The sequence below is a fragment of the Megascapheus bottae genome, chromosome X, assembly GCF_031878675.1.
Source record: "Megascapheus bottae isolate mThoBot1 chromosome X, mThoBot2.hap1, whole genome shotgun sequence".
In the NCBI taxonomy this organism is placed as follows: Eukaryota; Metazoa; Chordata; class Mammalia; order Rodentia; family Geomyidae; genus Megascapheus; species Megascapheus bottae.
Window position 1 is genome coordinate 88606930 of NC_143547.1, and position 72089 is coordinate 88679018.

The 72089-nt window shown below is 38.7% G+C and overlaps 2 protein-coding genes across 2 annotated transcripts; both read right to left on the bottom strand.

Annotated features, from left to right (window-relative positions):
- Positions 1-636: 636 nt before the first annotated feature.
- On the bottom strand, positions 637-18714 carry LOC150041517 (uncharacterized). The gene is made up of 6 exons (XM_090326228.1): positions 18673-18714; positions 17282-17343; positions 14962-15022; positions 8081-8117; positions 6004-6040; positions 637-818 (listed from the first exon to the last, which is right to left on the bottom strand). Exons 1-6 carry the CDS (start codon positions 18701-18703, stop codon positions 639-641), a joined length of 408 nt encoding a protein of 135 aa, XP_090182354.1. The 5' UTR covers positions 18704-18714; the 3' UTR covers positions 637-638.
- Positions 18715-20758: 2044 nt separating this feature from the next.
- Positions 20759-42624, bottom strand: LOC150041518 (uncharacterized). Its single transcript, XM_090327168.1, has 7 exons — positions 42429-42624; positions 40954-41093; positions 32386-32524; positions 30282-30389; positions 29637-29742; positions 25283-25360; positions 20759-20940 (listed from the first exon to the last, which is right to left on the bottom strand). The coding sequence occupies exons 1-7, from the start codon at positions 42525-42527 to the stop codon at positions 20759-20761; spliced, it is 852 nt and encodes a 283-aa protein (XP_090183294.1). The 5' UTR covers positions 42528-42624.
- Between the last annotated feature and the right edge of the window lie 29465 nt (positions 42625-72089).

The following is a 72089-nucleotide window of genomic DNA, read 5'->3' on the forward strand; positions in this document are numbered from 1 at the left end:
AAGGAATCGAACCCGGTTCTTCATGCATGCTAGGCAAGCACTTTAACCACTAGGCCAAACTCCCGGCCCTATTCTTCAACTCTTGTATCTCGTTTACAGCTTGTGTTCTTCCCTCAGACTCATCAAACTTTCTAAATACTCTGTATTGGTAGCAGCATCCTTAAATTTCTTTCTACTTATTACATTTAGTACATAAAAGGTAAGTATCAAATTTAGAACTTTTCAGATTAGGATAGCCATGTTTCAGTTCATTTCTCTTACATTTTCTCCTATAATTTCTTTTTTAGTGAAGGCAAAGGATGGGTTTGAAACTGGGGCTGACCTATTGATTGCCTCTTCACAGGGCTGTGCCTCAAATGTCTTCATGGATTTATATATCAATGTTTCATTGCATCTGCTACAACAGTTTGAACTATCAAAACAGAGGGTGGGCCCAGCGCTGGTGGCTCACGCCTGTTATCCTAACTACTCAGGAGGCTGTGACCTGAGGACCATCGTTCAATGTCAGCCTGGGCATGAAAGTCCATGAGAATCATCTCCAATTAACCACCATAAAACTGGAAGTTGTGCTGCATCTCAAAGTGGTAGAGTGCTAGCCTTGAGCTGAAGAGCTCAGAGACAGGACCCAGGCCCAGAGATCAAGCTTCATGACTGACAAAAAACCCAAACAAACAAAAAAACAGAGTAAAGTTAGAAGAAATTGGATATATTACCTTTTCGTCGTGTTTGGTGATGACTGGGTACAATATATTAGTTACTGAAGATACAACCCAGGTCATTATGTTTTCAATTATATTGTGCAGTTCTTCTGAAGATATCTGAAAGGGAAGGGAGCAAGGATAAAAGGAAAATCAAACATAAATTTATTCTATTTTAGGGATGAGGAGGCTAATCTTTAATTCAATATTGCTACGCAGTACATAGGGTAGTCATTCTATACGGAGAGACTTTAGGAAAGGCTTTATTTGGAACATCAATTTAATTACAAATAGATTTATTCTGTATGACTATGATATGTAGTTTGAATATAACTCTCTTTGATTTGAGAGCCATTGGAGGATTTACTTTTAGCATTTATTACTTGGGATAAATAATGTTCAGAAAAACAAGTCAGGTAAGCAATTTTAGGTTTATATAACACAAATGCTTTGGAAAGAAGTAAAACTATATTTATTATCCATGCAATCGTTCTTTAAACACATCAGATTGCCACTAAAGAACTATTTTGTGAAAAAAACTTTATAGTCAAAACATTTCTGTGCTTTTGTGGAACATGTATTTTAGCTGCCAAATGATGATAAAGCCTTAGTGTGGCAAAGGTCAGCCTGTGGGCTCTGTGGCTCACCCTGTTGAATTCTGCTGACAATTGTCTGTGTTTATATATGTAAAACATTAAAGATAACTTTAAAGATTAATTGGCATGAATTGATGTTAATGATTTAGGGGAAATGAACAGGAAACAAACATTCTTAGTATAAACTGATTTGGGGAGGGATGTAAAGGAACTTTGGGTAGAAGTAAGGGGGTAGAGCTAGAATTTAGATTTCAAGAGCCCAAAAGGCTGAATGGAGAGTGAATTTGGTCACAGTTGAAGTAGAAACCCATGGAATAAACTCGAATGATCATTTCTTTCTTTCTTTTTTTTGTCAGTCATGGGGCTTGAACTCTGAGCTTGGGCACTGTTTCTGAGCTCTTCAGCTCAAGGCTATTGCTCTACCACTTGAGCCACAGCACCACTTCCAGTTTTATGCTGATTAACTGGAGATAAGAGTCTCATGGACTTTCATTAGTTAGGATTACTGGCGTGAACCACCACACCTGGCTCAAATGATCATTTCTTTCTTTCTTTCTTTTTTTTTCAGTCCTGGGCCTTGAACCCAGGGCCTGGGCACGGTCCTTGGACATGTTTTGCTCAAGGCTATCACCCTGCCAGTTGAGCCACAGCACCACTTCCATCTTTCCGTCTTTTTCTGTATATGTGGTTCCGGGGAACCAAACCCAGGGCTTCGTGCATACTAGGTGAGCACTCTGCCTCAAGGCCATGCTCCTGGTCCAAGTGATCATTTCTTTAGGGATAAATTGTGTCCACATTGCAAATTGGCCTAAGAGTAAAGTGTATCTGTTTATGCATTTCTACTTGTAGATATATTTGGGACATAAAGATTCTGTTCCCTATTGGTATAATTTTAATTTGCTGTTGTTCTCAAGACAGTCAATATCAAGAGTGCTTACTTTCCATAGGAGAGCTTTTTCACTATGTTGTGGCAACAAAGCCAGGTACCTGGTGTTTGTGCATCAGGAGCAATGACAGAATTCTTATAATATGGATCTTGTTTCCACAATCATTATCTCTGAAGTTAGCCCTCAGAGTATTAAGATTTAGGCAAATATTTAAAAGAACGTTAACACTAAGAGAAAGCTCTCTTGACCCCTTGGTTAAGGGGTTGGAGGCCTTAATGCATTTTATTGTAATAAAATAGACATGCCGGGGCCGAGAGTTTGGCCTAGTGGTTAAAGTGCTTGCCTAGCATGCATGAAGACCCGGGTTCGATTCCTTGGTACCACATACATAGAAAAAAGTCGGAAGTGGTGCTGAGGCTCAAGTGGTAGAGCTCTAGCCTTGAGAAAGTCCAAGGACAGTGCTCAGGCCCTGAGCTCAAGCCCAGGACTGGCAAAATAAAATAAAATAAAATAAAATAGACATGCCATAATATTTGCCATTTAAATAATACAGTCCAGCAACATTATATGCATACATATAAACTTAAAATACCATGCAACCACCACCATTATCTAGTTCTTTTTCTGAATTATTTTTATACCTCCTATACAGACTAGCAAATGGCAATAATCTTGAAAAAATACTTTAGGATGACAGTATATAGTTAAAAATATACTCATTTACAGACTGAGAGTGTAGCCTAGTTGTAGATTGCTTACCTACCATGCACGAAGCCCTGGGTTTGATTCCTCAGTACCACATACTCAGAAAAAGCCAGAAGTGGTGCTATGGCTCAAGTGGCAGGGTGCTAGCCTTGAGCAAAAAGTGTCCAAGGACAGTGCTAGGCCCTGAGTCCAAGCCCCAGGACTGGCAAAAAAATATGTATAATATATATACTCATTTATAAAAATATGTCTTAAGTGAAATACTTCCAAAAGTAATCTCTGCACATTGATAGGGAAATTACTTGCCTTCCTGGTCCAAATGCATTCCAATGTATATGAGCTAAGAATTTAAATATGCATTTTTATTACCAGAGATTATATGTATAAGAGCTACAGTATTACTCTTAGGATCACTGTAGCATTTTCAACCTTGATATATAAAATAGGGGCAAGCATATATTGTAATTTCATAAAAATTACCTTCTCTAGTACTGTTTACTAACCCCCATTCTCTTCTTTCAGATGAAATAGTTATTGATGGGTCTCATTATGTTATTTTCATACATATATATTATATACTGCTGTTTTAATACATATATAGGTGTATATGTATTTATATACATGTATATATCTTAAAGTTATATATATTTTGTGTGTGTGTGTGTGTGTGTGCATTTGTGAGCAAGTTCCTGAGACTTGAACTGAGGGCCAAGGTGCTATCCCTGAGCTCTTTTGCTCAATTATAGAACTCTCGCAGTTGAGCCACAGCTCCATTTCCAGCTTTTTGGTGGTTAATTAGAGATAAGAGTTTCACAGATTTTCCTGCCTGGGTTGACGTCAAGCCATGATTCTCAGATCTCAGCCTCCTGAGTACCTAGGACTTTAGGTATGAGCCACTGGTAACTGGCTTTTTTTTGTTTTTGTTTTTGGTCATGGGGCTTGAATTCTGGGCCTGGATGTTGTCCCTGAGCTCTTCAGCTCAAGGCTACCACCCTACTCCTTAAGCCACAGCCCCATTTCTCATTTTCCAGCAATAAGAGACTCACATCTTTAGTGCTCTGGCTGGCTTTAAACCGTGATCCTCAGATCTCAATCTCCTGAGTGGCTAGGATTACAGGCATGAGCTACTGTGCCCAGCTGTAATTTAATGTTTTTACCAAAGTGAAATGTTGCAGATGAAATGTGATTTTTGAGCTTCTTTATACACATATAAATATGCAGTACTGTGATTTGAGTTCAGCGCCTCCTATTTACTAGGCAAGACTCTTCCTTTTGAGCTATAACTCCAGCTCTTTTTATGCTTTAGTATCAGATTTTCACATTTTTTCCTGAAGCTGGCATTCGATGATCCTTCTACCTATGCTCTCCTTTATAGCTGGGATCACAGGTGCTAACAACCATCTGGCTTTTTTTTTTGCCAGTCTTGGGGCTTGAACTCAGGGCCTAAGCACTGTCCTTGGGCTTCCTCAAGCCTAGAACTCTACCACTTGAGCCTCAGCTATGTATGTGGTACCGAGGAATTGAACATGAGTCTTCATACATGCCAGGCAAGCACTCTACCACCAGGCCAAACCCCCGGGCCCCATCTGGCTTTTTGATGAAGATGAGGCTGGTCTTGTACTGCAATCCTCCTGATGCCAGAAAGGTGGGATTATGGGCATTAGTCACTATAATTGGACTCACTATATTATTATTTTTTGGTAATATTAGGATTTGAATTCTGGACCTTGTGCTTACTTCTGAGCCATACCACTAGCCCTTTATTTGTGCTAGTTATTCGAATTTTTTGAGACAAGGTCTTGCTTCCTGCCCAGGCACATACCTGGATATGATATGTATATTTAGATTTCCCAAAGTAGATGGGGTAACAGGGGCCAACTCCCATACCTAGGTTCTTTTGTTGAGAAATCTCATGGACTTTTCTGCTCTGACTGATCTGGAACCATAGTACTTCTTATCTTAGCACCCCATGAATTTCGGATGACAGAAATGAGTCTCTATGCCCAGCTATGTATTGAGAAGGGATCTACTGAACTTTTCTGCCTGGGCTGGTCTTGAACTATGAGCCTCCTAGTCACATTTTCTCAAGTAGGATTTCAAGCATGAGACACCGATGCTGACTGTTCATATTATTATTATTATCATTATTATTATTATTAGTTTATTATTATTATTTTGGCCGTCACAGGGCTTGAACTCTGGGCCTGGGTGCTGTCCTTGAGCTCTTCAACTCAAGGCTAGTGTTTTATTACTTTAATCCACAGTGCCACTTTCAGTTTTCTGGTGATTAACTGGAGGTAAGAGTCTCACAGACTTTACTGCCCGGGCTGGCTTTGAACCGTGAACCTCAGGTCTCAGCCTCTTGAGTAGTTAAGATTACAGGCACGAGCCATTGCTGCCTAGCAACTGACTATATTATTAAGCCAAGAATAATTTTTGGTGCCAGTATATATATCTTTGTTTGTGTTACATAATCTAAGAATTAGACAGGCATACGCGTGAGTGTATGAGACTTCCTCAATCTCCTTTCCTACATGGTTGCTGTATAGCCCCAGAGTTGGAGCCCAGGAAATTAACACTCAGCTTTGCCAAGTACAAATACTTCTTAGGTAGCTAGGTCTTTTCTTTTCATAGAATAGCCAATATTAGAGTCTTCTGTGGGGGTTAAAACTAAGGGTCTATGTCTTGAGCTGCTTTTTGCCCAGAGCTACCACTCTATACTCTAGAAGCTAGGAGTATAGGAATGAGCCACTGGTACCTGTTCCTTAGAGTCTTTTTACTTGATATAAAATTGAGACATCCAAGCACATTGCATGAAAGGCAGGAAACACTCTGACCTGGTTTTCCCTTAATGGATTCCTATTATGAAGTGGGTATGTGATATTTGTTATTTTTTTCATGGGATAGATCTAAGTTTTCCCAATCTACTATCTCAAGATAACAGTGTCTAATGGATAACTGTGCCTTGTGTTAACAATAACAAAGTCAAGGAAAAACAAAAGTCACAGGGAAACTGAAGAATGTTAATAGGTAGATTTTCATTGATTGTTTTCTTTTTACTGTAATTAGACAATATTATTAATATGTTGCCTTAGTACTATAATTCATAATTCATACCGTCACTTGATGATCTTGATGGTGGGATATACATTTTCTAAAAAGTGAAGAGAGAATAATTTTATCACTTGGGGTTAATAAATTATGGTACTTTCTCCAATATTTGAATTCATCCTCTCTCCCTCTCTTTCTGTCTTTCTGCCTCTATCTCAGCAGAGTCTCTCTATGCAGCCCAAGCTCTCCTGGAGTTTGCAGTCCTCCTGCCTCAGTCACCTCAGTGCTATAGGTAAAGGGATGAACTACCATAAATAGCTTCATCTTGATTCATCTTTTCTCGTGTTTATTTAGTAGTAAATGAGAAGAGCATAGAGAAGGAGGGAGAAAGGAGAGAGGTTGAGGAATGGGAGAGTGCGAGGATGAGCCTTCTTTTCTTCGTGCTCTGATCAGAGCTTTCTTTTCTTTTTTGCTACTCCTGGTGCATGAACTCAGGGCTTTCTCAAGGCTGGAGCTCTATGACTTGAGCCACAGCACAACTTCCGGCTTTTTCTATGTATGTAGTACCAAGGATGCTAGGCAAGCACTCTATCACTAGGCCAAACACCCGGCCCCTTGATCAGAACTTTCTGATTAATTCACTTACTTAATACTCTTTCACAATAGGAGAAGCTATTCTATAGGTGATGATTAATTAGATAACTGTGGATTATAATTATGGTTTTAAAAATTATGTTCGATACCAAACTAACTGTAGCTTTTTCCTAGCTATCACAATATTCTGTTTTATATTCTAATCATAATTATTATCACCTGTTACTCAGGAGCAAATCTACATCTTACTGAACTGTAGCTAAAACAAGTCCCATGACCAAACAACAACAAAAAAAGACACCAAATCTGACTTATTTTGATGTTTTTCTGCCAAAACGGATCCTGCTTCTCTTCATTCTGAACTTCTTAAAGGAAAACAATGACAAATAATTTTCACTTTTACTCAGAATATCTTGTAATTGAATTTACTTTTTCTAGCCGAGCACTGGTGGCTCATGCCTGTAAGCTACTCAGGAGACTGAGATCTGAGGATCATGGTTCAAAACCAGCCTGGACACTAAAGTCCATGAGACTCTTATCTCCAACTAACCACTGTGGCTCAATTGGTAGAGTGCTATCTTTGAGCTGAAGAACTCAGAGACAGCATACATGCCCAGAGTTCAAGCCCCACAACAGACTCCCCCCCCCCCAAATACATGAATTTACTTTTTCTCTCAATTGAATTTTCTCTACAATTCAATTTTGAGAAATACAGCCAGATTGAGAAATTATAACCTAATTCTTTGTAGAAAAAATCTTAGAAGTTTCTGCTTAGTAACAGGGATAGGTTGTAACAACCCATCCTCAGATAAATATCATTTTGCAAGATGTGGCCAGGAACACGACTGCTGATGTCAGTGACATAGGTTCTATCCTTGGCTTCAGTTACTTTATTTCCCTGACATAGTTTCTTAGCCCAATTTCCCTCTTTATAGATCTTCTGTAATCCAATTTTTGTATAGCTCTTCTGTAATTCAAGATTTATTTTGTTTTCGTTATACTTTATACCCTAGGTAGCAAATGGAATATTATATTTCCTGTGTCTATGGTGCTATCTGGCCCTGTAGGCTTTCTGTTTTAATGGCATACATTAGAGAAAAGCAAAAAGTAGATAAGAACAAAACTGAGAAAAAGCTCATCCTAATCATAAAAGCATTCTCAGACTTCAAAGCATAATTGTTGCAGTTGCTTATTCTTGCCACTCTTATCACACTTTTTCCTTCTTATTCTGATTTTGTGGGTTCTTAGTAATATTTGATCAATCTCACTACACGTGTTCTTTGGGATAGTACTAGAAAAAAAGAGAACAAATGGGGTTACATACCTGTCTTGTGCCCATATTTTTGAACCTTTTGAATTAAGGAACCCCATCAAAAGATGATAAACTGCCTACTTTACAATGTTAGTTTAATACCAGAGGTTAGGAAAATACGTGACTTTCACTATGTATAAGTAGAATTATAAGAACGAAGGGATCAGATATATCTTTCCTCAAGTAGCTTCTTTATATAATTACTAAAATAGCATTTTGTTAAATTTTCATACTTACCCATGTGACGGTGAAGAATAAGAATCAATGTCTAATCCTAGAGGTATTTTGGAGAAAAAAATAATACTGTTTATTGGTATCCTTTACCAGCTATGTCTGAAAGGATAATTAACTTATATCACTAGGTTTCTATTCTCTGTGGTCACTGTTCTGTTTAAACCCTTCAGGGACTCCTGAGGAGGCATAAAATTTTCCTTAAAATCTGAGGCCTTACCTACCTTGTTAGCCTGTTCTAGCTATAAATAAACATATACATAGAGAACAGAGATATAGAGTAATACTGAAATTTTCTAACTATATCATAGCTTTAACACCCCAGAGCCTTAATCTTTACTATTTCCTTTGTGCAGAACTCTAGTGTCCCTCTTTCAAAATTCTCATTCTTTAGGATTTGAACAGCTTGTGTCACATCTTCCATCTCTGAAAAATGAAATGTTGACAATATCTTCTGTCAATGCTTCTAAAAAGCCCTAAAATACTATTATATTATAGGACTTACTGTACTATAATTACTAGTCTGGTGAATGGGATATAGCAAGCACTCAATAATATTTGGGGGCCAGATATGAGGAAGAAAAGCTTCAGAGACGTTCCTAACAAACCCAGCACCCAGTTCCCAGTTGTACTGACTCCAGTGAGTCAATGGCTTATTGGAGATAAGATTCTTGGAATGTCCCACTGGCCAGGCATGGAACCTTACCACTCAGATTTCTGCTGCCTCAGTAACTAGGGTTACAGACATGAGCCTCCATTCTATGCCTCATTTAAAATATCTTTAGAGGTTGCTAAAATCCAGCTAAGGCATTTCATCTGTGGGATGCCCCCAACCACAGTGGGGTTCCATACCTAGCTGACCCATAAAGGGACACCATCATACTGAGAGAGTCTATTCCCACCTAGCCTCAGAAGCGAGCTTGAACATCTTGACATCTGATGCTGCTAATAGTCCACAGTGCTATTGTTCATGGCTAACCTGGCACAAAAGGCTTCTGGAAGACACCCTCAGACGTAGTACTGGCAGGGATAGCACTCAGCTGGACCCAAGAGCTTGTCCATGCCTCACTGAGGGACAACTACCCAGTGACCACAGGTTGCTAGCCTTGAGGAAGGCCCAAGGATAGTGCCTAGGGCCTGAGTTCAAGCACTGGGACTAGCAAAAAAGAAAAAAAAGAATACAGGTTATGAATTGTTGAGCATAAAGCAGAGGAACTAGTACATAGGAAAAAAAGACATATTAAAGGGAAATTCAAGCACTGGCAAATTCAGGGCTGCGAGTTTGGCCTTGTGGTAGAGTGTTTGCCTAGCATGCATGAAGGCCTGGGTCGATTCCTCATTATCACATACATAGAAAAAGTTGGAAGTGGCCTGGCAAGGTGGCTCACGCCTGTAATCCTAGCTACTCAGGAGGCTGAGACCTTATGATCGCGGTTCAAAGCCAGCGTGGGCACAAAAGACCATGAGACCAGTTAACCACTGGAAAACAGGAAGTGGGGCTCTTGCTCAACAGGTAGGGCAATAGCCTTGAGCTGAAGAACTCAGGGACAGCACCCAGGCCCATAATTCAAGCCACATGACTGACAAAAAAAAAAGAAAAAAAGAAAGAGTTAGAAGTGGTGCTGTGGTTTAAGTGGTAGAGGTATGGCCTTGAGAAAAGCCCAAGGACAGTGCTCAGGCCCTGAGTTCATGCCCCAGGACTAGCAAAAAAAATTCAGTCAAAATACCAACTTTATACATAATCAGAACATGTGGAAGAAGAATTAAAAAAAACATTGAAACAAAATAATATCAGAAAACTTCCCCAGTCTCAAGAGAATCTTAGCCACTTGACAGAGACATATAGAATTCCTAGTAGACAAAAGTGAGAAAAAATATTTCTAGACCATAGCATTGTGAAAACATTGGACTTAAAATCAAGAAATTAATTTTAAATGCAGCAAAATCAAGGCGAGAACTCTATTACAATGGAAAGAAGATTAAAATGACTGCATGTTTCTCCACACAAACCCTGAATGCGAGGAGAGCCTGGCATAATTCAAGTTCTAAATAGCAACAATTGCCTACCGAAACTGGTGTACCCAGCATAGCTAATATTCCCAATTGACATAAACAAGCGAAACCTTCCACAACTAAATCTTTATTATATAGAAACATACTATTTGAAGAAGATAATTGAAGTCAAGGAGACACAACACCAAATAAAATCACTTGAAGGCTAGTAAACACAAGAAGAGGAAAGAAGCAAGAGGGAGAAGAACAAAATGACACATTTCTCCATAGTAATGTTAATTATTAATACACTAAACTTCCCAACCAAAAGACATAGAGCAGCAGATTGGATTAAAAAGAAAAGAAGAACAAAATTCAACCACTTTCTGTCTCCAAGAAACCCATCCCATAGTCAAAGACCAAGTGATAGGATGAAAAAAATTCTTTCGTGCAAATGCAACCTGCCAGAAAGCAGGAATAGCCATATTGTTATCAGATAGAGTTCTCATTAAAATCATTATGAAGAGACAAGAAAGGTCATTACATAGTAATAAAGAAAATAAACTATGAAGAGGAATTCACAATGATTAAACCTTACTCAGCAAATAATGGAGCACCTAGGTACATGAACAAATCCTCTTAGACTTATAGAATATGATAAACCCCAATACCAAAATAGTGAGACACTTTAATACTCCACTCTTTCCAAAGGCCAGGTCAAGTAAAAAAGAGATCAGCAAAGATGTCTCTGAATTAAATGATACTATAACCCAAAGGGACTTAATAGATATTGAAAGCGAATTGTAGCCAACAACCACACGATACATCCTTTTCAGCAGCCCACAAACATTCTTCAAAATTGATCATATCCTAACACACAAAGGTCTGAACAAATACAGAAAGACATGGTAACTCCTTGCATCTTACTTGATCAAAATGGAATTCAAGTAATTCTCAGCAACAAAACATATTGCAGAAAAGCATATGAGAAAATGCTCATCATCCATGGTCATAAAGGAAATGCAAATAAAATCAACCCTAAGATACCACATTACTCCAATAAGAATGGCCAAAATTTTGAACTTAGACAATGACAGATACTAGAGGGGTCGTGGAGAAAAAGGAACCCTCTTGCAGTGCTGGTGGGACTGCAAGCAAGTTCAGCCACTGTGGAAAGCAGTGTGGATGTTTTTTAAAGAACTGAAAATTGACCTTACCTATGATCCCACCATACCACTCCTGGGCATCTACCCTGAACATCATAACCCAGGATACGATAAGGACACCTGCTCAGCTATGTTCATCTCTGCACAATTCACAATAGCCAGGCAATGGAAACAATCCAGATGCCCTACTGCAGATGAATGGATACAGAAAATGAGGTATATATATATATATATATATATATATATATATATATATATATACAATGGAATTCTACATAGCCAACAGACAAGATAAAATAATGGCATTCGCGGGGAAGTGGATGAATCTAGAGCGAATCATGTTGAGTGAGATAAGTCAAGACCAAAGGAACAAAAGGCGCATGGTATCCTTAATATGTGGCTATTAAATCCAAAGAGTACAAGAGCAAGGACTCAATATTTGCATACCCAATGCTATGGACATGGTATTGGAAATATAAACACAACTACACAGACATAAAAATCTATGACTCTGTACACATAATGTTTTATTACATAGATTAATATGTATCTGTGACATACAAACCCTCAGCCTAATTTTAATTATGTTCTAAAGTCTAAATGCCAGTGATTGTATATAGAAATTGCCTTCTTGAATACTTGTTTGTTAAATATGTCATTTGAAATATGATGTAAAAGTCAATGTTAATAAATTCTTTAATAAAAAATGAAAAAATACATATTGCAGAAAACAAGAACATGGACACTGAACAACACAATGCTGAATAAGTTGATTCACTCGAGAAATAGGAAGTCAGAAAGTTCTTACAATTAGCTGAAAATGGAAACACATTATACCAGAACCTCTGGGATACAGAAAAAGCAGTGTTAAGAGGAAAGTTCATAGCTCTAAATATGTACATAAAGAAAACAGAATATTCTCAAGACAATATGTTGGAAATGAACTTTACAATGTGAGGGGGTTGGGGGGAAGGGAACATTGGAAAAAACAAGGGAAGGGGTAAGAAAGCTCTATGAGAAATATACTTACTACTTTACAAATGCAACTGTAACCCCTTTGTACATCACCTTGAGAATAGAATTAAATTATAAAAGAAAACAGAAATGGTGCAAATAACCTCATAATGCAAATAAAATTGCTAGAAAAACAAGAACAAACCAAACCACAAACTACCAGATTATAGGAGAGAGTACAGATCAGGGTAGAAATCAATGAACTAGAGACTAAAAAACTATACTTCCAATTAACAAAGCAAAAAACTGGTTCTTTTAGAAAAGTCAATAAAATTGACAGTCACTGTCTAAATTGATGAAGAAGAGACTCAAATCAACAAATCAATCAATCAAAGGAAATCAAATCAATCAAAGGAAACATTACAACAAACATTCAAGAAATCCAAAAGATTATGAAGGTCTAATTTCAAAATCTGCACTCTAATAAGATTGAAAATCTAGTAAGAAATGGATAAATTTCTAGAGATATACAAACTTCCTAAGCTGAACCAAGAAGGTATAAACTACTTAAACAAACCACACTTAAACATAACACACAATGAGATTGAAGAAGTAGTCAGGAATCTTCCAACAGGGAAAAGCCTAGCTCCTTATGGATTTAACAAAGAAGCAAAAGACTCTTATAGAAAAAGCCACATAAATTTGAGGAAAGAATTCAAAGATGACATCAGGAAATGGAAAGACCTTCCATGTTCACAGAGAGGTAGAATTAATAATGTGAAAATGTCCATACTGCCAAAAATTATGCACAGCTTTTAAGCAGTTCCCAACCAAATCCCAATGACCTTTTTTTTTTTTTACTGAGATAGAAAAAGCAATCCAAAAATTCATATGGAACCACAAAAGACCTTAAATAGCCAAGGTAATTCTAGGGGAAAAAATTCTGGAGGTATCACAATCCCAAATCTCAAGCTTTACTACAGAGCTATAATAACAGCTCGGTATTGCACAAAAAATAGACCCCAAAATCAATGGAACAGTCTAGGAGATCCAGAAATAAAGCCATATACTTCCAGGTATCTGATGTTTGATAAGGAAGCCAAAGATATATACTGGAAAAAAGATAACCTATTCAATAATTGATGTTGGAAAAACCGGGCATCCATATACAGAAAGCTAAAAGTGGACACATTTGTCACCATGCACAAATATTAAGTCAAAGTGGATCAAAAGTGAGTCAAAGACCTTAATGTCAGACATGAAATTACTGCAAGAGAGAGTAGGAAAAATAGGAGAAATTATAGGCATAGGAAGGAACTATTTGAAGAGTCCCAGTGGGCACAGCAGATAGGAGAGAGACTTGAAAAATGGGATTACATAAAACTAAAAGGTTTCTGGATAGTCCAGGACATGGATACTAAACTAGAAAGACAGCCAACAATCTGGGAGATGATCTTTGCCATAATATACCTGACAAAAGCCTTATATCTAGCATATACAAGGCGCTCAAGAAAGTAATCACTCCAAAAACTTTATAATCAATCACTAAATGAGCAAAAAGAGATAAGCAATGAAGTAAAAATGGCAAATAAACACATGAGGAAATGCTCAATATTCCTGGTACCACATACATAGAAAAGCTGGAAGTGGTGTTGAGGCTCAAGTGGTAGAGCATTAGCCTTGAGGAAAGCCCAAGGACAGTGCTCAGGCCCTAAGCTCAGTCCCCAGAACTGGCAAAAAAACCCAAACAATAATTGAACTATTATTGCTTCTTTTGTTACTTTCATTGCTTCTTTAGGTCCATCCTGTTTTCTTCTAATTACATATTCCTTTTTTTTGTCAGTCATGGGGCTTGTAGTCTGAGTCTGGGTGCTGTACATGAGATTTTTTGCTCAAGGGTAGCACTCTAACAGCTGCATTTCCACTCTTTCAGTGACTACTTGGACATATGAATGTCATAGACTTTCCCTCCCTGGCTGCCTTTGAATTATAATCCTCACATCTCAGCCTTCTGCCATTTTCTTTTTCAACAAAGGCAAATTCTAAGCATATGATTCTGGTGTTGTTCAATAATTACTCTTAAATATTAGGATAAAAGGTGAATGCTTGGCATGGTGTACCAAAATCTTAAGGATCTAATCCTTATCTAAGTCCAATCCTTATCTAAATTCAACTTCATCTGCAACTCCCTATGTTGAACTTTTAGCTAAAGGAATTCTGTGAAAATTTGTTTCCATAAAATATTCCATGCTCTAATGTCCATGTATCTTGGTATCTTTTTTGAGGGGGGAAGATTCTATCATGTTCCATATATCTGCCTAAAAATTGTCATCCTTCATATCTCAGCTCAGTTATGGATATTTTCCTGTAAAAGACTCCCTGCCTATTCTATGATTCCATTGAACTTTTTTTTTATATCACTGAGACAAATTTTTTTTATTGTAATTAGTAAAAGGGTTACATGATATTTGCCAGATAGAAGGTGCATTAATTCACATACATTGATACCCTTTCACATGTCTTGGTACCCATTTCCCTCCCCCCCAATTCCATTGAACTTTATACACACTTCCAACATATATTTATCATATTCTGTTGTGATTGACATGAGTGTTCCCTACTAAACTCAAATCTAAGGGTAAGGATCATCACTTTACTACTTTGCATGTTAGATAATTAGTACAGTTTGATATTAGCAGAAGCTCAATAAATATTAGTCAAGTGAATGAATTAATGGGCTGTGGGATTTACTTAATAACTATTGATAATATTTACTTGAATTTTTGGTGTTTCTTCGTGTCCTTGTGTGTTCTTCATCCAAATGAGCATGTCTTATCTATATGTATCATAAGAAAATATAAACAGTGAGACAAAAATGCCCCCAAAGAAGCTTTCAATTACTTGAACACTTGTTATTATTATTATTATTATTATTATTATTATTATTATTATTTGTCAGTCCTGGGGCTTGAACTCAGGGTCTGGGCACTTGTCCTTGGACATTTTTTGCTCAAGACTAGCACCCAGCCACTTGAGAGAACAGTGCTATTTCTGTCTTTTTTCTGTGTTTGTGGTTCCAGTGAATCGAACCCAGGGCTTCACACATGCTAGGTGGGCACATTATCACTAGGCCACGCTCCTGGCCCACATTTGTTATTTTTTGCAGTAAATAAATCTAGAAATTATGAAGTGGTACCATGGCTCAAGTAATAAAGCAGAGCCTTGAGCTGAGGAGCTCAAGGACAGTGCCCAGGCTCAGAGTTCAAGCCCCACAACTGACAAAAAACAAAACAACAACAAAAAACCCCTAGAAATTAAAAAACTTAAAAAAATGTTAACTCATAACAAAGTTGTTTCATTTGGTTTACATTACATATATTATTATATTATTGGGAGAATGTTCGTATCAGTGTGGAAGACAATCATCTGAACAGCCAAAAGTATATGTGTGCTTTTAAACAAAGCTAACTGTAGGAGAAACATTTTTAGAGTGACAGGAAGAAGAGATCAAGCTCTCCACATACAAAGAATGTGGTTTTTTATTTTTTTTCACTTGGCCAAAAACCATTTGGGGGGAGATAGAATCAGCAAAATATATTTAATTCCTTTCCAGGTCTAAGAAGTGAACACAAACCCTTAGTAATACATTTCCTGAAACTGATGGAATGAGAGAAACAAGTTGGAAAAGGAGATTACATTCTATTGCAGTAATTGTGTTCATGCTATTTCTCAAAATAAATATGATATCTGCTTCATTTCATAGATCCATGTTATCCAATATATTTCAAAACTTCTTTTAAAAATCTATGGCGTAGAGGACCAGTGGTATTGCTCTAGGGCCTGAGAGCCTCCCAACCAAGCACAAGGCCCTGAGTTCAAACACTAGTACCAAACATAAACAAATATTAAAATAAATCTATGGCCTATGTTTATTTATTGACTTTTTGGGTATGTACAGCATCAGGTTTAGCATCTATTTTATACTGGGGAACACTTTTTTCTAGCTTTGTATGGAGGCTAATAAAAATGAATTAATTCTTATTATGCAGCAACTAAACATGTCTCTATGTACTGAGCATACTGATTATGGATGCTTTGGTGTAGCACAGTACACATGGAAAGTGATTCATAAATGTTCATTCATACATGTACAACAACACACTTTTTACAATATTACTTGTTACAGCTGATACATGACATTTTAGCTATTACATAGTGTGTCTGTCACTAGGCATTAAAAATAGGATATAGCAAATGATGTGACTTTCTAACCTCCCTTATGTAAAATTCATTTTGGAAGACTCCAGCAAGTTTCCTCCTGGATGACGTCTCTTAAACTATGGTAATCTTTTTAGAGCCAGCAAAGCACTTAAGAAATTGCTAACAGAGCCAAGGATGCTATGTTGTTTTGATTTCTATGATAACAGATTGGTACAACACAGGCAATGTATGCTGGACTAGATGCTGTACAATGAACATCTGCTTTTCACTTTCTAACATTACAATGCTGATAATGAAGATAAAGGACACCATGTGACACAATAGGGCTGTCTCTGAAAATGATCACCTTTGGGTGACATGTGATTCACATACAGTTTCATGTTCCTGCAAGGCATAAGCATTTACTTCAATTTTTTTTTATAAGTTCACCAGTTAGGAAGCCTATGATATGAAGGCCATTGGGTTGGTGGACCCTATGACATAAGGGCTATTAAGCGTATTGGGAGGGGAGGGACGACTCATGTTCCTTCAGGTGATTATAATTAAGAGTCAAGGTAAATATAATAATCCAATTTCAAATGACCATTTTTTAAAATCTCAACCATTTTTCTTCATCCAGCTCACATATCACCACTGATATTACCCATGCCTTCAAGACTCACAACACTAATGTATGTATCCCATACTGATGTAGCTCATAACCATCAGTAAAGTTTATATATTAATTTTCATAAACTCTCACTATAGCATTATCAATTTCAGAGACTAGGGGTATTGTAAATTGTCATTTTATGAGCGAGTTCTTTATACCAGTCTCTCCATAATTTCAGATTTAATTTGTTTTGGTCATATGTAGAATAAAAGAAATATTTACTGTTGGTCTGGAAATACTCGGTAGAGATTCTTTAGGCACATGCATCATGGGGGTTGTGAATTCTGGGGGAAAAAGACAAGAGAAAATGGTACACTTTTCCTTTCTGGGCTGACATAGTATCTAGAATTATCATAGTTAAGGATGTATATGTTTTTGGCCAGTGCTGTGGTTCAAGTGGTAGACTGTTAGCCTTGAGAAAGCCCAAGGATAGTGTTCAGGCCCTGAGATTAAACCCAGGACTTCTGGCTTTTTCTACATATGTGGTACTGAGGAATCGAACCGAAGGCTTCATGTAAACTAGGCAAGCACTCTACCACTTGGCCAAATTCCTGGCCCCAGGATGTATTATTTATCTAAGATAGGCATTAGCTTCAAGGGTAAGATGACTCAATGTTCTTTTTGAGATCCTCTACCTATAAACTTCCACTGAGCTCACAACTGCTCCAGATAAACCCCAGCTCACTAATCTCTATCTTCCTTTGTTAGTTCTTCTTGAATTATAGATACAAAGATCTTTCTAGAAGATTGCATTTGGGTAGGTTTAAAGACAGAGGAGATTAAAAGGAATGTATTTCAATAGTTCAGAGGAGGTTTGGTAGAAATGGAAAAGAAGGTTATGAGAGAGTTGAAGGAGTAGATTAGAATATGCAAACTTTAGGATGTAGAATAGGAGCAGTAGCCAGACACTGATGGCTCATACCTGTAATCCTAGCTACTCAGAAGGCTGAGATCTAAGGACTGCAGTTCAAAGCCAGCTCTGGCACATGAGACTATTATCTCCAATTTAACCACCACAAAACTGGAAGTGGTGTTGTTCCCTAGTGGTACAGTGCTAGCCTTGAGCTGAAGAGCTCAGGGACAGTGCCCACGCCCAGAGTTCAAGCCTCACAATCGACCAAAAAATGTGTGTGTGTGTGTGTGTGTGTGTGTGTGTGTGTGTGTGTGTGTGTATGTGTGTGTGTGTGGTGTGTAATATGCATGGAATAAAGATGACAGCGAAAGATGGAGTCTTCCTTAGGTAACATTCTTTCAATTGGAATTCCCAAATCACAGCCTGCTTTCTCACACTTTACAAACCCTAAGGAGACTATTCATCCAGTTGTTATTAAAATATAATATCATATTATTCATAATTATGGATATTTTAAAGTTTTCTGTAACAAAATAAGCACAGACTTTACAAGTAGGAAGAAAAGGTCAAAATTAAAACCAGATGAATGGGACAAAGACATGAAAAGGGGTATCAATGTGCGAGAAGTAATGTACCTACCACCTGACAAATGTAACTGTAACCCCTCAATGCATTATCCTGACAATAAAAAAAACTGGATAAAAATGATCATTATTTAACTGACCAGTTAACTGGAAAACAGAATAGTTCATTTTCTTACCTCTAATAGGTGGACAATATGGTGTTTCCATTTCTGTTTCAGTCTATATAGAAGTTACATTAAAAAAATTATTAGTAATTAAGCTTCTGAAAAAGACTTCTGCTTATTCTAGAGCAGTCAACTTAATACAGTGCCCTCCCTTAATCCTAATCTCTGCCTTCTGTGCTAATGAATATCACCACCCATCTGGAATGCACTCGTAGGGGTCTAACCTATTTCAAAATGAGTATATACTCAGATATCTCATCTTCCCAAACATTTTTTCTCCTACATTCCATATTTGAAGGTAATCCATCCAGTACTCCATTGTAAAAAATTTAAGACTTGGTCCATATGTTTCAGAGAAGGCCAATCCAATCACATCTAATGTTCATTGACCTCAATGACTGGAACTGAACTAAGATATAGAATTGCTGGGCTGGGAATTTGGCCTAGCGTTAAGAGTGCACAAAGACCCAGGTTCAATTCCTCGGTACCACATACATAGAAAAAAGCTGGAAGTAGTGCTGTGGCTCAAGTGCTAAAGCACTAGCCTTGAGAAAGCCCAAGGACAGTGCTCAGGTTCTGAGTTCAGTCCCCATGACTGGCAAAAAATTTAAAAAAAGATATATAATTGCTGATGGTAATAGGCTTATCTCCTGCCAGAACAGACAAATATGAGGCAGTAAAATGAATTCTTATACAAAGGCTAGCTTGAGTACTATGGTAGTACAGAAAAAAAGATAATTCATAAAGGAAACCCTATATACAAATGAATATCACCATGCCAATCCCATCACCACCATCATCCTTTACATATCTGCCAAGTCCTGACAGAGTGTAACTCTGAAATACCTTGAATCTTTAGCCTCTTCTCCATCCCTTCATTACCACTGCCTTATTTTAGACTCTTAACCTTATTTTGCAGTGCTAGTGATTAAACCTGGGGTCTTTTCAATGCTACAGAAGTGATTGACCACTGTGCAATTCCCTTAGTCTCTGGTCCATCACAGTTTTATGTGGACTATTCAAGCTTTAGTTTTGCAAGTCCTGGGGCTTGAATTCAGGGCCTGGGTACCGTCCTTGGACTAGCTCAAGGCTAGTGCTCTGCCACCTGAGCCACAGCGCCACTTCCAGCTTTTTCTATGTATGTGGTACTGAGGAATTGAACCCAGGGCTTCCTGCGTGCTAGGGGAGTACTCTACCACTAAGCTATGGTCCTAGTCCCTTGTTCCAGATTTGACACTACCTTCCTCTAGTCTCTTTTTTTTCTATCAGCTGTCTTATACACTGCAAGGAGATTCTCTTTTCAGATGTCAAATAAATCATTTTTTACAACTCTATTAAAAAATCCTTCAGTGGCTCCCGAATACTGATAAAATCAATTTATATATCACAATGTATACAGGTGCTGGCTTTAGCAATTTACCTTTACAGTCTCATCTCTATTTCCTTGGCTGTGCTGGCTCACACCTCCAACATTTTACTTACACTTTCAATTTAGCTACAATATTGCTTTACTATATCCTCACATCTATTGATCTGGAAAATTTCCACTTATGTTTTCAAAGCTTAAATCAATTAAACCTTCAATAAATCCCTTTCAATCTCTCTTGGCAGGACTATTCTCTAAATCTCCTCATTTCCCATTGCATTTTGTACAAAGTGAACCTCACCTCTTATTTGATTGTGAAGACTTGTTTATGTGTGCTTGATCTTAGAAGGAACTATGTTTTTTTTATTGTTGGGTGATGTATAGTGTGGTTATAGTTATATTCGTCAGGTAGTGAGTATATTACTTCTGAACATTGTTACACTTTCACGTTTTTCTCTCCCTTTCCTTCTCCCATTCCTGTTTGTTTCCTCTTTGTATCCTACATCACCCACCTTTCCTCTTCCTAGCTGAGCTGAAGACCTAGTTTACAATAGATTTTTCAGTAAGTGTTAGTTATCACCTCATCATCCCATATTTAAATTGTTTCTGTTAAGCTTTATGGTACATTGAGCATGAAGTTGACCTAGCACCTTCTTTATCAGGGAGAAAGCTAAGATCTTAATGTAGGATCACATTATCTCCAATCAGTCAGTACCAAACCAATGAAAGGACCTATCGATAGAGATAAAGTCTGTCTACACAAATTAATGACCAATACAAAACAACTGAAACATAATATTCTACCTGTAGTTCTCTGGTATTATTCTGTGAAGCCGATATATATGGAAATGTCAAGAAGCCTGGTGATTTTTTAAGAGCAGTATTGGTGCTACCTTTAATTGGTGGAATGGATCCTAGAAACAAATCAAAGGGAAACGATACAATTTTAGAACAACTTTTGGAGTTGTAATTAAAGTACAATGTACTCTCAATATTCAAAATGTAAGTCATGTTCAGTTTTGACATATGCATAATAAGCTCATGAAATAATCCCCACAATCAAGATAAATTCTCTTGTCACAATCAGGATGACAAATTTTCTTATCACTGTCAAAGCGTTTCTTGTTATGCCTTAGAATTTACCCCTCTCCCAGGAAACCACTGATGCTACTGCCTAAAGTTATTTCCCACTCTCAGAAACTTTATATAAATGGAAGAAAATAGTATGAGCCCTTTTTTTTGGATTGGCTGCTTTCATTGAGTATTATTTTGAGATTTCTTGCTTGTGGTGTCTGTATTAAAATAACTTTTTTTTATTTCTATGAACTAAGTCAGGCATGTGCCACTTTATGCATTTACCAATTGAAGAGTATTATTATTTCAAAATTTGGGTGGTTATAAATAATGCTGTGATGAACACTGATATACAAATATGAAAAGGGATATATATATATACATACATATATGTTTACTTTTTCAAGGCACATGTCCAGTTTTAAAATGCTAGATCATATGGTAGATGTAAGTTTAACTTAAATGTACCAAACTCTTCTACAATATTTATAATATCTCACATTCCCACCAATAGTGTGGAGGAATTATAATTGTTCCATGTCTGTGTAAATAATATGAATAGTTAAATTTAAGCCACTGGTGAATGTGAACAGGGTTTCACATTTTGGTTTAATTTGGATTTCCTGATAACAATGACTATCAGCTTTACATGTGTTTATATGCCATTTGTGGATGTCTTCTACAATAAAATGCTCATGCCTTTTCCCCATTTTTATGGTATTTATTATCTATAGAAAGACACCTGCAGATATTCTCTCATATAGATTGTATGTTTTCTGTTTTATGTCTTTTTACAATGAGCATGCCTTCAAGATGTAGGTCTTGAGACCCATATTTCCTGTGCTTGCTTTTAGTGCATGGCAACATGTATTAGCCATCATACCACAGGGTTATTGCCTCAATATTTCATATAATGTGCTTCCTTGTGATTTCTTATGTGCTCTTTGACTTAGTTTATATGTGCATATTGTTTGGGGGTAGGGCTAGTGGTGAGAAGATTAGAATTCGCAACATGAAGAATGCCACAATAAATTCCAAGGTAATATTTTGCATCTGTAGTGACAAAATAGGATGATGCAGCAAGATAGCCAGGCTGGTGAGGTGTGGTTTGCTAGAATTATCATTAAGATCTTGCTTAAGGAAAACTTAGAAAATCCTTCCACCATGTCTGGTCCCCAGAAGCTCATGAGTTGAAAACACTTGGTCCCTAACGAATGGCACTATTGGAAGGTGGTGGAAATTTTAGTGCATGGGAATGAGTCAGAGGATGTAAGATCACTGGGGACATGTCAATGAGAGGCCAGGACCCCTCCTCTTATTTTGCTTCCTGGCTATGACAAACTGTTTGCCTACACATTTCTGCCATGATGTACTTTGTCACCACACACTCAAAGAAATGGGGCCAATGTACACTATGATCTCTGAAATCTCAAGGGAAAATAAATCTGCTATCTTTTAAGGCTGTTCACTTCAGATATTTTTTTTGTCAGAGTAGCAGAAAGCTAATACATCTAAGTGTACTAGAGATACACTTGCTCACACCTAAAAGTTATTTTTGGATGAGAAAGAGGGAGCTATGACTTAGGTAACGTTGTTAAAGGAATGCCATTCATTTACTAGTGCAGAGGTGGTGGGAAGATGAAAGCACGATGGGAAAGTCTAGAGAGCAAAGAAATAAATTGGCACTGGGCACCGATGGCTCTTGCGTGTAATGCTAGCTAGTCAGGAGGCTGAGATCTGAGGATCACAGTTCAAAGCCAATCCAGGCAGGGAAGTCCCTGAGATTCTTAACTCTAATTAATTACAGAAAAAGCCAGAAGTGGCACTGTGGCTCCAGTGGTAGCCTTGAGCAAAAGGAGTTCATGGACAGATTTCAAGTCCCAGGACCAGCAAAAAAAAAAAAAAAGAAAAACAAAATTAGATTTTTTTTTGTCTGCCTTACTTTGGGCTTTGGTTACTTTAGATAAGTAACACCAATGAGGTAAAGCAAATGAACTATTGTTCTGCTATGGTTAGAACTATAGGTTACCTCCCACCCGTGCCTCATTCTCACCTACAGCAAATTCTAGCAACTTTGCAGTATTGGGTAGTTAGGCATAGAAAGATTCAGAGGCTTTGCTTTCTGAAGCCATTCTTAGGAAATAGACATGGCCCAGACAGTACTGAATGTCACTTAGGAGCATTCCAAGTGTAGACACTCTTGGGGAGGAGGGAGAGAAGGAATTGTGCTATGGGGGCAGCCATACAGAATTAGAAGGGGATGGGAAAGACAGAGGGCTCTACTAAGCTAAGGGAAGACCAGAGTATGAGTCTTTCAACAATGAATGACAACAGGCCAAGGGCTTTCAGAATGGAGACATGAGGCGTCTCTGAAGATGGAGTCAGAGGGTATTTGATCTACACACCCTGTCTTCATGAAGTCCATTGTTTTCCCACTTTTTAACATGAATAGGAAGTACCTGGAAATTTTGTTAAGATGAAGGTTCTAAGTCAGTAGGCCTCTGGTGAGGCCTAAGAATATGCATTTCTAGTAATTTGCTATGTGATGAACATGTGGTCAACCCTTAAAGGAATACGATCACAGGCCACTTCTTGGATCTGGCCTTAGTAAAGAAGTAGAAAGACAGGGAAACCCCAAGAAAGTCTGAGCTATTTGGCCATGGAATCTAGGGGCAAGTTAGAAGTTCAATGAGAGAGTTCATAAGCAAAAGGAAAGAACACTTTTACATGTTAAATAATATCGGTTCTATGTGTGTTGAGAAGTAAACTGAAATGGTAAAATGACAACAGGAACTACTCGGGTGAGCTTTGCTGAAAGAGCAGGGAAACAAGAATAGGTAACACTTCAGTGCTGCAGAAAACAAAAAGAGGCAAATAGCCAGGTGCCAGTGCATAATGCCTGTAATCCTACAAACTCAGGAGGCTGAGATCTGAGGATCACAGTTTGAAGCCAGCAGGGCAGGAAAGTCTGTGACACTCTTATCTCCAGAAAATTGTCAACATGATGGAAATGGAGATATGGCTTAAGTGGTAGAGCACCAGCCTTGAGCCAAAATGCTTGTGTACAGCATACACGTCCTGAGTTGAAGCCCTAGAATCAGCACAAAAAATGTGACAAATGGAGCCAGGAGTTTGGCCTAGTGGTAGAGTGCTTGCCTAGCATGCACAAAGACCCAGGTTGGATTCCTCAATACTACATACATAGAGAAAGCTGGAAGTGGTACCGTGGGTCAAGTGGTGGAGTGCTAGCCTTGAGAAAGCCCAAGGACAGTGCTCAGGCCCTGAGTTCAAGCCCCAGGACTGGCAAAAAAAAGTTGCCAAATCAATTTCCTTCTGCCACTGAAGTGATGTAAGTTACTGTAAGTTTAAAATTCTCAAAGCTAAAAAAGGCTGGGATTCTGAGAAAGAACAATGATATCTTGTTTCTTATGATGCTTCTAAGGCCAGAGATAATAGAACCATCAATGGCACCTCCAGGGAGCAATGGCTCATTCCTTCTGTAGAACAAAGGAGATGCATTTACAAAGTTCCCTAGGAGGGGCTGGGAATGTAGCTTAGTGGTAGAATGCTTGCCTGGCATGTGCTTGCCTAATTTGATTGCTCAGCACCACACAAACAGAGAAGGCCTGACACCACACAAACAGAGAAGGCCTGAAGTGGTGCTGTGGTTCATGTGTTAGAGTGCTTGCCTTGAGCAAAAAAAAAAAAAAAAAAAAAAAAGCTAAGGGAAGACTGCTCAGGCTCTGAGTTGAAGCCCTAAGACTGGCACCACTCATGAACAAAAACAAAAACAAAAACAAAAACAAGAAAGCTCTCTAACAGGCAGAACTACTGGCAGTAGTAGCTAATGAGGAGTAGACTGAAGAATTCCTTCAGCATCTTAATGGAAAGAGCAAAGTAAAGACGAGATTGGGAGGAGTGAGATGAGAAAGTGTAGGGACACATATCTGGGTTTGAAACTATGTTGGGAGGGTTGTCTGCTGCAAAATATGGGAGTCTGGAGAGAATAACACTACTTGAGTAATTAGGAGGTCTAATTCAGGGGACAACAGACATAAGTATTATCCTAAATCTATCATTTGGTAGAAGAGGACAGATGATTTGTCTGCATTATAAACAGGAGAGATTAGTATCAAATTCAGTATTTCCATAAATTTCTAATATCTAATCATAATCAATTACGTTTTGTTTCCGGGTATCCTTGATAGGTCTTCTGGTCATTGGTGATGTAACACTTACTCTTTGCATTTGAAGTAGAAGCTTAAAAGAAACCAACAAAAAATACATATTTTTACCAATAGTGATGACAAATTACCTCAGGTCAGACTACTTATGTTAAGAGGAGAATCATCAATCAGTCTCTATATATGGCTGTGGGAAGAATTGGAAAGGACAGACAAAGGGTTCCCAGTGGAGAGAATTTTGTAGTCCAGTGGCTATAGGGAAACATCTGCATATATTACTGATCGCCACAAATGAAGCAGGATGGTTCTGCCATTAGTAGAGGTCATGGATGGTACTAAACATTGTAATACACACATACAAACACAAGCACACACACACACACACACACACGCACACACACACACACACACACACAGACACACACACACACTATGCTTCCCACAAACAAAGGATTATGGGGCTCTAAACTTCAATAGGGCCAAGATTAAGAGACAGGATAGAAAGATGTAATGAGAATAAACGATGATGACATTTGTAGTATTCTGTGTACTTAAAGCAATAATTCAGCTCTAAATAGAACTATCTTTGAGGAGAATAGAAAAACTTCATTCTGCTCAAAGAGAACAGGTCTTTTTTTTTCTCTGTATAGGGTGTAGACCAGAGTATTGGTTGTATCAAAGATACTCCAGGCCAGAGGGCAATGATGATTCTTAATTGCACTTCACAGCCCGGAAGAAGCAATTCCATACAGAGACCACATCTGGAGAAAAGGCAATTACAGTTCCTGTTTGGAGTTTTTCAGTCCTGGAGATGGAACCCAGGGCTTTGCATATGCGAGACAAGTGCTCTACTACTGAGCCACATCCTGAGACCACACAGCTTGTTTTTAGCCATTTAAATAGAAAAAAGAAAGGATTCTAAATTGCCTGTGTGCTAATTAGATTTTCACTGAGTTTGCAAGATGCATGTTCCAGTGTATGCATGATGGTACATAAATAGCATAAGTCAATTTCATATATGAAATAGGTGTCCTGTCTTCTGCCACCTCTGTAATACTGAGAACTTAAGTTCAGGTCTATCTGCTCTTGCAAAAGGATTTGAAGTGACCACAATGTCAGATGTCTAACTGAAACTTGGCTACTAGAAGTAGAAGTGAACAGATGTCAGTGGTGGGAAAAGAAAAGAGCTGATGGGACCTAGCATCCCAGGCAAGAGGCACCAGCCTCCTCATTCATTCCACCTCCAGCTTTTTTTGGTGGTTAATTGGAGATAAAATTCTCACTTTCCTGCCCTGGCTGGCTGTGAACCTTGACCTTCAGATTTCAGTCTCCTGAATATAGCTAAGATTAGACTGTCTTACCTGGGCTGGCTTTGAACTGTGATCCTGAGATCACAGCTTCATTAGTAGTTAGGATTATAGGTGTGAGCCAACCACCAGTGCCTAACTTTTCCCCTTAATTTTTAACTTCAAATACTCTTGATACTCTAATTACTTTGGGTCTTGCCCTCACCTCAGGCTCCAAGTTCTTTCCCTTTTCTATTTCTAACTCTGTCTCAAAAAAATCTCTCTCTTTCACTCTCTAAGATACATACTTATAAAACACAAAACAACAAACCACCAACTGTTAAGTTGTGTATCTTTCTAGCTATCTGATTTATGTGTCTCTCCCTGCAAAAGCATTATAATTTCCTATAAACTTGTTTTTAAACTGTCCTTTCAAATATTAATATTTCTTTTTTCTTTTTTTTGAGCCATTTTAAAGTTAATTTCATTATATTTAGGGGCACGTGTTCACTTTCTTTAATTTGCTCCCACTTCTTTCTCTTTCTGTCTTCAACTGTGTGTATTCGCTCATTTCTCAATTATACATCAGACTACTTTTAAATTCTTTTGTTATCGTCTTCTCTCTTCTCTCTCCTGTCCTTTCTTTTCTCCCCTCCTTTCCCTATGTCCTGCCCCTATATCCCTATATTCTGTCTGTATTTTTCCTTGTTTCCTTTTCACTTTCATAATTTTCCTCTTTTTCTCTTTTACTTTCGTATGCCTCATTTTCCTTTTCTGTTGTTTCCTTATTCTACCTTTTATCCTTTTGTTCTCCTTCCTTTCAATTCAATTTACATGTGCTTTTTGTTTCTTATTGGTTCCTCTTCTTGAATTTTATTTTTCTTTTAACTTTCTATTAAAAGAACTTTGTTACTTCCTGCAGATTTTAAAAAGTTTATTCTATCATTCATATTTATTTTTTACTAAATTTTAAATTTCTTTTCCTGTTTTTCATAATGTATTCTATGTCATTTTATTCCTCATTCCTTTTAAAATACTTTTATTTTTCATTATCCTATCTTCTCTCCCCTCTCTTCCCTTTATCTTTCCTTTCTTGGCCTCTACTTCCTTCCCTTCCTCATTGCTTCTTCTCTTCCCTCCTTTTTTTTTTTTTTACACTTCTTGCCTCTTATTATTTTGGCTTCCTCCCCTCCCTCCAATTCTCTGTAGCTTGATCCTATGATTTGCCTCTTCTTTGCCCACCTGCTTTCATGACCTTTTTCACTTCCCATCCTCATTCTAGCTATTCCTCTTTCTGTACCTCCGTTCCTCTTTCCCTTTTAACATTTACCTTCCATTTTCCCTGTCCCTTCCTCCTTTATTCTCTCTCAGCTTATTGGCACTCCTCTGTCTCTCCCTCCCTCCCTCCCTCCCTCCCTCTCTCTCTCTCTCTCTCTCTCTCTCTCTCTCTCTCTCTCTCTCTCTCTCTCTCTCTCTCTCGCTCTCTCTCTTTCTCTCTCTCTCCCTGTCATAGGGCTTGGGCACTGTCCATGTACTCTTCAGTTCAAGGCTAGTGCTCTACCACCTTGAGCCACAGCATCGCTTCTGGTTTTCTGGTGGTTAATTGGATATGTGTCTCATGGACTTTCCTGCCTGGGCTGGCTTTGAACTGTGATCCTCAGGTCTCAGCCTCTTGAGTAGCTAGGATTATAGACGTGAGCCACCAGCACCTGGCTTGGCTCCTATTTCTTAAGTTCTTGGGTTTCCTTCTGTGACTCATTATAGCTGTGTTGTTCTTATTCTTCCACCCTCCACTCAACTTTTTGTTTCTAGTTTCTTTTTTTCCATTGTCCTTCCTTTCTTATTCAGAGCTAATTATGAATGCTATGTTCTCCTCTTCTGCTTCTGCTCAAATATTTTCACATTTATTGTCTCTTCATTTTATTCTTTCTTTTCGTACCATCTTTCCTATTTCCTTATTTATTGCTTTTTGTTCTTACCATTTCCCCCTATTTCTTGCTTTTTGTAATATTAATGACTTCTGTTTTTTTATGTCCACAACCCTTTTAATCTTTTTCTCACTAGCTTGTTCTCTGTATTTTGCATACTATCTTCTTTTTTCTATGTCTTAGTTATTTCTCTTTGTCTCAGTCTATTTTATGTAATTTTTCATGCTGTTTCCTTTTTTTAAACGTTTCTTCTGGGGACTAGGAGTGTGGCCTCGCATAGTAGAGGGCTTGCCTAGCACGCATGAAACCCTGGATTTGATTCTTCCATACCACATTCATAGAAAAAACTGGAAGTGGTACTATAGCTTAAGTAGTAGAAGGCTAGCCTTGAGAAAGCTCAAGGACAATACCCAGGCCTGGAATTCAAGCCCCAGGACTGGAAAGAAAGATTTAATTAAACAATTTCCCTTCCTTCCTTTCTTTGTGCAGGTCCTGGGGCTTGAAATCTGGGCTTAGGTACTGTCATTGAACTTTTCTGTTCAAGGCTATCACTCTACCACTTGAGGCACAGATCCACTTCTGGCTTTTTTGGTGTTAAAGATAAATGTTTCATCAACTTTCCTGACCAAGATGGCTTCAGACTGCAATCCTCAGATCTCAGCCTCTTTAGTTGTTAGGATTATAGGTGAGAGCCACAGGTATCCTGCATCTTCCTTCCCTCCTCCTTCCTATTTTTGATTGTTTTGTAATTTTGTTTGCTAAATATTAGCTATACGCCTCACTTTTTTCTGTCTCCCTGTGCCTCCTTCTTAACTGTTTTGCATACTGTTTCTTGTTGTCTCCTTTTAAAACTCAATGTATAAACCACTTTATAAGAGCAATGAATTTGTTATTACTATAATGTGTATCACATGTACCCATAGAGATGTATGTAAGTCATTTACAATTAGTTCTTTAAGTAGGAAGTACCTTGCAGAGTGTCTGGCAAAGATTGTATGAGCTCTTAAAACTTACTTTGGGCAAGGGCTTTGTGCCTTTGTCAAGTATGCTTAAAGTGGTTTTACAAAAACACTCATATTTAATGGATAGATATGCATCTTTCACTTAGCTCCATTGTCTTTTATTGTTTCTCTCTTACCTTGTTCATTTTTTCCTTTTGTCTCTGCTGTTGCTTGTCTTTTAGATTCTCTGCTTTGGGTCTTTTTTGAATAGTAAGCTTTCTTTTTCTGTTGAAATGCTAATTTCTAAAATATTTTAAAAATATTTATAAACATAGTTAATGTATTTGAAGTATAAAATACCTAATTGTCACTAGAAATGTAAAACCAAAATCCCCATAATACCTAAGTTTTGTTTGTTTGTCAGTTGTGAATCTTGAACTCAGGGCCTGGGCACTGTCCTATTCTCTTTTGTTCAAGGGTAGCATTTTACCACTTCGAATAAGTGTTCCACATACACTTTTTGAGTGGGTAATGGGAGATAAGACTCTCACAGGGACTTTCCTGCCTGGACGGGCTTCGATCCATGATTCTCAGATCTCATCTTCCTCAGAAGCTGGGATTACGGGCATGAGCACCGATGCCTGGCAATAATTTTAATTTTGTCACTTTTTGGAGATAGTTTATATTTTAGGCCAGTCCTTGAAGTAAAAATTCAAGCCAGACCAGGTCTCTCAAAAATAATTACTGTTGTAGATTTAGGATGCTTTTGACAATTCACATTCTAAAAGTAGCAAATGTGACAAAAGCTTTTCCTCAAATAGCCCAAGTAAAAGCTTACCTACCTTTTGATTCAGTTCTTTTTGGAGTTTCCGCTGTTCTTCAAGTTTTTTTTCTCTTCTAATGTCCTCCCTAATCTTGTTCAAAATGACCATATCCTTCTTCTTCCATTCCTAAGGAACACATTGCTACAGTGGTCATCATAGCTCTCTTTCATAAAAATTTTTTTTGCCAGTCCTAGGCTTGAGCTCAGGGCCTGAACACTGTCCTTGGGCTTTCTCAAGGCTAGAACTCTACCACTTGAGCCACAGCACCACTTTCAACTTTTTTTCTATGTATGTGGTACTGAGGAATCGAATCTGGGTCTTTGTGTAGGCTAGGCAAGCACTCTACCACTAGGCCAAACTCCCGGCCCCATAAAACTTTTTAAATAGAGCAAATAACTAGCCTATTAAAAGCCAGTTTAAGTATAAAAGAAAATCTATGGGCTTTAATATTTTAATCCATTCAATATATGTAATTTAATTCAATTTGTATATTAAAATATTATATTTTGATATGTAATATTGGAAGATTATTCACAGGACCTTTTTAATCCTGTCATCTGCCCTAAATCTTGCAAGTTCAGTGAATAAGTCATATTTACTTAAAATATTTTTGTGCAGGTTCTGGGGCTTGAACTCAAGGCTTGAATGCTGTTCCTGAGCTTTTGTGCTCAAGGTTCATGTCCTACCACTTGAGCCAGAGCTCTATTTCTGGATTTTTGGTAGTTAATTGGAGATAAGAGTCTCGGAGACTTCCCTGCCTGGGTTGACTTTGAACCACAGTCTTCATATCTCACCTTCCTGAGTAGCTAGGGCTACATACATGAGCCATCAGTGCCCTGCTCTGAGAAATATTTTAATTAAGACAATGATTTACATTGTCTTTTGAATGTGCTTCCTTTTCTGCATGTTATGGGGAATATGTTGGTGGAAGCAATAAAAGGCCACAGGAAAGAAATTATTTTGGGATTTTTGCTTATTCAAGAAAAAGCTTCCCTCAAATATTGTCGGAGACATTCTCCCCCTCCCTGAATTCTTAGCGTAAGAATGTGCCTGCATAGTTCCTTGCCCTAAGGTCACTAAGCAACTCATGCCTGCTTGTATTGATATGTAAACATCCTACCACCTGACCTCCTACCCTGAGCAGTACCCCAACCCCCTCTTGCCTCTCCTCAAGAGGCATATAAAATCCTGTGTGAAAATAAAATTCGCAGCTTGATCAGAATGCTTGTCTTGCTGCCTTCTTCGTGTCTCCTGTCCCTTTCATTCCTCCCTCTAGGTTCTTGGCCCTAGTTGACGTCCCGCCAGACGGGACAAAATATGGATTTAAAAGCATACTAGACTGGGTGCTGAAAAGTCCCACCTGTAATCCTAGCTAATCAGGAGTCTGAGATCTGAGGGTCATATTTCAAATCCAGCCCTGGCAAGAAAGTCTGAGATTCTTTTCCCCAATTAACCACCAGAAAACTGGAACTGGAGGTGTGGTACAAAGTGTTAGAGTGCTATCCTTGAACAAAAAAGCTCTGGAATAGCTCCCACATCCTGAGTTCAAGACTCAAGATACTCTTTCCGCCAAAAAACATACTAGGAGGATTTTTTCTTTTACACTCAGAGAACACACCATATACAATTTACTACTTTTTTAGTTTGTTTTAACATGTAAACAATTGCCTTGCCTAAATTTGGGGTTATTTTTTCACTACAATTAAAAAACTTTAAAGAGGGCTGGGAGTTTGGACTAATGGTAGAGTGATTGCCTAGAATGCACAAAGACCCAGGTTCGATTGCTCAGTACCATATACATAGAAAAAAGCTGGAAGTAATGGTGTGGCTAAAGTGGCAGAACAATAGCCTTGAGAAAAAAAGCCCAAGGACAATGCTCAGGGCCTTAATTCAAGCCCCAGGCAAAAACCAAACAAACAAAAACTTTGAAGAGTAGGTGAAGTATGACTGTAATGTAAGGGCTATTTAGCTTCTGCTATATAGCTATCTGATTGTTGGGATAAAGTATTAACAATGGTTTGCATTTTGGACTGAAATATCTTTAGGTAATAGAGTATTAAAAGTATTTATGAATAAATCTACCATATTAAATTTCCTTCTGATATTTAAAATCTGTCATCACCTCCTCAATTTGTTTAAACAGTGCTCGTTTGTTTCTTGGACAGTCTAGGTGTTCTTGATCTTTCTTCATATATAATATGCTCCTTCTTTCTGGTACTTCATTCATTTTGTCCAATTCGTTGTAAAGCATAGCTAAATATCTAGGAAGAGTAAAATTAAATATGAAGGTTAATTGGAAATTTCCTTCAAGTTGTTTATTTTTATTATCTTTTTTTGCCTTTCCTGACTTGAACTTGGGGCCTGAGCACTGTCCTTGGACTTTCTCAAGGCTAGAGCTCTACCACTTGATCCACAGCACCATTTCTGGCATTTTGTATGTATGTAGTACTGAGGAATTGAACCTGGGTTTTCCTGTATGCTAGGAAAGCACTCTACCACTAACCCAAACTTCAGGCCTCTTTTAGCATCTTTAAGCAGTTCTATAAAAGGGGTTTCAATTCAACATTTCATTTTATAAAATATGCATCTTGATCACTGTCACCTCTTTTATTTATTTATTTTACTTTTGTTTTAAATTTTTATTTTGTCAGTCCTGGGGCTTGAACTCAGAGCCTGGGCCCTGTGTTTGGTCACTTTTTGCTCAAGGCTAGTGCTCTGCAACTTGAGCCACAGCACTACTTCTGCCTTTTTCTATGTATGTGGTACCGAGGAATTGAACCCAAGGCTTTGCAAATATTAGGTGAGTACTCTACCACTAGGCTAAGCTCCCGGCCCCTTTTCATGATATTCCCAAATGACCCAATTAGTTTTGTGATTCCCTCTACCCTATATTATAGGCAACTAAGGGTTATTAATGGGCATTCAAACTAGTCTGACCAACCCCCAATTCATGCCCATTTTTCTTAGTTTTATTAATTTTTTTAGTCACAGTTGTACAATTCCCTATTCCTGTGGCTCAGACAATGCCAAAAAGCATTTCACACAGAAATTATTCTTAATTTTTGAGAACACAATTTTCCAAAGATAGAGCTTTAAAAAAACTCCAGGTTAGAATGCCCTTAAAAATAATTGAATAATTTCTCACATGAAGAGGCCTGAAAACAATGAGTCTAGGATTCTGGTAGATGAATATTCATTATGTCACACCATGAGGTGAATACATGGATTATACAGGCTGGGCAATTGGAGATGGCCTCAACTTCTGATAAAGGGAAAGAAGGGACTATAACTCATCCCTTCATCTTCAGAAGGATAGAACTGATGTCTGAAGAGTAATATGTAGTGGTAGCTGAAAGAACATAATAGGTAATGACATATGCTTACATTAGCCTCAGATAAAATCATAACTCTCTTACTTTGACCTTAAAGTAACTTCTTTAAATTCCCCTTTGTTATTCTTCTCCTACTATGTAGCAGATTTTTCCAAGATTACTTGCTTGTATTTTGGATTTCTCCTTCAAGTGTCACTTTTGCTTACTGCTTTGGCTCCATTTCTCAGATGGAAACTTTCCTCTCTAGCTTTGCTACTATAGTTCCCAGTCCCTGTAACCTCTTGATTTACCTTCCTTATTCTCCATGTTGAAGAGCATAAAAGGCTTAAATTATACTTAGCATTTTACTCATTATATGTTAGTGTTTTGTGATATTGTCGCAGCTTTTGGGGGTGCTACAGTGTGTTTTAAAAATTATGTATCAGAGTCAGAAGATAGCGCGGAGACAATAAGGACCCAGTCTACATCTCTCCTACAAAAAGAGAGAATCAGGGAATCCCATGAGCCAACTACCTTAATAAATCCACAACCGGGGCCAGGAGTTTGGCCTAGTGGTAGAGTGCTTGCCTAGCATACACGAAGACCCGGTTCGATTCCTCGGTACCACATACATAGAAGAAAGCTGGAAGTGGTGCTGAGGCTCAAGTGGTAGAGCTCTAGCTTTGAGAAAGTCCAAGGACAGTGCTCAGACCCTGAGCCCAAGCTTAGCACTGGCAAAAAAAAAAAAAAGAAATCCACAACAACAAATTTAAGAAGCAATGGAGAAATACTCAAACTGGAAAAGAAATCCAGATAAAGCTTATATCCACCGATCTCAAAGAATCCGAAACGTGAGGACCCGTTCCCCACCCCTTGCCACCGGCTCCAAGCTGTGAAAGCTGCAGCGGAGGGTGCTGGGCCAGGCCAGGAAGCCCCGAACTCCAGTAACGCCAGCAAGCAGAGGAATCCAGACGCAGAAACCCAAACCCACACAGACTGGGCGCAGACAGCACAGACGGCGGTGGAGACCAGAGGGGAGGCAAACAACCTCCAACACCACAGAGCAACTCACATCTAACACCATCAGTAAGTAGCCCAGCGAGATCCCCAAACCCAAAGGGAAAGCAGAGCTGGTGGTGAGCTACAGAAATTAACCCAGACTCCTCCACCCTATGCAAGAAAGACTGGCAAGTACAGGGGGGCAAGGAATCCAGAATCCTGTCCTTTCCCCCAACAGCCCTCTCCCCCAGGACATTAACTGGAGACTGACAGGCGGGCACAAAGACCCAGCACCCCACCAAAAGGGGGGAGGTGTCCCTGCTCCCACCTACAGCCTCCTCTCCCAGGCCACTGAAACTAGAGACTGAGGGGCGCTGAGACCCTGCCTTCCAACAGTGGTGGGGTGGGCGGGAGTCAACTAGCCAGCATCTAACTGACCCAAACCTAAGTGTGGTGCCCTCCTGCTGGGACTCTCCAGCAAGACAGCACCAAGGGGCCCCCCACCGAGTCACCAAAGCACTGAAACACAGCAGGGAACTGAAGGGCAGACCAGCAGGGGCTGAGCTTTCTCTCTGTGAACCAGAAAGGTGTGGCTCCGCCCTCAGAGCCCACATCTGGCTAGGCCCCGCCCCTGGGAAAAGGGCAGAAACCAATCCGACTGGTTTAGCTGAGAGCTCCCAGAAATTCCCAAACCCCAGGCCCTTGGCTGGACCCTGCCCCAGGGAACAGGGCAAGAAATCTAGCCATGTGCCGGGCTAACTGAGACTGAAGTGCACAACTCAATCCTACGGCCCACTGTGGAGCCACTGGTTGGGCTGAGAGCTAGCGTTGCTTCTGGGAACAGGCTGGACACCCATAAAAGCTGCAAACTCTGACCTAGTCAGCAGCGGAACTAATTTGGCTGAGAACCACACGTATACACAGATTCCCTGAACCGCCAGTCTCAAACGAAGACTGCCACCAACAACCACAGAGCGAACCTACAACAGTCCTCGATGCCTCAGAAAGCGCAACGACAAATTACAACATATATAAATAATCAAAGTCCCACACAAACCCCAAAAGGAAACAAGAGTGTATGGATGAGAGAGATGTCACCATCCCAAGAAATGACATCTGAAGAGACACGAAATATGACTCTATTCAAGGAGATGATTGTGGACATGACTAAAGAGATTAAAGCAGAGTTACAAAAACAATTCCAGGAATATAAGCAGGAAATTACCAAGGAGCTCCTCAAATTCAAAAGAGAAATGGAAGTAAAGATTAATATCCTCTCAGCAGACATGAGCAGCTCAGTGTCCACAATCCAAACAAAAATAGATTCATGAAGCCACAGATTGACTGAGATGGAGAATAGGACATCAGGAACGGAAGATAAAATGCAAGAGCTGGAACAGAGAATCATCAATCTGGAGAAAGCAGTCACAATTCACCAAAGAGAACTCCATGACCTGGCAGATGCAGCCAACAAATCTAATCTTTGTATAATAGGGATCGATGAAGGGGCACAGTACCTTGATAAAGGAATGCAACCCTTATTCACCAAAATCATAGCAGAGAACGTCCCCAACCTCAAAAGGGAAATTACTCACATTATCGAAGGTTTCAGGACTCCAAACAGGCAAGATCCTGGAAGGAACTCATCTAGACACATTATAGTAAAAACACTAGACCCGAATACCAAGGAGCTGATTTTAAATGCTGCAAAAACAAAGAAAGAGCTATACTATAACGGAAAAAATCAGAATAAATGCAGACCTCTCCACACAAACCCTAAACGCAAGAAAAGCTTGGAAAAACATCATTCATGTCCTGAAGACCAACAACTGCCAACCCAGACTGATATATCCAGCAAAACTAGCATTTACGTTTGAGGGAGAAACAAGAATGTTTCACTCCAAAGAGAAGCTGTATGAATACATGCACACTAAACCAGCATTACGAAGTTATTAAATAATCAAGAACAAATTGCAGAATATCAAGAACACCCATCAAGAAGTAATTATCTATAAATCACTAAACACAAAAGGGGAAAAAAGAGAGAGAAAGAAACTTAGAAGTAAAAATAAATCATGACCAAGGACACTGACCACTTCTCCATAATTTCCCTAAATGTGAACGGGCTGAACAATCCAATCAAAAGACACAGAGCAGCAGAGTGGATTAAGAAGACTCATCCATATGTTGCCTCCAAGAGACTCACCTCTCTGCCAAAGACAGAAACAAATTCCAAGTGAAAGGATGGAAATGAATTTTCCACTCCAATGCACCATGCAAAAAAGCAGGAGTAGCAATCTTAATCTCCGACAAAATTAACTTCTCAGTAAAACCAGTGCATAAAGATAAACACGGCCACTACATATTAGTAAAGGGTACAATCCATACTCAGAATATTACAGTTATAAACATTTACTCCCCCAACATGGGAGCACCCAAATATGTCAGGCAAACTCTTTTAGAATTACAGAACAAGATAGACTCAAACACAATCATAGTGGGAGACTTCAATACGCCACTCTCACCAAATGACAGGTCAACTCAACAAAAGTTAAGCAAAGATACCACCGACCTAAACAAAACCATGGCACAGCTGGGCTTAACAGATATACACAGAGTCTTCCATCCAACGGTGAAACTATACATTTTTCTCAGCAGCACATGGAACACACTCCAAAATAGATCATATAATAGTTCATACAGAAAACTTAAGCAGATACAAGAGGACTGATACAATCCCATGAATTCTATCAGATCACAGTAGAGTCAGACTAGTTCTGAACAATGCAGTAAAGTTAAAAAAACATTCAAACATGGGGGCCGGGAGTTTGGCATAGTGGTAGAGTGCTTGCCTAGCATGCCTAAAGACCCAGGTTCGATTCCTCGGTACCCCACATACATATCAAAAAGCCGGAAGTGGTGCTGAGGCTCAAGTGGAAGAGTGCTAGCCTTGAGAAAGTCCAAGGACAGTTTTCAAGCCCTGAGCCCCCCCAAAACAAACAAACAAACAAACAAACAAAAACATTCAAACACTTGGAAGCTGAACATCACACATCTGAATAACTCCTGGGTTACAGATCAGATCAAAGAAGAAATTCAAAACTTCCTTGAATGTAATGACAATCAAGAGACATCACAAAAGAATTTATGGGACACAGCAAAGGCAGTTCTAAGGGGCATATTTATTGCACTAGGAGCCCATATTAAAAAGGCAGAAGAAGAGCATGTAAATAACCTAAAAAAGAAATTGAAACACTTAGAGGAGCAAGAAAAAGTTAATTCTACAACAACTAGAAGGACAGAAATAGCAAAAGTAAAATCAGAAATATCAGAGATTGAAATAAGATCCACTATACACAAAACTAACGAATCAAAAAGTTGGTTCTTTGAAAAAGTCAACAAAATAGACAGACCCCAGGCAAGATTAATCAAAAAAAGGAGAGGGGAGACTCAAACAAGATTATAGACCCCACGGGAACAATCACAACCGAAAGCCAAGACATTCAGTCCATTATGAATAAGTACTACCAGGGCCTATATTCAAAGAAACAAGAAAAAATAGTAGAAATGGATGATTTCTTAAATAAATATAGGCTGCCCACATTGAACAATGAAGAGGTAAACAAATTGAACAATCCAATTTCATACAATGAAACTGTGGAAGCAATCAGGGAAATGCCAACCAAGACGTTTAAAGATGAAGTAACACCTATTCTCTTGAAACTCTTCCGAGAAATAGAAGCAGAAGGAGCAATACCAAACTCATTTTGTGAAGCTAATATTACTCTCATCCCCAAACCAGGGAAAGACCCAACAAAAAAAGAAAACTACAGACCTATCCTATCCCTCTAATGAACATAGATGCAAAATTCCTCAATAAAATACTAGCCAACAGAATCCAGAAACAAATTTAAAAAATTGTTCACTACGATCAAGTAGGCTTCATCCCACAGATGCAAGGCTGGTTTAACATTCACAAACCAGTCAATGTAAAACATTACATCAATAGAGCTAAGGATAAGAATCATATGATAATTTCTCTGGATGCAGAGAAGGCATTTGACAAAATACAACATCCATTCATGTTGAAAGCACTAGAAAAAATATGAATAAGAGGTAAATTCCTTAAAATAATTAAAGCTGTATATGACAAACCTACAGCCAGTATTATACTAAATGGTGAAAGACTGGAACCATTCACCTTAAAATCAGGAACTAGACAGGGATGCCCACTCTCTCCACTTCTCTTCAATATAGTGCTGGAACACTTAGCCAGAGCAATAAGGCCAGAGAAGGACATCAAAGGGATCCACATAGGGAAAGAAGAAATTAAACTATCCCTATTCGCAGATGACATGATCCTCTACTTGAGTGACCCAATAAGGTCTACTCCCAAACTCCTAGAATTAATAAACCATTGTAACAAAGTGGCAGGATACAAAATTAACCTTCAGAAGGACGCCTTTTTGTACACCAACAATACACAAACAGAAGGCCAAATCAAGAAAATGATCCCATTCGCAATAGCCCCCAAAAGAATAAAATACTTAGGAATTAACTTAACCAAAGATGTAAAGGAATTATTTAATGAAAACTATAAAAGCCTAACAAAAGAAATTAAAGAGGACAACAGGAAATGAAAAGACATCCCATGCTCATGGTTAGGGAGAATCAACACAGTGAAAATGGCTACGCTGCCAAAATTGATATACAAATTCAATGCAATCCCCATCAAAATCCCAAATACATTTCCTGAAATAGATGATATAATCCAAAGGTTCATATGGAATAAGAAAGACCTAGAATAGCCAAAACAATTCTAGGCAAAAAGAGCACTGCTCGTGATATTACAATACCAGATTTCAAACTCTACTATAGAACCATAATAACAAAAACCACATGGTACTGGCACAAAAATAGATGAGAAGATCAATGGAACAGAACAGAAGATTCAGAAATAGAATCACATACATATAGCCAACTTGTATTTGACAAAGGAGCCAAAGATATACAGTGGAACAAACAGTCTATTCAATTATTGGTGCTGGCAAAACTGGGCTGCCACATGCAGAAAAATTAAAATTGACCCTAGCCTTTCACCATGCACAAGCATTAACTCAAAGTGGATCAAAGACCTCAATGTCACACCAGAAACCGTGAAACTGCTACATGATAGAGTAGCAGAGACACTGGAACTCATAGGCACAGGCAAAAGATTCCCAGGGTCACAACAGACTGGAGAGAGACTTGATAAATGGGACTACCTAAAAATAAAGTTTCTGCACAGGTAGAAGCATAGCCACAAAAGTGGAGAGACAGCCAATCAACTGGGAAAAGATATTTACCAATAATACATCAGACAAATGCTTAATATCCAGTATCTACAGGGAACTCAAGGAACTAAAGCCCCCCCCCAAACCCAACAAACCATTCTCTAAATGGGCAAGGGAACTAAAAAGAGACTTATCAAAAGAATAGAGTAAAATGGTAGAAAAGCATATGAGCAAATGTTCATCATCCATGGTCATAAAGGAAATGCTAATATAAAACAACCCTAAGATACCACCTTACTCCAATAAGAATGGCCAAGATTTTGAACTCAGACAATGACAGATGTTCGCGGGGTTGTAGAGAAAAAGGAACCCTACTGCAGTGCTAGTGGAATTGTAATCTAGTTCAGCCACTCTGGAAAGCACTGCGGAGTTTTCTTAAAGAACTGAAAATTGACCTTACCTACTATCCTGCCATACCACTTCTGGGCATCTACTCTGAACATCATAATCCAAGAAATGATAAGGACAACTGCTCAGCTATGTTTATCTCTGCACTATTCACAATAGTCAGGTGATGGAAACAATCCAGATGGCCTACTGCAGATGAATGGATACAAAATATGTGATATATACATATATATATATACGAATTCTACATAGCCTACAGACAAGATAAAATAATGGCATTTGCAGGGAAGTGGATGAATCTAGAGCGAATCATGTTGAGTAGACAAGTCAAGACCAAAGGAGCAAAAGGTACATGATATCCTTAATATGTGGCTATTAGATCCACACAGTACAAGAGCGATGACTCAATATTTGAGTAACAATGCTATGGACATGGTATTGGAAATATAAACACAACTACATAGACATAAAAATCTATGACTCTATAGACATAATGTTTTTTACATAGATTAATATATATCTATGACATTTAAACCCTTAGGCTAATTTTAATTTTGTTCTAAAATCTAAGTGCCAGTTATTGTATATAGAGATTTCATTCTTGAATACTTGTTTGCTAAACATGTCATTTGAAATATGATGTAAAAGTCAATGTTAATAAATTCTTTAATAAAAAATATGTATCAATTTTAAACATGCCTGCGTCTTAAAATCCGGACTTGACTTGGAGTTGTTTGAGTGCCTTCATCTAAAAGCCAATCTTGGAAACGTGCTGCATCACAACTTTTGCAATGTTTCTTTTGTCCAATTAGTCTTTGTAGGTTTTGATCCGTAGTTCTCTGAAAGAGCAGAACTACTAGAGTATTAGAACTTTCTTTTTTCTTTTTTACCCAAGGATAGTACTCTACTACTTTAAACCACAGTAACGCTGCCAATTTTCTGGTGGTTAGTTGGAGATAATAGTCTCCAGGACTTTTCTTCCCCAGACTGGCTTTGAACCATGATCCTCAGATCTCAGCCTCCTGAGTAGATAGGATTAAAGGCATGAGCCACTAGCATCTGGCTAGTCACATTAAAAAAGCTGATTCCTCTTGGTTATTTGATTTATTACCTTAATAGAAAGGCTAACCAGAAAACCCAAAATGGCGCTATGTCTCAAGTGGTAGAGTGCTAACCTTAAGATAAAGAGCTCAGGGACAGTGCCTAGGTTCAGAGTTCAGGTCCCACGACTGACCAAAAAAAAAAGGCTAAAATATTCCAAGAAAATATTCTACAGTGGACCAAATCTTACATAATTTTTCTTAAACTTCCCAACGAAAACTTAAACATTTAACTTGTTCTCTGGATAAAGTTTCATTCAGTCTATTTTTAAGCTAGTAAGAAAATGTCTGTCATTCAGTTTTTTTAAGAAGCATACAATCCACAAAATGCAAAAAATATATACTTATCAAATTGTAACAATTATAACCCTTTCCAGAGAAGAGAATAGCAAAAATATTCTATGGGACTAAGCCTAGTGCATTTGACAATAATTTAAAGGCAATATTTTTATATAATAGCTGTACCACTAGAAAACTGATACCTAAATTAGTAATATGGCTCCTGTCAGAGTAAAAAATTAACTATTACCACACAGTATGTCATTAATATACTGGTCTAATAATGATATTTAACTGCCAAGAATTTATCCTATCAAATTGTATTGTTAAGTTTCATTTTATCTAGTTTTCCTGAAAAGTATGGGAAATCACTTTTAGAGCCAGGAAAAAGCACTATAAATACATCTGGGGTAAAATAAACACACACATAAATCTATGTGTACATTTGTGTGTTTCTCTACATATTCAAAATCCTACGGTAATTATTTACTGTTATTAAAGAAAAATGAACAACTAGAACAACAAGGTGGTTTTTTTTGTCATTCCGGGGCTTATACTCAGGGCCTAGGGTGTCCCTGAACTTCTTTGCTTAAGGCTAGAGCTCTAGCACTTGACCCACAGCTTTTTTGGTGTTTAATTGGAGATAAGAGATTCATGGACTTTGGTGCCCAGGCTGGCTTCAAACCATGAACCTCAGATCTCAGCCTTCTTAACAGAATTAAAGGAGTGAGCCACCGGAGCCCCGGCTCAAACCACAGGTAGAGGAATGGATTAGATAAATAGACCACTACTCACAGTCAGTTTTTGTTCTTTGTTGTTTACATTGCTGGTAGATGCCTGGGAACGGACAGGAGCTTGATCAGCTTCTTGATAATTATAGTGGTTTGGCTCCATGGTTGTCAGCCCCTGGTAGGCCAACTGTAGCTGGTGTTGCTCCTTCCCTCTTCTGACCACCTTTCAGCTTCAGGAGCTGATCAGATCTAGCAGGTAGGCTTTCAGTACCTGGGTAATGCTTGACGTAATAATAATGCAAGGTTCCAAGCTGTTGAGCAGCTGTCTGTAGTTGGCCACGCCTTAGAGAGGCCACACCCCCAAGGCTGGGCGTCACCCCGTAGGCAACGCCCTCAATGGGCAAACAACTTTGCCCAACCCTTAGGGGTTCATCCCTATAAACGGTGTCATCCATTAGTGTCAGGTAGACTGCAGTAGGGAGGAAACAGCGATCTATTGCCTCCCCAAGTACTCGTGGTAGACTCAGCAGCTTCAAAGTGAGGAAAGAGCTTGGAGTTGGTGGTGCACACCTGTAATGGTAGCTACGTGGGAGGCTGAATCTGAGAATTGCAGTTGAAAGCCAGCTCAGGCAGGAAAGTCTGTCATACCCTTTTTGTTTGTTTTTGGTCCTGGAGCTTGACCTCTTGGACTAGGCATTGTCCCTGAGCTCTTCAACACAAAGATAGGGCTCTACCACTTAAGCAACAGTGCCACTTCCGGTTTTCTGGTGGTTGGAGATAAGAGTCTCGCAGATTTTCATACCCAGGATGACTTTGAACCGAGATCCACCAGTGCCTTGTGTGTAAGAGTGTTATGGCCAATTAAATTTTTTTTTAAAAAAACGTCAAAAGTGGAGCTGAGGATCAACAGGTAGGGCACTACTCTTGAGCAAATATGCTCAGACATAGTTCCCAAAACTTGATTTCAAATCCCAGCACTGCCTCACCCCCACCAAAAAAAAAATGCTGGTTAATGTCCAGCAAAATTTGACAGGTTTATTTATAATCATTATAAAGTTGGAATTGTCGAAATTTGTGTTCTGTGAAACATTTTCACTTGCTTTAATGCTCTGCATCCATTCAGGCTCACGCCTGTAATCCTAGCTACTCAGGAGGCTGAGATCTGAGGATCAAGGTTCAAAGCCAGCCCGGGCACAAAAGGACCCGAAACTCTTATCTCCAATTAACCTCTAGAAAATGGGAAGTGGGGCTTAACTCTAGGATAGGGTCCTAGCCTGGAGCTGAAGAGCTCAGGGACAACGACCAGGCCAAGTTCTAGCCCCGGGATCCACAAAAATAATTATTATGAGTTTTTTAATTAGGTCAAATGTCTTCCTGCCTTGTCTTTTTATATCTGTTTTGGGCTGTCTCTTTCACTTTCTCTCTTAGTATTTATGCTTTCAATCTAATAAGTCAACAACTAATAAACTGCTCTATATCAAACACATCTGAATGCTAAGAATGTAACAATGACTAAAATATAGTCAAAGAATTGAAGAGACCAAAAATGTATGCGGGGCAGCCACATGTGGTCTGAAGCCAGCACTTCAAATCCAGCCTGGGCAGCAGAGTCCATGGGACTGTTATCTCCAGTTAACTGTGGAAAAAGCCGGAAGTGGAGCTGTGGCTTGTGCACAGGCCCTGAGTTGAATACTGGGACCAGCACACACACACACACACACACACACACACACACACACACACACACACACACACCCTTAAGTACTCCTGGCAAAATTTCACAGTTCTAGAGAGCTGATTATGTGTTCACAGGTGCTTATTTACAAAATTACTTATACTTTTCTGATTACAAGATCACAAAATAAAAATATTCCACAATTAAAGGTAATTCATATTTATCATAGTACAAAGACTAACTCAACTATATTAACTTTGGCTATATCTATTTAGTAATAAAAACAAAATTATCAAAATAAAGCAAACCTTTTGAAGGAAGGATGATTTTTACAAATATTTTTATTGGCACACATTAATTGTATACGGGAGTTTTATTTTGACATTTCCATGTATGCATACGATGTAGCACCATCAATCTTATCCTCCTCATCATTCTCCCTCAGCTCCTTTTCCTCCTCTTAAAAGAATGTCCATTTGCACAGTTCTGTTTTCATATGTGCATATAAAGTAGTTTGGTCATATTCCCAGGCAGGGTGATATTTTAAAAATAAGAACCAGATAAATCATTTTTATTATTATCTTCAGCCTTTAGAGAAAATATTGAAATTGCTCAAGTTAATATGCTCTGATTTTAAGGTGCCTGTTCACTTGTAACTCATTGCTGGAGTCACTAGAGGGCACACTCCTATCAAAGACAATGTGAAACGAAATCTTAAAACATTGCATCCTTAACAAAAAGAAAAGAGAAGTTTCAAATCAACCTTTAGCCATCCTTTAAAATAGCAACATCTTGGTATTCTTTTTCATTTACTTGTCATTTGCCACGTTACTTTTGGAATAAGAAGATATGGAATTTATTCTTGTTCACAACATGACTGTCAAAATATAGCATTTTCTATTTAAACCCAATTTTTCCCTTGCTCTAGGTGCTAGCAGAGGAGGTTCGGTAGATACTGTCTATAATTTTTCTCACACTTCCACAGATTCAGAATTGTCACAACTCCCTTATATACTTCTTCCTAGATATGCTATCTTTCCTTTGTAGCTATGAGACTGTAACTTGTATAGATTAAATTTTTCATTTGTAATTTTTATTGCTTCATGTAAAAAGATAAAAAATAGTTTCATTGCTAAGCCGGTTCATTCCTAATATAATTCGAAGGTACAATAACTTGCTGGAGCACTTTGACTAATTATCTGTGGCAGACACTTATGCTATGATGACTACTTAGACATAGTGTCAGAGATAGCCCTAGAGATGCCTCCTGGAACCATAGAATTCCCTAAAACATTTGATTTGATTTCCATTAAGGAGTATTAGAATGTGAACTTGTATTAAGGGAAAATGGGTCTACTCAAATGTCAGATTATCTTGCTTTTAGTAGACATCAAAATAATTACTTTTAGTATCTCAGTGCTAAATTTCTTTTGAATTCCATTGGCTAATAATGACAGTTTCTATTTACTGAATGCTTGTAATACCACAAGCATGTTGCATACCTCATCTGAAATAATGACTTTAATATTATTTTCCATTTTATAGATGAGAGGACAGTTGCCTAGAAATCTTAACTGATTTTACTACTTAATTTAGGTTGTAGAATTCTAAGTCAAACTTGTGAACTATAAAACTATATAGCCTTCCCAAATCAGTTGTAATAGGATTCTTTTGTTTTGCCAGTCCTGGGCTTGAGCTCAGGGCCTGAGCACTGTCCTTGGACTTTCTCAAGGCTAGAGCTCTACCACTTGAGCCTCAGCATCACTTCCGGCTTTTTCTATATATGTGGTACCAAGGAATCGAACCAGGGTCTTTGTGCATGCTAGGCAAGCACTTAACCACTAGGCCAAACTCCCAGCCCAATAATAGGATTCTTTTTGCCACCTAATTCAGGCATGTATGCATGTACTTGTGTAAAGTTGTATGGGCAAGTAAGCATAAAAGTGAATGTGAAGCTGGGCACGGTGGCTCATGCCTGTAATCCCAGCTACTCAGGAGGCTGAGATCTGAGGAATCAAGGTTCAAACCAGCCCAGGCACAAAAGAACGTGAAATTCTTTTTTTTTCATTATTGAAGTTTTTCTTTTAAGTCTTGATAATATGGTTTTAAAATTTACCTATATGGGAAAATGTGTAAAATAGATAAGAATAATGAAAACTAACTATGGTGAAAGAGGCTAGCTCTCCCAGATTCTGAAACATAGTCTGAATGTTTTATGATTAAATCATTACCAAACTGTATACAATTAGTCAGGGTACAGAAACAACTTTGAAATAAAACACAGATTATAAATTCAGCTGGAAAGATGGATTAGCTGTATAGCTATACAGGAAAAAATTAATTAGGACAGTCTTCATGCAAAAATGGTTACCATTTTTTAATAATTATTTGCCGATCTTTAAAAATTGTCAAATAAAAAATACAGATTAGTGAGGGGCAGGAGAAATTATTTGCTAAAGCAACAAAAGTGTAGAGGCACATGATGATATTAAGTTTCAGGGTTCTAGTGGATAATACAACCTCACTTGTTTCTTTGCCCTTATTTTCACGATACATTTCTGTGATTATCTCATGATGACCTTTCCTCATTTCATATAAACTAGTTGAAAGCATATCTATTCTTCAAACCAAAAATATACTAATAGAGTAATTTTAATCTTGTTACTCTCTCTTGAGGAAACATTGAAACATTGAGGAAACATTGAAATATTGGGGGACATGTGGAAGATCAAAAGTTATAAGGCACTACATTAGTATAGTTGGTTCATTGGAAAGCTCTAAGATATTAGGTATATTAAGTACATGATTCTGGAGTATTTTTTCTTCTTGTCATGGATTTAACCGTGAATGTCAAACCTCCTTTTATTAACCCTTAAGAATGTTTTTAGCACAATGAATAAATTATTTATTGGAAAGTAATTACTATTAAATAGCTTCAGACTTTATTATTGCCAGTCTTAGGGCTTGACATGTGGGCCAGGGTGCTGTCCCTGAGGTTCTTTTTTGCTCAAGGATAGCCCTCTACTACTTGGGCCACAGCACCACTTCTAGCTTTTTCTTAATAGTTTACTGGCTATAAGAGTCTTGAAGACAGTATTTGGTTCTAGCTTCGGCCAGCTCCCTTAGAGAAAAACTTAGCTCCCTTCAGCTTTCCAAATGGAAAGGTCTTTTAACTGTCCAAGCACTACTTACGAACTCTATTTCTTCTCTTGCAACCTATTTTCTCCTTCCTGGGGCCAAAAGACAGCAATGGATCATCTTCTACAATCTTTGAAGATGAAAGAATACTGAGATGTGACAATCCATAGAACTCTGTCTGGCACAGGTGTCCTTCATAGTTTATTTCCTTCAGAAATTGCTAGATTTTCTTGGCAACATAGAACATGAGATTCTTATCTTCAATTAACTTCTAGAAAATGGGAAGTAGAACTTGGCTCAAGGGTAAGGAGATATTGAGCCGAAGAGCTGAGGGACAACGCCCAGGTGGGGTTCAAGCCCTAGGATCCACAAAAAAAAAATGAATGTGATGCCACATTCAATTTCAAGATGGCCCAGACTTAGGCAATTAGTATTTGGTTCTTGGTGTTATCACAGCTGAGAACACTGAGTACAAAGACCTCTTGAAAATACACAGAGAAGCAGAAAAATGTGTCAGTGGTTCTGAAGGAGACAAGTGGGGGTGCAAAGGGAGGACGGGAGAGAAATGCCCAGATGAATAAAAGGGCACTAGATTTGATAAAGATCCACAGGTTTTTTTTTTTTTTTGTAATGCCTTTACTCTGATGGAAATGGTAAGACATTACAGTATTTTAACAGAGCTGACATAAAGGATTATTTTAGCCACTCTGGTGAACCAGGTAAGTGGTCAAGGATAGAGATCAGGAAATAGGATAGGAAGTATATTAGTTTCCTAGGGCCACCATAACAAAGAACCATGACCTGTGTAGCTTAAAGTGGGAGAGATGTATTGTTCTATGAATCTGAAACCTGAAAGTCTGAAATGGAGGTGTCATCAGAGCCTTGTTCTCTCTGAGACTCAGAATGGTGTTAACTGCTCGTTGGTACTCCATGGCTTTTAGCTGGAGCACTGCAATGTCTGTCCTTCCTGGCTGATCTTATTTTCACAGAACCATCATTCTTATGTTTCTGCTCTCTTCCAATAAAGGACAACAGTCATGCTAATTGGCAAATATAGAAGGAGAACGGATTTAGGTAAAACTAAGGTTTGATTTTAGACAAATGAAGTTTGATATGCCTATTTGACATCCAAGTGTTAATATCCAATAGAATGCTAGTTATATGCGTTTGAAATTCAGGAAGAGACAGGGGGTGTCTTTTAGAGAATATGAGAGCCCATTTGTGAATTGAGACATAAAACTGAAAAAGAACCTTGAGATAGGCACAATTGGTTACCGGAAATTGGAGAAAGTTGTAGAGAAGATGGTAACCCTACTGGGCAGTAGAATATTATTTCTTTTCTTTCTAGCTTCCCTTCTTCATCTCTCATTTCCTTCATTCTCTCTCTCTCCCCATTTCCTTTCTTTTTGAGGCAGGGGATCACTATAACGCTTAGGATAGCTTCCAGCTCTTGAACTCAAGCAATACTCTTATGATAGCCTCCTGAATAACTGCAGTACACGCACACGCCATCATGTCAGGCTTGCCACATTTTTCTTCCATAATCTGCCCATTATTTTTAGATAGTACAATCACTTTTTAAAATATTTTTTATTGTAATTAATAAAAAGGTTACATGATATTTGCCAGATAGAAGGTGCATTAATTCACATATATTGATACCCTTTCACATGTCTTGGTCCCCATTACCCTCCCCTAGACCCCCCCACCCCATCTTGGTTTTCCCCCCTTCCCTATCCAATTTCAAACAATCACTTTTTATATAAAAGTGATGTATAAACCATTACAAAATACTTAAGTAATAGAGAAGTTTGATGATTTTTGGAAAACATGAAGAGCCTTCATTAACATTAGGTGAACACCATATCAGACATTCTGTGAAAATTTACATTTGTATCTGTTGCATAGTATTGGGTTCTTTTAAAGAAGATTTTCATTGCTACAAATAGTTTAAATACTAAAGGTTTATTTTAATCCTCTCACTTTTTTGCCAGTCCTGGGCTTGAGCTCAGGGCCTGAGCACTGTCCTTGGACTTTCTCAAGGCCAGAGCTCTACCACTTGAGCCTCAGCACCACTTCTGGCTTTTTTCTATGTATGTGGTGCCAAGGAATTGAACCGGGTCTTCATGCATGCTAGGCAAGCACTGTACCACTAGGCAAGACTCCCGGCCCATAATTTCTCACTTTTAAAATGAGGAGATGGAGTTGTGGAGTAAGGAATGGATTTGTCCAAAGTCAGTCTTTCAGTTCTCTCTCTCTCTCTCTCTCTCTCTCTCTCTCTCTCTCTCTCTCTCTCTCTCTCTCTCTCTCTCTCTCTCTCTCTCTCTCCCTCTCCCTCTCCCTCTCCCTCTCTCCCTCCCTCCCTCCCCCCCCCCTCTCCCTCTCCCTCTCCCCCTCCCTCCCTCCCTCCCTCCCTCCTCCCTCCCTCCCTCCCTCCCTCCCTCCCTCCCTCCCTCCCTCTCTCTCTCTCTCTCTCTCTCTCTCTCTCTCTCTCTCTCTCTCTCTCTCTCTCTCTCTCTCTCTCTCTCTCGCTTCTGTGTGTGTCTGTGTCAGTGTCTGGGAGGGCAGTACAGGGAATTAAACCCAGTGTGAGGCAGGCACTCTAACCACTGAGCTACAGTCCCAGCAGTTGTTCGTTTTTCTTTCCATGCATTTGTTGAACTGTACTTTTTCTCTTCCTTAAGTCTCTATGGTACCTACTCCCTGTGCTTTCACCATGAGATCTTAGAGTGGTTCATTTTGCCTTTGGTCTTGAATGTTCATTCATCAAGTCATTTGGCAAATCTTTATTGGATACCTATTCTAAGCGAGGAAAAATATGCTGGCACACTTGGTAAACAAGAGGACCTCCTACCTTGTGAAGCTTACATTCTGCAGAATGACCTAAAAGTTTGTGCCTCCATCATCAACTTTTTTCCAGTAAGGTAACAGCCAATATGACAAATGCTTCAATAATGAAGGGAAATGCAAATGAAGTACAAATAGTTAGACATAAAATTATACCACTAGTGCTAGGAGCTGGAGCCTGTAATCCTTGCCACTTGGGAGGCTGGGATTTGAGGATCATGGTTCAAAGCAAACTCAGGCAGGAAAGTCCATGTGGCTCTTATTGTCAATTAACCACTAGAAAACCAGAAGTGGGGCTGTTGTTTAAATGGGCGGGGCACTAGTCTTGCACACAATAAAGCTCAGGGAGAGAGCCCAGGTCCTGAGTTCAAGTCTGAGGACTGAACAAAAAACTTAAAAATAAAAAACAAAATAATATTATTAGTACATCAGAGTACCAAATGTGAGCTTGCAAGTAATAAATATTAGCTAAATTCATAAGATCTAAGATGCTTTTTTATAGCTCTAGTTATTTTGCATTTACTTAAAAATATAGTAGTGTTACATTTAAATGGAAAATATGTCCATAGTCCAATTATTTATAATATATAAATACATGCTATCTATGAATGTCCTTCTTGCTAATCATACTTGCAGAGGTGAAATTTCTAAATACTCCTATATGTGTCCACATCGACTTTTCCTATATTTATACAATTTTCCATGATATAATAAAATTATTGTTTAACTGTTGCAAATATTCAAATTACATATGTAATAAAGAATGAAAATTTCCCACTTTGTATCCCCAGACTTTTTGGGTAACTACTAACATACTGATGTGTATTTGATGGGAATATTTATTTCAAGTACTTTTCTATACATTCACACACACATGCATACATGTACACACACACACACACATACACACACAGATAAAGCAGTTTTAGTTTTTTTTCATTTTTTCTTTTTCTTTTTTGTCAGTCGATCCTGGGACTTGAACTCTGGGCCTGGGCATTGTCCCTGAGCTCTTCAGCCCTATCCCTTGAGCTACAGCACCACTTCCATTTTTTTTTTCTGTGGTTATTTGGAGATAAGAGTCTCATAGATTTTTGTGCCCTGGTTAGCTGTGAACCTCGATCCTCAGTCTCAGCCTCCTGAGTAGCTAGGATTACAGGCGTGAGCACGGCACCCAGCTCTTAGTTTTTGTTTTAAGCCAATAGAGTCTGGACATTTAATGTGTAGAAGCCGAGGCATAGTCTTGTATTTTTTATTGTTTATAGGGAGAACAATGTAGCCATATGCTGGTCCCTCCATTAATTTAGGATCTTCTGTTTGGAATGTGAGTAGATGCTATTTATGAAGTCTTGAAAAGGAGGCCCATTCATGTTGTAAACCCAAGGTCAACAATGAATGTAGTAGCAAATTGAGCAACCAGCCAAAGGGTAGGAAGAAGAATATGCCAACACTGGATGCAAGTTTAATGGCTTTGAGACTCACACGTGCTAGGGCAGTGTTTCACCCTTCCTATCACTTAGGAAATGGAAGCAATAATTAGAGTCTCATACCCTTTAAACCTCAATTTCTATATTAGTGGGGTTTTTTTTGGTTTGTTTTTGTTTGTTTTGTCAGTGGTGGAGTTTAAACTCTGGGCCTGGGCACTGTCTCTGAGCTCTTCAGATCAAGGCTAGCTTTCTACCACTTGAGCCATAGCTCCACTTCCAGTTTTGTGGTGGGTAATTGGAGATGAGAGTCTCACAGACTTCTAAGCCCAGACTGGTTTGTACTGTGATCCTCAGATCTCCTGATTACAGGTGTGATCCACTGGCGCCTCATTTCTATATTGGTGTTTTGTTAACACAATAAAGAAGCATCTAGAAAATATACTCTGATATATTCTAAATAAGACTTATTTTTATTATGTTTAAAACTTAAAAACTCAAGGATTTTTTTTAAATTAAGTACTTCAATACAAAGCAGAAGCCACAGTAATGCATGTTTGGTTAAAGCCAAATCTCTATAAACTAATGTCAACCAGCTAGTCTTCATTACAAAACACCACATGTACTCTGCTGTCAGTTGAGGTACAGCAACACAGCTGCAGAAGACACAGTTGTAATCTCCATCACATCAACAATCAGATATTTGTTGTAATAGCCTCCTAATCAGATAGCACATGAAACTTCAATGAAGTCATTATAAGCAGACCTGACATAATTAACCTTTTCTCATTTAAAAGACCTAGCAGGAATGGTCTCAGTGACAGGTGTAAAATTCCATTTCTACTAGAAAATTACTAACCCAGCAGATGCTCCTTCTGACTGAATAAGAAATTTCACTGAAAGAAGTGTTCAATTTTATAATGAATATTGCACTCACACAATGTACTAAAATAATGGCTCATCAATTCATGACCTTGATCATTTGATCACTAATATTCATTGTCCCCAAAGATTTTAAGTATTCTCCTTTGTCTACCTCTACCAGGGAATTGCAAAGACACTTGAATTTTAATGCTTAGGGTCCTGAAATCTGCAAATACATCATGGTATTAGGCTATTTCAAAAAAGTAAAATAGGTTATGAGCCAAAGCCTTAAGTTGAAAATAAAAATTGTCTGGAAAAAAAATGATTTAATTTCCACTGTCAACAAAAAACATGATAATCAAAAGTAGGAAGCTAATGTTGTAGTCTACTGAAAAGATGAAAAATATTTGATTTATTATTTACACGTGACCCTGGGCTTAACTTGGTAAAAGTTGAATTAGTTTTCTGAAGTACTTATTCTTTACCCTATACTGCTATGTACATATCCAGGCAAAGTTGTGGAGTTCGGTCCAATACAAATGCTAAATGGATTCGAGTCTGGATCTTTCTCTTCCCTGAGAAACAAAGATTTACACCAATACCTTAGTTTTCCTGGTGGCCCACAGCAAAGGGAGAAATTGTGAGAGCCTGAAATTCCAAGCTGTGAGGCAGGAAAGGATTAGGAGTTTGGAATGCATGCCTTCTCCCAACATACTATCAGAACACTGAGTTTCCTGGAAAGGTCAATCAGTCTTGACCTACAGGGAATTCAGATTTCTATTCAGGGTGCGGGCTAACTCCACTCTATACTGTGAGGGAACCTGGGGGTAAACTAATACTTATGCAAATTATAAGCTGTTTCCTGTCTAGCCCTCAGTCACCAGGATAAGGAGGTCATCTGCCACTTGTATACAAAATATGTGTTGAAGTTTATACCTTACTTTCTGCACATGCTTCTTTATATAAGACCACTGAAAGCCTTGGTGAAATGGAATCCTGGGATCTGAAGATGGTAGAAAGCTACAGTCCCTCCCCCCGCCCCCGGGTGTCCCAAAGTTCAATTCCGTGGTCTGGTCTTCATTATTACCTTACTACTGGTCATGGTTGGTTAAGGAACACACATCAGGTTGCAACAAGAAATGATGGAGTCTGAACTCCTTGTCAAGTCTCAGAGGAAGTTAATGATGGCACGGGGCAGCTGATCTTGGGTATATCTAGCTCAGTGAATGCCGACTGGTAGCTGGCATAATAGTGACATTAGAAAGACAGGATTCTCAGCACTTAAAAATTGCAGCTGACCTCTTTATAGCCAAACTGAGAAAGTTAGCTAATACCAAAATTTGAATGGTATATGTAAATTTACTAAATCTTCACTGCTTCAGTAGAGTTAGGCAAGCATTGTTACAGTATCCCATTTTGTTAGCTGATATATCGGATATATTTGTATTTCATTATTTGAAATTGGATAGGGAAGGGGGAAAACAAGATGAGGGGTAGGGGTGGCGGGAGGGAAATGGGGATCAAGACATGTGAAAGGGTATCAATGTATGTGAATTAATGCACCTCCTATCTGGCAAATATCATGTAACCCTTCTATTAATTACAATAAAAATATATGAAAAAAATTGCAGCTGATAGAGGGGCAGCTGACTGCTTTTACTGTTCCACCCTGCTTCCCTATATCTAGCTGGATTTTATTTTCTTTGCTCTTCTTCCAGAGAGAAATGTGGGATAGGATTACACAGGCTATAAAAGCCTGGAATTTTAGCCAAGGGAAGGACCTGTAGTTTATATAAGCATCTCAGGTGTCAAGATCAGAAACTCAAAGCCTGCATGCAAGCTAATCATCTTCTCCCTTGATTCCAAGGTGTTCCAGTGGGCAAGTGCACAGCTCTCTTCTTTGAAGTTTCAGCCTTTCTTTGAGCCTTTTCTTTCATTCAGTTCTCTTCTTCATTATTTAGATATATTGAAAGTAAAATTTTCTTTGTTCATATTTATTTATTGGAGAGTATTTTACCTTTCATTGTAAAAGCAACTGAGTGGGATTTCTTCTATTTCTCGCCCAACCTCATCATTTTAGCCCTTTAGTATAAAAGAAAAGATTGCACATCTCTATCCCTTCTGTGAGGGCTTTGTACTCTGCACTGCTTTTGAGAGACTAATATTAACTGTCAGAACTAGCAATTATTAAGCTTACTCAGTACCGAGTGTAGGCAGCCATCCCAGGAGACCACGTGGACAAGGTCACATATAAGAAAAGGAGGATTATTAGAGGCCATCTCCCTCACAGGAGTCTGAGCAACATGGGGCCCGGTTCATCGTTGTAACACTGGGGCTAGAGTTGGGAGGTACTCTGTGTGCATAGCTAGGTCTGGATGGTGAATGGGAACCTATCCCAGGAGAGTTCTTTGTGAAGGGCAGGATGGAGTTCAGGTTTGAGAGGAGAGTGTTCTGCTCATGCAGCTGGGGGCAGATACAAGCTGCTTCCACAGGTGAAGCGGAAGGGGCTTAAGGACTTGATTTGGAGAGAATGCTAACATCAAGGACTTAGTGGGCATTGGTATGTAATAATAGTACTCATTGCACAAGACATTTGAAATAATTGAATGAGCCCATATATACAAAGTCTTTGTGTAGTGTTAGGCATGCAGCAAGATGTCAATCAGTAAGCGATTACTACTGTTACTAATGCTATTACTACTGCCATGATGGACTTAACAGAATAGCCAGACACTGGTCTTGAAAAAGCCAAGCTCAAGGGTCTAACAACCAAGACTCTGGCTAGGTACAGCAACACAGGCAGGAATGGGCTAGTACAAGATTCTTGGGCTATGGCCGAGGACCAATGGTCTGGAAGAAGCCAAAGGAGTAGGGAGTAGATTATAATTATTCCCATGCAAGTCTATACATAAGATGAAACTATTTTTTTTGAGATAGGATTTCTCTATGGAAAGGACACTGTGGGTCAAATGGAAGAGCATTAACCGTGAGCAAATTGATTTCTCTATATAGCCTACTTGTGATTCTACTGCTCCAGCCTTCTAAGTGCTGGGATTACAGTTATGTGCTACTGCTCTTGGCTCAAGATGAGACTACTTTTGGAGGTTACTACTAGTAAGGCTAAGTAAGAGTACAACCAGGTTTGCAAGTCCTTTGTAGTTACCCATGTCATCCACAAGCTGTATGACCTGAAATAAATTATTTATCTAGTATGAAATTCCATTTTCTCCTGTGTGAATTGGCACTGCTGATAGAACCGAACTCAGAGGGTTGTGTAAAAACACATGTGAGCTAACACAGGTGAACTAATCTCAGCTTGCCTGCCATTCAATAAACGTTCTTGTCATTGTCATTATTCTTTCAAATACCCTGGCAAAGCAGGTATATTAAACACCATTCCATGGTTGAATAAATTGAGGCACAGAGGAATGACAGTTTGCTTAAGGTACAGGAAAGGTCCCAGGCTAGAAATCCTGTGCTTTCTCTACCATTCAGTGACGTCTCCCAGAAACACTGCCCTTCTTCTACAAATGGGAACCACAGGTCAGTGTTCACAAAAAATTAATAACCATAACATGCCTCAAATATGTTCCTTAGTCTCAAGGTACCCTCACTGCTCATTCCACTCTTTCAACTACAGGAAAAATTTGCTGTTTGTTGCCTATAGTTTGGAGCACTTACTATTATTATTAGTAGTAGTCTCTAAAATCAACTTTCCCCTGTTCATTAAATTAGTGTTATTTCCATGAAACAAAAGTGTTTCTGATGTTTTAGCCTTTTCATCTTGCACTAACCATCTACTTTTGGCAGCTTTTTTTTATGTTTAGGTAAATTACTACTGCCCCAAACACAAGGGCCTCAAAAGTCTAAGGATTTTCTAGAGCCTTGATGTCTTTGTGAGAATTATACTCGTGCTGGGATTAGACTGTATGGGACACTCTGGTCACTAGACTCTCAGGAGACCTGTCTGCTTTTCTCTTCCCCTGCATCTCACTGCCTTTGTACCTTTGGCTTCAGCTTTTCAGCATATGGTGTTGCTGGCTCTGGCATTTTGTACTCTGCAGCTCTGATGTGTTGCTTTTTGGAAACAGCATGACCTTTTAGGTGATGCTAAAGTATTTCCTGTTTAGTGCTGATGGCATATTGTGTTCCTAGAGCCTCACTTCTTGCTCTGCCAAGTGGTGAAAGGGGCATATTTATTTTGCTGATCGTAAGGAGAGAGGCTAAGTAGGATTAATATCTCAGAAATTATTGGAATCATGAGTGGGAATCATTATAAATTACATGGTCTGAATATATTTGACAAGGAATTATTGAGAGCGCATTAAGAACAAATTCTCCTGAATACAACAAAAATATCGAGATTTGGTCCATATTTTTATGGAGCAGATTAGTTACTAGGGGCAAAAGCACCCTTTAACATCTTTGTAAGTTCCATAAGGAAAACATACATTCCCTCTCCACCTCCCAAAAAGCCTGTCAGGGGAGTAAATAGAAGCAAGGAAAGTTTCACAAAGGAAGTGATGTCTAAACTGGTTCTGGTACTAAATAGATGCCCAAGAAGTATTTATTCATCTGGGATCAAATAATATGAGACAGAGCATTGCACAACATTGCAGAAGTAAGGAGGAGAGCAAAGAGTACTAGGAATGGAAATTGGTCTAGGTCAGAGTCAAACATATATGTCACAGAGGAATGTCAGGAGTAAGGCCAAAAGAGAATCATGGTGGTTATATCCTCTTGAAGAAGAGATCCATTCTTTGTTGCTTCTCAATAATTTTAGTTTGAAATCTATTTTATCAGATATAAGGATGGCAACTCCAGCCTGTTTATGGGGGCCATTTGCTTGATAGATTTTATTCCAGCTTCTCACTTTAAGAATGCTTGCTTTGTGGGGCAACCTGTGTCTTTTGAAGATAGTAGAAAGATGGATCTTGCTCTTTGAAACAACTTGTCAGTCTATGTCATTTAATTGGAGAGTTGAGTCCATTGATATTCAAAGTTTTACCTACTTCATTATGGACTGTGTCTTGTCAATTCTTGCTGTGATTACCTGGTATTGTCTTTAGGTGCCATTTCTCTGTCAATATCATGTTTGTGTTGGTTTTCAATATGTAGAACATCTTTGAGAATTTTCTGTGGTGCTGATTTGGTCAGTATCTATTGGTTCAATTTTTCCTTGCTGTGGAAGGTTTTTATTTTTCCCTCAGCTATGAATGAAAGCTTAGCTGGGTACAGTATTCTTGGTTAGTATTATTTGTCTTTAGGGCATTCTATACATCATTCCAAGCTCTTCTTGTTTGCATGGACTCTGCTGAAAAATTTGTGGTTTATTCCAATTGGCTTTCCTTTATAGGGGATTGTTCTCTTGTCTGTGGTAGCTTTAAGGATCCTTTCCTTGGTCTTTATTGATCCAGTATGGATATTATGTGAGGTTGGGCAGTCTTGTTCTGATCTGGGGTTTCTAAAAGCTTCTTGTTTGGGTTTCTAAAAACTTCTTGTATCTAACTAACTAGAAAGCCTACAGAGTGGGAGAAGATCTTCACTAACCACACAACAGACAAAGGCCTCATATCTAAAATATATGAATAGCTCAAAAAATTGAATTATTCCAGAACTAATCTCCAAAGAAACAACCATCGCATTAAAAGATGGGCCAAAGACTTAAAGAGAGTCTTCTCTGAAGAAGAAATAAGAATGGCCTATAGACACATGAAGAAATGCTCAACATCTCTGGTCATAAAAGGAATGCAAATAAAAACAACTCTAAGATTCCACCTCACTCCAGTTAGAATGGCCATGATCAAGAAATCTAATAACAAAAGATGCTGGAGGGGATGTGGCCAGGAGGGATCACTATTACACTGTTGGCAAACTCATTCAAACACTATGGAAAGCAGTATGGCGGTTCCTCAAAAGAAAGAGTTCCCATATGACCCAACAATTCCACCACTTGGCATTTACCCAATCATCCAGAAACAAGGACATACTAAATCCACTAGCACAAAAAATGTTCATTGCAGCACTATTTACCATAGCAAAGATATGGAACCAACCCAGATGCCTCTCAGTTGATGAGTGGATCAACAAGATGTGGTATTTATACACAATGGAATTCTATGCTGCTGTCAGAAATAACAACATTGTCCCATTTATTAGGAAATGGAAAGACTTAGAAAAGATCATATTAAGTGAAGTAAGCCAGACTCAAAGGAACATAGGCTCAATGGTTTCCCTCATTTGTCATAATCAGTAGAAACCTTGGGCTCTCCTAACAGAGATTTACAATAGAGCAAAACCTAAGGCCATATAGTATGACACTAAATGAAAGGACCTCCAGGATACAGAAACAAAAGCCATATAATGAGCAATTGTCCTTAATGTACTATGTTATTTCTCATCTCTTTTGCTGTCCCTTGGTTATCTCATATTATTACAGAATTTTACCTTGTTATCTGATATATTGCATATATGTTTATCTGGTTATTCGAAATTGGATAGGGAAGGGGGGAAAACAAGATGATGGGTGGAGATGGGGGGAGGGAAATGGGGACCAAGACACGAGAAAGGGTATCAATGTATGTGAGTTAATGCAACTTCTATCTGGCGAATATGATGTAACCCTTCTATTAATTACAATTAAATTTATTTGGAAAAAAACTTCTTGTATCTGGATGGGCCTGTCCTTCTGGACATTTGGGAGGTTCTCTGCAATGATACCTTTAAATATATTTCCAATGCCATTGACCTCTTTCTTAAGGCCCTCTTCAGTAGAGATTAGCCTTAAAGTAGGCTTCCTAATTGTATCTTGGAGCTCCTGAAGTAATTTCTCATATTTCTTAGACTCGTTTTGAATACTTTTCTAGGCTTTCTCCATAAAATATAGGGTATCTTCAATTCCGTAGATTCTCTCATCTGCATTAACCTGCTCTCAATACTTTCAACTTTGTTTTTACCTCCCTTACTGCAAGTTGGTCATTTTTGATGACTTGTATTTCTTGTTTTAGTTCTTGCTTGAACTTATTTACCTCCTGGATTTGGTTTTGAGTGCTCCCCCTGAAGTCCTTTAGATGAGTGTCTATACTTTCATTGAACTTTTGTCGGAATTCATTCAGCTTTATGTTTGTGGATTCCATGAATCCCTCTATTAATCTTTGATTAGCTTCATCACGTTCACATATAGACTTATTCATGCTTCCAAACTTTTCATTCATCATGGTTACCAGTAGCATTTGTACAGCATTTTGAGTACTCTCCTCTAGGATTTTTTTGTTGATGTTGTTTTGCCAGTTGTGGGGCTTGAAATCAGGGCCTGAGCACTGTCCGTGGACTTTTTTCTCGAGGCTAGAGCTCTACCACTTGAGCCACAGCACCACTTCCAACTTTTTTTTCTATGTATGTGGTACTGAGGAATCAAACCCGAGGCTTCGTGCATGCTAGGCAAGCATTCTACCACTAGGCCAAACTCCCAGCCCCTCTCCCCTAGGTTTCTCATTGACTGCTCTGTTGCCTGTTTATTTTGAGTGGAGATGAAATTCCTTGTCTCACCATGTTTCTTGAGTTTCTTGTTTTGCCCATTTGGAAGTCAAAGCAAGGCTAATACCATACAAGATTACAATTTTAAGATAAGAAGCAACCTAGCACTCTATAGTTGCACAGACTATAGAGGTTCACAATCGTAGACAGTTTCTCTCTCTCTCTCTCTCTCTCTCTCTCTCTCTCTCTCTCTCTCTCTCTCTCTCTCTCTCTCTCTCTCTCTCTCTCTCTTTTGTGTATTTAAAAATATATTCAGTACCACCACCAAACACAATTTTAAGGCAAAAACCAACCCGATCCCTATGAGATTTAAGTCAACCTTGACCTACAGTACAATTCGACAAATACAGATACAATTTGGGTCAACAACAATCAACAGTAGATTCAGGAAGTATGGAAATCAAAGAAGGAGCAAAGGACCAGAAATAGAGAGGTATAATGAAAGGCAAGAGGAACAAATAAGAGTAATGTAGGGAAAAAAAGGAATAAGAAAAAAAGCAATAGAGTGAAATAACTGAGACCTAAAGTGAGAGAATGGGAAAAAGAGGGAATATAGAATTAAAAATAAAAAACAATTAGAAAATAAAATGAAACTTGTTTTCAGAGCCATCTGCAATCCGTGTCTGTCTGTAGTGGGCAGGATGAAGATTTCCTCTCATTGTCACCCAGTCTGTGCTGGTGAGGCACTGAGCACTCAGCCTCCAGTGCCTTTGTCTTGGTGCAGCAGCTCTGGGGAGTGGCAGATGCCACTGCTACTGCTGCTGCCGCTGCTGCTGCCACCACCATTGCTGGTGTGGGCTCGAAACTGTCTTTTTTTTTTTTTTTGGTGCCAGTCCTGGGCTTGAGCTCAGGGCCTGAGCACTGTCCTTGGACTTTCTCAAGGCTAGAGCTCTACCACTTGAGCCTCAACACCACTTCTGCTTTTTTTTTCTATGTATGTGGTACGGAGGAATCGAACCCGGGTCTTCATGCATGCTAGGCAAGCATGCTACCACTAGGCCAAACTCCCGGCCCTCGAAACTGTCTTCTTAAACAGGCTGTCTGACTTTTTCCTCTCTGGCCAAGATCTCTGTGCTATTATGACTTACTTGATATGATTCTTTAGCAACGAACTTTTTGCTAGAATGCTAAAATTGGTATTTTGGCAAGAAGTCAGATAAACTCACCCTGAACCTCCTCCATCTTCCCAGAATTCTGCACTGACAATTTTTGAATGAATAGAAGAAGGAGGTTGTGGAGAGGAAGATATTGGTACAAAGAAGAGACTAGCTGATTCATACAGAAAGCTTATGAAGCAGGAGCCAAGCATGGGAGTTGGTTGGGAGGGTTTTCCCTGGGAAGAGGAATCTTCTTATTCTCAAAGCTTGAATAAAGAAATAGAGATGAGAAGAAATTGACTAGAAGAGAATAAGCTACAAGAGAGGGGAACCTATACAGAGAGCCTTGCTTCTTTTAGTAGAATGAATGCTCAGACTACCTTTGGAAAATTTGTTTATCGTTTTACACAAGATTTATGCTCTGATGGATACTTTTCAGCTTTAGTCAGTAAACAACCTGACAGCTACCGACATTTTTAGAAATTCTGGCAGTCAGTTGACACAAATCCTGCTGGGCTTCTGAGCCAATAAATGTGGCTATCCTATGAGATCGGCTACCTGGAACACCTAGGCAGCCTTATCCACGACTGATTAAATGGCTATTATTTGCATGGAACCAATGGCAGTTCAAGATCTGCTTGAATGGACTTTGTATTTCCACATTGTCATCTATCATAGCCTCTGCAGTCAAGGAGTTGTCAACTACTACAAGCGAGAGATGTAAACATGATCTTCAAAGCAATACATTCCTTCACTTTCTCAAAGGGGGACTCAGGAAAGATCTTGCTCATCAGACAGTAGATGAAATCGCTTTCATCGTTCAGAATAGAGTATTTCATGAAGATCTTAAAATAGCAAGGTGAGGGGAGCCTGAGTGTTTTGTTCTTTTGTATCCACCCCGAGGCAAGTCATTTCCTCAGCATCTGTCCTTCCTGGGGCCCCTATGGGACATTCCTGGTTCTTGAGCACAGAAAGCCAGAGTCTGGGTTTTCCCCATAGCTGGGCAACAGCCCTCTTGTAAATACATCTTTCAGAAACTCATTTAGCTGGTTCCACTTAAATGAACTGGGAAATGACCCAGCAGAAAGACTGAAGTGGAGAAGAGAAGAACCAGTGCCAGTAATACCACTGCATCAGAAGAGGCCACACTGGGCCTTTTGCTTTCAGCAGGAGAATGTTGACTTTTTGAATGTAACACACTTTCTCTTCTACTTAAGGATGTTATTTAAATAAATTGCTTTGCTCTTGAGAGACCTTAGACTCTTTGGCACAGCGAGATGCTGGTAGATTGGAGTCAGAAGGAGCTGTCAATGTGGAATCTAATAGAGTTTCAGTGTGGGAATATTAGGGGTCAGGAGTAACCTCGCATTAGTTATCACATCCTGTCATTAGATGACATGGATATTACTATAAAGAGGAAATCTCTGGGGAGCACAAAGATGAAAGATATAAATTGGCTATAAGAAGTAGGAGATTTCAATGTGAAAGTGAGTACTTGTATTTAAGATGCGAACACCCAATTGTCATATGGAGTGTTCAGGCTCTCTGCTTCATTGTGCTCTCATATCACTTTTTACCCTTTGAAATATTATCAAGTTCACATTACTCAAGGGTTCTCTTAAAACAAGGTCAGGTTTTGTTCCCTGAGTGACCCCAGCTGACAAGGGTTCAGTGCCAGCACACGAATTTTGATGTTGGTCTAAACAAACTTAATTAGGGAAGCTGTGCCACTGCCAAAAAACACCTAGTGTATTCTAAACCCAAATTTAAATGGCTTGTGAAGTGCCTTTTTCTTTTTGTTTATTGATTTTTGAGATAGATTGTTGCTATATAACATAGGCTGGCCTCAAACTCATAATCTTCCATTTCCTACCTGAGCCTTTGGTTTGCTAGGTCACCATTCTCAAGATACTTGTGGATTTTCTATTGTTTGCTATCAACTGCCTTTCTGAGTTCTTTCTTTCATGCCTAACAAGGCACACAGGAGCTTGTTATTATCCTCCTTCTTACAATAACCAGCTGTGTGACCTTGGCTGAATTACTTAACTTCTCGGAACCTCAGTTCCTCATAGGTATGAATGAGATAATAATAGTACTCATTTCTCAACAGTGTTGTGGTGTTCAGTGAAGTAATACAAATTGTGTTGTGAAAAATAGGCCCTAACTCAGAATGGGCAGTACATGAATGATCATTGTTTAATGAAATAATGACAGCCATTTAAAGCAAATAGGTAGTGAAGTGGATGTGTGGGCTCTCAATGAATCATTTTATTTGACCGGATTAAAAAGGAAAGCTTAAATGTAAGGATATAAGGACAAGTCTGTTTGGGGGAGTATGAAGGGAAGCACAGAAATGGAGGGACAAAAGGTGAACAAATGAAGCAGTGATAGTCACTAGACACTATGTTGGAAATGAACTTGTGTGGGAGGGGTTTGAGAGGGAAAAATTGGGATAAAATGAGGGAAGAGGTGACATTGTTCAAAAAGAAATGTACCGGGCTGGAAGTTTGGCCTAGTGGTAGATTGCTTGCCTAGCATGCATGAAGACCCGGGATGGATTCCTCGGTACCACATACATAGAAAAAAAAAGCTGGAAGTGGTGCTGTGATTCAAGTGGTAGAGTGCTAGTCTTGAGAAAGCCCAAGGACAGTGGTCAGGCCCTGAGTTCAAGCCCAGGACTCGAAAAAAAAGAAACAAAGAAATGTACTCATTACCTGATCCATGTAACTGCAATCCCTCTGAACATCACATTAAAATAACAGAAAATAAATAAAACAAAATGTATCTCCCAGCTGTTTATTTTCTCTGCATCTAAAAATGTCATAATTAAGGTTTAAGGCTGAAAATGAGGAGGAGATGATATTCTTTCGTTAATGATCTCAAAACTCAATGCCAGACTTAAAGAACTTCTGTGTTTTGGCATCTATAACATAATATCACCGACAGTATTTATTTTTGCAGGGTATCATGTTGGTACTTAGGAGCCTAGAAATGGGTACTACCTGAGGTATACAGTATGCCACTTTTTAAAACTTGTATTAGAGTTTGAGCTCAGAGCCTTTCAGTTACTAAGTAGACATTCTACCACTTGAGCCAAACCTTCAGCCCTTGGTGTCTTTTGGCTCAGAATTTTTTGATAGATTCTTCTAAGAAAATAAGGAATCTGGATATCTTTGTGAACAAAAAATGCAGTATGTTAAGATCCTCAGTGTTAGAAATTCAAGTTCAGGAGGAATAGAATGGGGCCTGGAACAACAATCACTACAGGTGACTGATATGCAAAGACATCCTAAGTTAAAATTAGGAAACTGTATGTTAATTTGTCCCAATATCCCCCTATCTATCTATGCCTGGTCATATCATACTACCCAAATAATGCAAATCATTTTGGCTCCTTTGACCCACTACTTGGCATGGCTTTGGAGCACCAGCATTCCTCTATTTGTCTCCTGTCGAATACAGATGAGTCCTTAAGCAAGTATTACCCACCCCTCCAAACATAATCACCCCTTCCTTAGCATATCTCATCATGGCCACAATTGTCTCACAACTTCTGATTAGTTACAAATAAGACAAGAGCAATCATGTTTTATTTTCAACTCGTAATTGGATACAATATGGTGATTATGAATCCTGATCAAAGGGTATTTCCATGGTTGAATAAGAACTTACAATAGCTCTCTCCTTGGGATGTCTTTGCTTTTGACTTAGAGCTATGTGTCCTGGCCTAATTTTCCTTCTCTCAAGGGAAGAGCATGACTTTAGCATCTGCTGATGATTTTTGCCTGATTTTTTCTCATTAAACACATATGTATGCATAGGTGATGTCATTTTGGTGCACCGATTTGTTAATGGGCTGCCTTCCTCCAATAACTCCTCTAATCCTCAGGTCACTTAGAATAGAATTGAGGAAAATGATCTGAATAACTTCTATATAAAACTTATGTTTATACTTCTCCATTACTATGGAGCGTATCATTTTCATCATTTTGTCCTTCTCACACAAAGCTTTTCTCTCTTGTAATCAGGCGTATAAATATATATTACCATCCTTTCTGTCCATACTCTCCCACTCTCTATCACCTCTCTCTCTGTCTCTCTGTCTCTCTCTCTTTGTCTCTCTCTCTGTCTCTCTCTCTGTCTCTCCCTCCCTCTCTGTCTGTCTCTGTCTGTCTGTCTGTCTGTCTGTCTGTCTGTCTCTCTCTCTCTGCTCACCTGTAGTTGGGGAGTTAGTATGATAGAATATAAAGAACCCCAGTTCCAGATCATCTGGATCTGCCAATTTCTAGTTATGTGAACCAGGGAAAATCATCTCACCTGTCTGAGACTGAGATTGTCTGTAAATGGGAATTATTTTGCAGTATTGCCTGGAGGAATAATTATGCATATGAAGGAGTCATGGTTAGAATGTTAAATGCTGGCTATTGTTTTAATACTTCTGGCTTGGAAATGAAGTATCCTCTAAAAAGGTTGATGTACTGAAGGCTTGGTTGCCCTTCCTGGTAGTGCTATGGAAAGGTGCTTGAACCATGAGATCAATAGCCTTATAGATTAATCCACTGATGAATTCATAGCTACCTCATCTACTGGGAGGTAGGCCTAATGGGCTAACTGGGTCACTGGAGGCATGCTTTGAAGGTTATCTTTTGTCCACAACTCTTTTTTCCCCACTTTCTCTACTTCCTGGCCACCATGAGGCTTGAGGCGCCCTTTCTCACACACTCCTGAAGCCCAAAGCAGTAAAGCCAGCTAACTATGGAGTAACGTTTCCAAGATTATGAAATGAAGTACAAGTTCCTTAATGTTTTTCTGAGGTTTTCCATCACACAGAGAAAAAAAACCTAATGCAGTACACGATGCACAGACTTCTTTTTGTTTTAATGAGACATTATGTATAAGTAGTTTAGAACATAGTCTGAGAAGTTGCATAATAATTAGCAGTTCCTGCCCCACTTTTTGTTTGTAAAACAGGATTCAGAATGTGGAGAAAGAAGCAACTATTAGATCCAAAGGTAAATATTTAAGGATTCCTCATAATCAGGCTATATAACATCGAGAGTCAGATTATCAATTGGTGGCAGTGTTGTCTATTGTTTCCACTGCACTTGACCTAACTAGCATAACAGACAACACCCCCATTGCTTTACACAAAGCCCTGCATCTTTTTCCCTACCAGCTTTGGATCACTCCTGATAAATCTTACATTACATTCTCAGAAATGTTTTTTTTTTCAGTGCTGAGTATAGAATTCAGGAATGTCATGCAAATGAGTTACACCCCAACCTTTGTTCCATTCTCTGTCATTCTCTGAAACTCCAGGGCTTGATGTCTGTCAAAACTTCATCTCACTCTTCTTACCTCTGCTCAGCAAAGGAGTGGTGGCATTCAAGGCTAGACAAGATGCTAAACCAGTACTGTATTTCCATGGTACCTGTCATGCATTTTACTGAATATTTTTGGATAGCCTTTTATCAAATTAAAAAAAGGATATCAGAGTTTGGGGGGGATATTTAGAGATTATGCGGACAAGCCACTCATTTTAAACTCAACAGAATTAAGGCTTCAAAATGGTAACTTATTTTTTTAGTGTTAGGAAGAGAAATCAGACATAGATGCGGCTATAAGCCAACTGCCTGACTAATAATTTGTTCTTACACCTGATAACAAACTTTGATTGTGTCATTTACTAATCACAAAATTTTGTTCATTTTATCTATTGCAGGGTCTCCCATTTTCTATTTTTGTTTTTAGTTTTTCCATTGTTACTGGGTTCAGTTCTGGCCCTTGAAAATGATAGATTTAGTCAATCTCAGCATAGACATAACCCTCTTCCAGTCCATTAAAAGTGTATTCTTGGCAGGAGTGTAGCCCAGTGGTAGAGTGCTTACCTAGCATGCATAAAGCCCTGAGCTAAGTTCCTTGGTACCACATATACAGAAAAAGCCAGAAGTGAAACTGTGGCTCAAGTAGCACAGTATTAGCCTTGAGCTAAAGTGTCCAAGGACAGTGCCCAGGCCCTGAGTTCAAGCCCCAGGACTGGCAAAAAAGTATATTGTTTTCCTGATAAACTTTACATCATTTTCATATAAAATTACACATTTTTTATGGGTCATGGGGCTTGGACTCTGTGCATGGGTGCTGTCCCTAAGCCACCAACCTACTCCAGGGCCTGGTACTATCCCTGAGCTCTTCAGCTCAGGGCTACCACCCTACCCTTGAGCCAAACCCCACTTCCTATTTTCTAGAGGTTAATTAGAGATAAGAGTCTCAGGTCCTTTTGTGCCCAGGCTGGCTTTGAACCTTGATCCTCAGATCTCAGCCTCCTGAGTATCTAGCATTAGAGGTGTGAGCCACTGCATCCATCACACTTTTTTAATGGTTTAAGATATATATATATATATATATATATAGAGAGAGAGAGAGAGAGAGAGAGAGAGGGAGAGAGAGAGAGAGAGAGAGAGAGAGAGAGAGAGAGAGAGAGAGAGAGAGAGAGAGAGAGAGAGAGAGAGAGGCACAGTCCCTGAACTCTTCAGTTCGAGGCTATCACTCTATAGCTTTGAGCCACAGTGCCACTTCTGGTTTTCTGGTGGCTAATTTGAGAGAAGTCTCACAGACTTTCGTGTCTGGGTTGGCTTTGAACTATGATCCTCAGATCTCAGCCTCCTGAGTACCTAGGATTACAGGTATGAGCCACTGGTGAGATTTGAGATTTTTATATAGTTTAATATAAACCCATCAGACAAATATCCAGTAAAGATTTTTCTAATATTCTGCATGTTGTATCTTTACACTGCTGACAAGAATCACATGTTTTCTCTCATTGTGGATACTGGGGGAAAAACAAGACCATAAAGTAAAAAGATGACTACTATGACAGTGGAAAGGAGAGAATCTGAAGGGAATAATAGAAAGAATAATAGAGATGAGAATATGATCAGTGCTCATTACTTGCATGCATGGAACTATCACAATAAAACCCTTCACTTTGTATAATTAAAATATGCTAATAAAAATTGGTATGCCTTGTACCTCAGAATGTAACTTTCTTCATAAATTAAGTTTTTTTTTCACGGAGATAATCAAGTTAAAAATTAAGTAATTATGATTAGCTTTCATCCATTAAGACTAATGTCCTAATCAAAAGGGGAAAACTGGACACGAAGATACAGGAAGAAGAGGGCTATGTGCACATATTGATGCCTCTACAAGCCAAAAAACACAAAGGATTGGCCAGAGATATCAGATATCAGAAGCTGGAAGAGGCAAGTAAGGATTGTCTTCTAGAACTCTCACACAATATGACCCTGTTGACATCTTGCCATAGTCTTCCAACTTTTTAACTCACCAAGTTTATGAAACTTAACTAAGGTAACTAGAGCACAGTAAACCCACCATGTGTACTGTGAATAACCCCCTATGGTAAGTATTGTTAGAGAGAGAGAGAGAGAAAGAGAGAGAGAGAGAGAGAGAGAGAGAGAGAGAGAGAGAGAGAGAGAGAGAGAGAGAGAGAGAGAGAGAGGCAGACAGAGAGACAGAGACAGAGACGGAGTCAGACAGAGGCAGAGAGAGACAGACACAAAGAGAGGAGTTTGTCGAAAGAGTAAATGTATAACAGACATGTCTGCTTCAGAAAGAGATTATAGGAATTCACTTACATGATTATATAGAAGGACATGAAAGTCCCTCCCACATTTTGCTATCAGCAAGGTTGAGGCCTGAGAAAGCTGGTGGTGTGATCCAGTCTGTCTAAAGATCTGGGGACCAGGAAAAATGATGGCTGAGAAGATGAATTTCTCAGCCATCAAGGAGAAGGAAAATTCTTTCTTCCTCTAACTTGTTCTATTCAGCTCTCAATAGAATGGGTGATACTGCCCAAACTGATGGACATCTTTAGTCAGTATTCTGATTAAAAAGCTTTCCATACATATAGATGCAAACAGAAATATTTTACCAGCGAGTTTTGTATCTATTAGCTCAAATTGACACATAAAATAAACTATTACACCTTCTGCTGAATGTGTAAGATCATTTCTTTGCCTTGTTATCTGTGCTTATTGTGAGACTTGAGGTATGCTTGTGGCATATATTTTGGCTTGGGAGCACATAGGGCAGATGTGATGGCCAACAGTGTTCCTCTAGGCATAGTTATAGTTTTTGAGGATTTTCTGAGTCCCCTGTTGTATTTGCAAAGGTATACTTTTGTTCTCTCATCTGCTTTCAAGCTGATGCATCTGGGTTATGCTAACATAAGGTCCTTTGTCCTTTACATTATTGCTGTTGATGGTACAGCTGTCACTGTAATCTCACAGAACAGTGATAGGATCCAGAATAGATCTTTTTGCCAAGCATCAAGGCCAAAGAATTCATACTCATTAACTACCCTTTCCTCTATCCTGGCACTGATGCAGTTAGTACAATTGTCAATATTCATGCACTGTTAATCTATACTGAGTAATACCCAGACCAGACTTCATGACAGATGCTGGGAAGTTTTCATAAATAGGGATCTTTGCTCTTAATCCTCTTCATGGTATTTACCCCAGAGCTGTGTTTGTAATACTGCTGAAAGTTAGATGGCTAAAATGTGTTGTGAAGACTACTTTAAGGTCAAGGAAAAGAAACTGGATATGTAGCTATGATGAAAGAAATTGTCTATGAAAATTGGTATAACAATGAGAGGGACATTACTCGTGGGTCCTTGAGGAAAAAGGAAAATACTGTGGGATTTGGCATCATCAGACTTAAGTCTGAATTTTGCATGACTTAGACATATGACAATAATTTCCTGATCCTTGGATTTTAGACATGTCTGGGCACCAGATATATAATCCTAGCTACTAAAGGAGGAGGCTAAAAAAAGCCAGTCGTGGGGCTGTGAAACTCTTATCTCCAATTACCTACCAAAAGCTGGAAATGGAGATATGGCTCCAGTGGTAGAATGTTAGCATGTTAGCCATAAGCAGAAAAACCTCAGGGATAAGCACTCAGGTTCTGAGCTTAAGCCCCAAGAATGGTGGGCATGCATAGGCCCCCTGCCACATCATTCTTTTTTTTCTTATATTTTTATTGTAATTAATAGAAGGATTGCATTATATTCACCAGATAGAAGGTGCATTACTTCACAAACATTGATACCCTTTCTCATGTCTTGGTCCCTATTTCCCTTCCCCCACCCCAGCCTCTCATCTTGTTTTCCTCCCTTCCCTATCCGACTTCAAATAACCAAATACGTATATATACAATATATCAGATAACCAGGAAAAATACTGTAACAATATGAGATAACCAAGTGACAGCAAAAGAGATGAGAGATAACATAGTACATTAAGGACAACAATCACTCATTATATGGCTTTTGTTTCGATATCCTGGAAGTCCTATCATTTAGCGTCATTCCACACAGCCTTATGTATCTATGTTTTGTTCTATTGTAAATCTCTGCTAGGAGAGCCCAAGGTTTCTACTGATTATGACAAATGAGGGAAACCATTGAGCCTATGTTCCTTTGAGTCTGACTTACTTCACTTACTATGATTTTTATAAGTCTTTCCATTTCCTTACAAAACCCTGAAAAAGGAAATTAAAGCAAAACTGAGGAAATGGAAAAACCTCCCATGCTCCTGGATTGGAAGAATTAACATCGTGAAAATGGCAATCTTGTCAAGGGCTATGTACAAATTCAAAGCAATACCCATCAATATGCCAATGTCATTCCACGGTACATTCCTCAGTATAATAAAGGGTGTATATGACAAACCCACAGCTAGCATTATACTTAGTGGGGAAAAGCTAAAGCCATTTCCTCTAAAATCAGGAATGAGACAAGGATGCCCACACTCTCCACTCCTCTTTAACATAGTATTAAAATTCCTAGCCAGAGCAATAAGGCAAGAAGCAAGCATAACGGGGATTCAAATAGGGGGAAAGGAAGTGAAACATTTCCTCTTTGCAGATGACCTGATTCTGTATTTAAAGAACTGTTTAGACTCCACTCCCAAGCTGCTTGAGCTGATTCAAAACTTTGGCAAGGTAGCAGGGTATAAAATTAACCCTCAAAAATCAAGTGCCTTCCTATATGCCAACAATGAGAGGAATGAGGCAGCAATCAGGAAAGCAACTCTTTTTGCAATAGCCTCAAAGAAAATAAAGCACTTAGGAATTAACTAAGAATGTAAAGGATCTTTTTTTTAATTTAATTTATTTATTTATTTTGCCAGTCCTGGGTTTGAGCTTAGAGCCTGAGCACTGTCCTTGGACTTTCTCAAGGCTAGAGCTCTTTCACTTGAGCCTCAGCACCACTTCCGGCTTTTTTTTTTTTGTGGTACCGAGGAATCGATCCCGGGTCTTCATGCATGCTAGGCAAGCATTTTAACCACTAGGCCAAACTCCCGGCCCCATAAAGGATCTTTTTGATGAAAACTTTAAAACCCTGAGAAAGGAAATTAAAGCAGAACTGAGGAAATGGAAAAACATCCTATGCTCCTGGATTGGAAGAAGTAACATCGTGAAAATGGTAATCTTGTCAAGAGCTATGTACAAATTCAATGCAATATCCATCAATATGCCAATGTCATTCTTTAAAGAAGTAGAAGAGGCAATCCAAAATTTCATATGGAATAATAAAAGACCCCGTATAGCAAAAACAATTCTTAGCCGATAGAACAGCACAGGAGGCATTTCAATACCAAACTTTAGACTTTATTACAGAGTTATAGTGACCAAAACAGCTTGGTACTGGCACAAGAACAGGCCCGAAGACCAATGGAATAGAACTGAGGGCCCAGATATTAAACCATAGACATATGGCCACCTAATCTTTGATACGGGAGCCAAAAAAAAAATAGAATGGAAGAAAGACAGCCTCTTCAACAAGTGGTGCTGGCAGAACTGGTTAAGCACTTGCAGAAAACTAAAGTTGGATCCTTCTTTGTCACTCTGCACTGGGATTAACTCCAAATGGATCAAAGAACTCGAGGTAAAATCAGATACATTGAAAACTTTACAAGAAGGAATAGGAGACAGACTAGGCCTCCTTGGCACAGGTCGAAACTGTCTTAATAAGGACCAAGAGTCACAACAAATCAGAGAAAGGCAGGATAAGCAGGACTGCATTAAACTGCAGAGCTTCTGTATGACACAGGACATAG

Coding starts and splice junctions, on each gene's coding strand:
- LOC150041517 (XM_090326228.1), bottom strand. CDS start 18,703: ATGGAAACACCATATTGTCCACCTATTAGAG. Junction 17,344..18,672: donor ATATTGTCCACCTATTAGAG/GTAAGAAAATGA, acceptor TTTTTCCCCCAG/AATTCACAACCCCCATGATG. Junction 6,041..8,080: donor TATTCTTCACCGTCACATGG/GTAAGTATGAAA, acceptor TTCACTTTTTAG/AAAATGTATATCCCACCATC.
- LOC150041518 (XM_090327168.1), bottom strand. CDS start 42,527: ATGGAGCCAAACCACTATAATTATCAAGAAGCTGATCAAGCTCCTGTC. Junction 30,390..32,385: donor TGTTTAAACAAATTGAGGAG/GTGATGACAGAT, acceptor TGTGTTCCTTAG/GAATGGAAGAAGAAGGATAT. Junction 25,361..29,636: donor AAAAGGAAAAAATGAACAAG/GTAAGAGAGAAA, acceptor GTTTCTTTTAAG/CTTCTACTTCAAATGCAAAG.